This window comes from Papaver somniferum, chromosome 1 (assembly GCF_003573695.1).
Source record: "Papaver somniferum cultivar HN1 chromosome 1, ASM357369v1, whole genome shotgun sequence".
Lineage (NCBI taxonomy): Eukaryota > Viridiplantae > Streptophyta > Magnoliopsida > Ranunculales > Papaveraceae > Papaver > Papaver somniferum.
In genome coordinates this window covers 154,430,439-154,502,527 of record NC_039358.1, presented here as the reverse complement: position 1 = coordinate 154,502,527, position 72,089 = coordinate 154,430,439, and the positions used below count along the sequence as shown (strand labels likewise).

The 72,089-nt window shown below is 36.6% G+C and overlaps 1 protein-coding gene and 2 pseudogenes across 1 annotated transcript; 1 reads left to right on the top strand and 2 right to left on the bottom strand.

Moving 5' to 3' along the window:
* Positions 1–8,004: 8,004 nt before the first annotated feature.
* On the top strand, positions 8,005–12,939 carry LOC113352489 (annotated as a pseudogene).
* Positions 12,940–24,300: 11,361 nt separating this feature from the next.
* Positions 24,301–26,083, bottom strand: LOC113352484 (annotated as a pseudogene).
* LOC113305131 (starch synthase 3, chloroplastic/amyloplastic-like) lies at positions 25,952–33,294 on the bottom strand. Its single transcript, XM_026554232.1, has 15 exons — positions 32,971–33,294; positions 32,479–32,542; positions 31,112–32,389; positions 30,771–30,985; positions 30,296–30,566; positions 29,931–30,106; positions 29,719–29,826; positions 29,071–29,180; positions 28,400–28,505; positions 28,100–28,270; positions 27,796–27,924; positions 27,302–27,616; positions 27,093–27,204; positions 26,846–26,969; positions 25,952–26,382 (listed from the first exon to the last, which is right to left on the bottom strand). Exons 1-15 carry the CDS (start codon positions 33,091–33,093, stop codon positions 26,253–26,255), a joined length of 3,432 nt encoding a protein of 1,143 aa, XP_026410017.1. The 5' UTR covers positions 33,094–33,294; the 3' UTR covers positions 25,952–26,252.
* Positions 33,295–72,089: the final 38,795 nt, after the last annotated feature.

Here is a 72,089-nt window from a genome sequence, read left to right as displayed (position 1 = left end):
CCATAAAGCCCACATCACACAACTAGCCATCTTAAATCCATCATTGTAGGATCAGAATCTCACAACAGTTATGTCTCAGCGAAGTTAACAATGGTATTGCACAAAAGCGTCGCAGAATAATTTCAGAAACGATATCAGCAAGGATCATGAGAAAGGTGTGATAGTCTTGCGAAAATTAGAAAGCTTGCGAAGTCAACATTTATAAGGTTGCGAGAATGTCGCAAACCATATCCGGAAATAAATGATAGATTAGCTGTCATCCACTATGTATTTCCCTTATAAATAGTCATTCGAGTTGTAAAGGAAAGAGAGATCTTTTTTGAGTGAGAGATAAGTAAATAAGAGAGAGAAAGTTGAGACCATAAATCATTATTGATTTCTTTATTTTCCTTGTAAGAATATTCAGAAATTAATCAATAAAATTAAGAGTGTAAACCTAAAATTAGGTTGATCAACGATAAAATCATACTAGGGGAGTATTGTAGGATTTCCTGCAACTACATAATGGCGCTAGAAACAGGGAGATTGAAGATCGAAAGTTGAAGATTGATGATTGAGAAAATTCAAATCAAGAAAGTGATTAAACAAATCAGTGAATCGGTTAGAGGAAAGATGAATAGAGTTAATGAAAATGGCAAAAAATTGGAGTGTAATATGATAACAAAAAGCTTGGTTAATGAATTCCATGAAAACATCAAAGGAAGAATACATAAACGAAAATTTGAAGGTAAGAAAATTATGGCGGTAGAAAAAACTTCACCTTTGAAAGATTGGGAAAAGCAAAGAATTGTGTTCATGGCAGAAGAAATACCAAAAGAAAATTTGAATCATACATCTCCATTGGTTGTCACGATGCCTATTACACGAAAAGAGAAGGATACATCAATAAAATCCACAGGAGAATGGATGTTGAACAGAACTTTAATTGATGCAGGAAGTTCAGTTGATATAATATTTTATCATGCATTTCGGGGAGTGGGATTTAAAGATGAAGAAATGTCCAATTCAACATATTTTGCTCACGGCTTTGGAAAATCCACAACAAAACCTAAAGGAGAAATAGTGGTACGAATTCCACTTGGAGAAATCGAAACACATGTGACATTGTGCGTGGTGGATATGAAAGCGCCATATAATATGTTATTAGGAAGATCATGGATACATGCGATAAAAGCTGTAGTATCAACGTTGCATCAATGTATTAGATTCCCCACTCCAAGTGAAATAGATGAAATCAGAGGAGATGTTGATAATGCGAAATTATGTCATCAAATCGAAGTAAGGCGTTATGAAGAACAAGCAAAAGGAAACAATTTCGCAGAAAATTGGTAAAGGAAGCAAAGAAGGAAGAAGAATTTAGAGTATATATGATAAGGGCGAAAGAAGGCAAAGGAATACCCAACGAAATTTCGGAAGAAGGAGAAGGATCCATAAAAGCAATTAAAGAACCCACACCAATGGGAGAACCTAAACCCAGTTACACTGCCGCAGAACCAACAAAAGAAATAAATGTTGGGACTGAAGAGGAGCCTCTAGTGTTGAGAATTGGGACCAAAATTGATATAGAAGAAGAAGAAAGAACTGTCAACTTACTGCGAGAATATAAAGATATTTTCGCAGGAAACATGGATGAGATACCAGGAATAGATCCAACAATTGCTTGCCACAGACTGGAGATTAACAAAAATGTGAGACCATTTAAACAGAGAGTAAGAAAAATCGCAACAACTTACCATTCCCAAATAGAAGAAGAATTACAGAAAATGCTGGAGGCAGGAATTATAAGAGAAGCTAAATACCCAGAATGAGTAGCGAATATGGTCATTGTCCCAAAGAAAAACAAGGGAATCAGGATTTGCATAGATTTCACTGATTTGAACAAAGCTTGCCCTAAAGATAGTTTTCCGTTACCCGATATTCCTCAAATGGTGGAATCTGCAGCAGGAAATGATAGGGTATCATCTTTATATGGGTACAAATGGTATAACCAAATTCCTCTCGCTGAAGAAGATCAAGAACATACTGCTTTCTTTGCTCCTAGAGGTTTATATTGTTATACGAAAATGCCGTTTGGTTTGCGAAATGCGGGAGCAACATATCAAAGAATGGTAGAGAAGGTGTTCGCAAAATGGATACACAAAACATTAGAAGTATACGTGGATGACATGTTAGTAAATAGTAAGGAAGCTAAGGACCATGTACAAGACTTGAGGGAGATTTTTGAACAAATGCGGCAGTATAACATTAAATTGAATCCCGAGAAGTGTACTATTGGAGTTGCATCGGGAAATTTTTTAGGCTACATTGTATCAAAGGAAGGAATACAGGTTGATCCGGAAAAAGTGCAAGCAATTCGTGACATGCCAACACCAGCAACAATAAAAGACGTACATAAGTTGAATGGGCTTCTAGCTTCGCTGGGGAGATTTATTTCGCGATCATCAGACAAATGCAAATATTTTTTCGATATACTTAAGAAGGGTGCGAAATTTAAATGGAGTGATGAATGTGAAAAGGCTTTTCAAGGAATCAAAGAACATCTTATGAATACAACTATCTTACAAAAGGCAGAACCAGGAGAAGAATTATTGATTACCTTGCGACAACGTCGCATGCATTAAGTGTTGTATTATTGCGAGTAGACGCAGGAGTGGAGAAACCCATTTATTACATTAGCAAAACTTTTAATACCGCAGAGAAGAATTACTCAAAAATTGAAAAGTTGATCTTAGCATTAGTTTTTGCATCATTTAAACTCCGCATATATTTTCAAGCACACAAGATAAGGGTATTAACAAAAGTACCAATTGAATCAGTGATGAAGAATTCTAAAAGATCAGGAAGGGTAGAGAGATGGAATGCACAAGTAGGCCATTTTGATATTAAATATGAAGTTTTATCTTCACCAAAATCACAAGTTGTTGCGGATTTCTTGGCAGAATTTCCTTTAGAAGAAGATGAAGCAGTAGAAGAAATGATGGATGTAGAAGACGAACATGGAGATCCAAAAGATTTATTAACAGAACCAAATAGATGAGAAATACTGGTAGATGGATCATCAAATGGAGAAGGAAATGGAGTTGGAATTGTTTTAATTTCGCCAGAAGGAATAAAGATGGTTTTTTCATTCAGGTTGGAATTTGAATCCACTAATAATGAAACAGAATATGAAGCTATGATACATGCATTAAAATTCGCAATAGAAATGAAACTAGAAAATGCCAGGATCACTAGTGATTCACAGCTAGTTATTCACCAAATAAAAGGAGAGTATACTACAAATGAACCATCCCTGAAGAAATACAAGAAGCTGGTTGAGGAATTGTCAGCGAAAATCCCAAAAATAAAATGGAGGCACATTTCAAGAAAGGATAATAGACTCGCAGACGCTTTTGCTTTCATCTCAAGTATGATGACAGATCCAACTGCAAGATGCATAAAAATACAAACACTTATGTCACCATCAGTCAATAAAGAAGAGGAAGATGTGGATGTGATGGTCATAGATAATGAAAAGGAAGAAATAAATAATGTCGCATACTGGAGAATGGAGCTTCACGCATATTTGGCGAAAGGAGAAACACCAAGAAATAGATTGGAAACACACAAGTTAAAAAGCGGAGCAACGAATTATGAATTAAGAGATGGGTTGTTATACCGAAAATCTTTTAGTGGACCATCACTCAGATGTTTGACACGAGAGAAAGGAGAAAAGGTGCTGAAAATGTTACATATTGGAGACGCTGGCAATCATAGTGGAGGAAGATCTTTGGCACATAGAGCAAAAATGCAAGGTTATTACTGGCCATACATGCATGAAGATGCAAAACAAATATCAAGACGTTGCGAAGATTGTCAGCGGTATGGAAAGAAGATACATGCACCAGGAGCACCATTGTCATCTTCAACCAGTGTGTGGCCCTTTGGAAAATGGGGCTTAGATATTGTGGGGCCATTTTTACCAAGAACTGGACAAAGAAGATACTTCATAGTCGCAACAGATAATTTCACAAAATGGACAGAAGTGAAGGCAGTACAACATATTCGCGACAAAGATATCTTTACATTCATATTCGAAAATATCATTTGAAGATTTGGAATTCCTGCACAGCTGGTATCTGATAATGGGAAACAGTTTGAGGGGAAGAATATAGAAATGTTACTCAATGCATTCAAGATAAAATGTGGAAAGTCCACTCCTTTATATCCACAAGCTAATTGGCAAGTAGAAGCACCAAATAAAACAATTGTAGATATATTAAAGAAGAAATTAGAAGGACATCACAGATCATGGTTTGAACAAGTACATAATGCAGTATGGGCTTATAATATAACTAGAAGAGAAGCTACTGGAATGTCACCTTTTTGTTTAACATATGGAGTTGAAGCGGTGTTACCAACAGAAGTTGTTATTCCGACAACAAAAAGAGAAGCTTGGGAGAAAAATCTTAGTGCGGGTTAATTCTGAAAAAACTTGATGAATTAGAAGAAAAAGGAGAAAAAGCTTTACAACATATGGAGAATTATCAGCGAAGATTGGCTCGAGAATATAATAAACGTGTCAAGATACGTGAATTTCAACCAGGAGATTTAGTTCTGCGAGAAACACCAATATATCAGAGAGAAAATGGTGGAAAATTAGCGAAAAAATGGGATGGACCTTACATCATAAAGGAGATAGTTGGAACAGGAGCTTATAGATTAATGGACCCAGACGGAAAAGATGTTGGTCATAGATTAGATAGACCATGGAACAAATTGTACTTGAAAATATATTATCCGTAAGAAGCTTTGAGAAGTTATGAATTCTGAAAGAATAATTGCAGGATTATTCATGACAAAACAAGATCATGATGTGCGAAATTTTCGCAGAAAACAATGACATAAAAGAAAGGGGCGAACCTTTATGGCGTACACCCTAGTTCGCGAATAAAATTTCGCAAGAGGCAAATGTAAGACCTAAAGTACGTCATATTAGGGGGTACCTGTTACATGACTCAGGGAAAGGCTATACCGCCACCGGAACCTGAGTCATGGAGATTTGGGGTCAATAAAACCCATCCGGGAGAGGCACCTTGGATTCTCAACTTAAGCATATGACTTAGGTTGGGCGACTAAGGTAATAAGGACTCTCCCAAGGAGTGTAGATCTGATCAAGGCGCCGAGGTACACGGTTGAGTCAAGAGTGCCGAGGGCGTTTGAAGCGTCCTTGCCATTATTGACAAGTCTTGGCTTATACTGCACTCGTCCTGAAGAAAACCCCACTTAGGGTGCAGTCTCGTAACCATAAGCCCTATAGGTAAAAGGGATAAGAGGCTGCAAAAACAACTGGTTGTTGTTAAGACTGGATGGGAGGAGCTAACCTTGTATGGTAGAAGTACGCCTCCTTGAAGGGGGAACCAGGGGGAAGATAAGGGCGGCACCCTCCATTAGGGAGCTGATAAGTGTCTTAAGACGCAAATGTCATGAGGCTTATTATTCGCAAGGATAATTAAGGCTTGTCATATTTTTGCAACATTCCTGAAGAGGCAATAATATAAAAGAAAAAGATAAGATGAGATCAATGGGTTTTCGCATGAAAGTGCGAAGACGTCCTGCGATTTCATCGCAAGACGACAATGTCATGGGGCTTTATTTTCGCAAGAATATTTAGGACTGTCATATTGTCGCAACATTCCTGAAGAGGCCATAATACAAAAGAAAAAGCTAAGACAAGATCAATGGGTTTTTGTATGAAAGTGCAAGGACGTCCTGCGATTTTGTCGCAATGACAAGAGATGGCATAATAAGACCTTTACCATATAATAAAACAAACTAATTATAAGCATTTATAACAAATTATTTTTCGCAAGAAAGATAATGAGAGGCAAGTATGGGAATCGATATACAAGAAGCATTATCTTTCTTATCAATAAAATATTAAAAGAAATAGTTGACTTCAAAGTCGATTGAAAAATGTAGCTCTCAAAAGTAATAAAAATAAGGCAGCTCAAGAAAACAAAGCTAGAAAATAAGCTCAAGCTTCAATATCAATATCATTAGCAGGAGATGACAGAAGTTCTTCGCCAACATTCTCGCAAGCTTCTCCTTCATTTCGGCTTTGATCTTTGTCATGACTAGCATTTTGATTATCACCAGAAATTACTTGATTAGCATCTTGAGTATCGCCAGCAACTACTTCTTCGGGAGAAATTTCTTTCTCATTCTGATTAACACCAGCAGATACTTCTTTAGAAGGAACTTCTTCTTCATCTTCCGGGAAATTATCCTCTGCACAACTTTCATAATCGTAATCACTATCAGCAGGACGAGGAACTTCATCATCATCTACTTCTAAAGGATCAATTGATGTAGGAGGAAGAGAGTGGACAATAAAATGTCGTTTACAAGGACTTCAGCCCGGAGATGAACTTGGGGAAGAAGTGCTCTTTGATGATTCTTATATTGAATATCCTTAAAATAAGCAAGATAATCAAGTCTTCTTTCTGCCCGGTCGCGAGAACCAGTAAGATTAGAGACAAGTAATGCATTCTCCTTGCGAATTTTAGCATATTTAGCCTCCAAATCAGAAATAGAAGAATGAAGATTCTTCTCAGACTCTGCGAAAAATAGAATACAAAATTTTATTAAGATAAGGAATTCAGAGAGATATGGCAAAGGAAAGATAATTAAGGCAGTCAAACTATTATGAATACCTTCCTTTTGCGAAATAAGATGTTGAACCAAGGATAGACAACTATTCTCCCAATGATCCATTGCGTCATCAAATTCATCTCCAACTAAACCTTTAAGTCGAGACTGAAGATTTTTCTCTTTAGAAACAAGGAAGGCATTTTTCTTCGCAAGAGAAGAATAAGATTCTTCTAATTTGGAGTATTGATCTTTAAGCTGATTTGCCTTCACACTTAAAGCTATTCTACCTTGAATGAGTGAATCTCTTTCAGTGATAAATGATTTTGTTACTTCTTTAAGTTCATTTCTTAAAGAGCGAAGAGATTTTTCTTGGTCAACACATACTTTTTGGAGAATATTAAGTTGTTGCGAAGATATCGCCATCTTGTTTAAATAAACTCGCTTCTCTTGAGACAAGGTTTTATTCTCATCTGATAAAGTTTTCATCCCTAAATTAGCTTTGGTTAAAGAATAAGAAAGACGAGATACTTCATCACTTAATAGATCTTGTTTTTCAACTAATTGGGTATTTTCATTGGTAAGGTTATTTATTTGATCAAGAGAATATGAATAGAGATTATCTAATTGGTTATATTGATTCATTAAGACTTCTTTATCAACACGGGCTTCTTCAACATCAGATTCAAATTGATATCTCTCCAGTACTCGTTTCTGATTTAATGCTTAACATGCGAAAGAGGGATTTAAAGGATAATTAAGCGGGGGAAGGATAAAACCATCGAAAAAGAAAATTAAAGACATGGATGAGGAAATCATACCTCTTAAATCATCATTCTTATTGCGAATATTATCACGATCCAGCAAAACTTTCTGAAGTTTCTGATTTTCAAGACGAAGAGCATTACATTCTTTTTCTAAAGTTGTCTGCGAAGCAGCTTTGTCAGAACCCAAATGCTTGCTCAGAATTTCGCAAACATTAGACTTGATGGGATCAGTGGAATACTTCTTGCCATCATCTAGAATCTCAGATAAAACCTTGAAAGAAATATTTATCCCTTCCACGCTCTCTTTCGACAAAGGAAGAGACTTAGGAAGAGAACTGGTAGAGACAGAAGGTTGAGAAACATTCTCAATGGGAAGAGAAGAGGCTTCATTCGCAGAAGGAACCATAAGGGGAATTTCAGTCATAGGAATATCAACTGGAGAAATAAAGTCAGAGGCAGCATTCTCGCGAGTTGGAGATAAAGGTTTATCTTGCGAATATATTGCAGGAGATTTGGAAGAAATGAAGTCAGAGGCAGCGTCTTCATGAATTGGAGATAAAGGTTTATCTTGTGAAAATGTCGCAGGAGATTTAGAAGAAATGAGTAGATGGAAGGGAACAGTAGTCGGAATAGCCTTGAGGTGGCGAGATTTCTTGTGAGTTCTATGAAGATCTTTATCACCCTGCGAATTACAATCTAGATAAGAAACAGAGGAAACAATATTGTTATTAGAAAAAGATAGTGTTTCTTACTACCTTCTCATTCGCAGACTTCCTTTTATGAACGACAACTTTATGCTGTGATTTGGGATTGTTAGGATTCTGAACTGAAAATTTGGTGTTGGAGCCGCTTTTGCTGAAATAAAAAGAGTATGGGAATAACCTAAACAACATCACATAAGGCAATAAACAAGATCAATTTCAAATATATCAATTTCAACAAAATTTATAAGGAAGAAAAAAGAAGACTAACCTTGATGAATCCATGATAGCAGGGAAATTATCTTGAAGAAGATCACGAACTATGAAGATCTAATTTGAAGATGAAGAAGAATTTAAAAAAAAAATTGAAGAAGAAAGAAGAAAAGTTGCAACGATGGAGTTTGCAGAAGAACGATGAAGTTGCAGAGAGAATAAAAAGAAAGAAGAAGGGGATGAAAAGAAATATATATAGAGGGAATTTTTCCTCGAGAAAATAAACATGGTTAATACAGAAAGATTTAAGCGGTTAAAAAGTAACGGTTACAAAAGACGTGTCGAGAAATAAATGGAAGAAAGAATACGTGTGATAAATGCAGAATATCAGAAAATAAGTGGTTGCGGCATTTCTCACATCATTCTCTACTTTGTAGAGAAAATATGAGAAGAGGCAAGATGTAGGACCAGAATCTCGCAACAGTTATGTCTCAGCGAAGTTAACAATGGTATCGCACAAAAGCGTCGCAGAATAATTTCAGAAACGATATCAGCAAGCATCATGAGAAAGGTGTGATAGTCTTGCGAAAATTAGAAAGCTTGCGAAGTCAACATTTGTAAGGTTGCGAGAATGTCGCAAACCATATCCGAAAATAAAGGATAGATTAGCTGTCATCCACTACGTATTTCCCTTATAAATAGTCATTCGAGTTGTAAAGGAGAGAGAGATCTTTTTTGAGTGAGAGATAAGTAAATAAGAGAGAGAAAGTTGAGAGCAGAGATCATTCTTGATTTCTTTATTTTCCTCGTAAGAATATTCAGAAATTAATCAATAAAATTAAGAGTGTAAACCTAAAATTAGACTGATCAACGATAAAATCATACTAGGGGTGTATTGTAGGATTTCCTGCAACTACAATCATAGTTACCTTTCTCTGCTAACCAACCAGCAATTATTTGTTCCATAATTGGGAGGCAAAGATTTACATGTAACTTTGCCACCAGTTAGGTTTTTTCTTTGGCACTCCTAGTCTCTAATGGATGTGTGTCTGTACTTTTTTTGTGCCTCCATGGCACTTGATAATCAATTTTAACTTTTCTCAAAAAAAATAAAAAATAAAAAATCGTTTCCGATTTTGCTACAGGTGGACCAACAAAAAAACAGTTTAAATGTTGTTCTTTATGCGACACCTAACTGAACTCTAAATTTAAGAGTGGAGATATTTTTTTTTTGTTTGGGAAGTCATGAGTCCAGGCTTAATAGCCATGAACTACTAATATAATCTTGGAATCATTTTGGACCGTCAGTTTTGGTCTATGTTTAATGTTTTCGTTTATAGTTCCATTTTCCCCCATATAAATTCTTATTGATAACTCAATGTGAAAAATACTAGAACCCTCTATTATATGTGTTCAATATTTAGAAGCCCCATTCAATGGATCATTTACTGTCAACTCCATACTTTAGGAAAATGATATTGTCAAGCCCAAAAAAATCAAATTTTTTTCAGATCTGGCCCATAATTAATTATTATGAATTTTAATACTACCAAGACTACCCTTTAGTATATAAACAAGAGGAATATCATCATATATTTTCATTTTCAGATTTTGTCTCTCTCTTCCAGATGAGTTTTTCTTCTGCAGAAATGGTTTCCCTTCATTTCCAGATCTGAAACAATATTTCTCTCTCGAAATCAAGTTCTCACACAGTTAAACATCGCCAACAACTTGTGTTCTTGCGATTTCAGTGCGTATCGGTGAAGAAAACTGAATTAAAATCGTTAGCAACAACTATAAATGAAGATTTAATCATCAAATACGATGAAAAAGATAAGTTCCACATATCTTCATTTTTGGTTTCGATTTAAACTCCTGATTTATTGATTTTCAAATCGATATCGGATGAATTTTTTTTTTGTTTACTGTTCAAAACCTAATCCATCTGATTTCATCTAGAAATCTTTATTCAAAAGATGACCAAAATATAGATCCACAGTTATTTCATCTAGATCTTCGTTTTGAGTTGAAATTTTTAGAAAAATTTTGTCAACAAATTTTCTAGGTTTTCGAATTGAAAATCGATTTAATTTTAATCTGAATTTCCAATAGAAAAATTAAGTTTATTTATGATCTCAGAGCATCTTAATCTCCGTTACCCATCACATTTACGTTGTTGACTTAAAAATCGTATCCAATGTAATTGTGGTATACTGAGTTGTCTCAGTTCTCAAATTGGGGGAAGAAATGAGAAGAAGACAAAGAATTGGTGGTGTAGAATGATATCCGGAAGAATCCTGCATTCAGATCACAATTCCACTAGATGTGTGCAAAAATTGGGTTGATCCCTTGGCTTCAAACAAAGGATTCTGGGCTGAGCTATTGGGAATTGGTGACATTTATTATGAACTTGGTAATACTCATCTTCTATACTAAGAATATCTGTCTAAAATGTCCGCAGATTTAACATGTAACTACTTTTTTTTTTTGCTGAGATGTTGCTAATTATTTGGTTAAGACAGGGGTTCAAAACGTTGACATTTGCTTGGCTACAAGGTCGCTCAATTGGGGTTTGATAACTTGCAGGAGATTTGTACTCTACTTTGTCAAAGGCGAAAGGCTGCTCGTGACTCTGTGTCTGAAGATGATTGCTTACGTGCTGTAAGTAAGCTGAAGGTAATACTATAGGTTCATCCGTTTTTGGCGTTTGTTAAAAGATGAAATATCAGTGTTAAGATATTGTTTGCAACTAATGTGTATTGGTGTATGATCTGTGGTAGCATGTTTACTAAGAGAGGGAACAACGAGACTTTAGGAAATAAATATATTATTTGGTATGCAGGTGGAGACGAGAATTACAGACACTATAAGTCCACCAATGCGACGAGAATTACAGTCACTATAAGTCCACCAATGCATCTTTTAATGCATTTTTTGAGGAAATGCTTTTTAATTACCCTAGAAGTGTAAAAAATGTCCTTTGATCTGCGGAACTAATTTGCATCTCTAGTTCATGTTAGTTGTTAAGATGACCATAAAAATTGTGTTCTGCTAAAGAGAACGGGGATATGAGACTGTTGATGGATTTCCTTGATGTGATCCCTTGTGTTACAAAGCCTATTGTTCTTATAGATAAAATTTGTTATTTACTTATTTACTAATTCTCGTAACAGCAAATGATGTATTTACCAAACGGTGAAAACTATACACTCGAGTATCCTTGACCTTGATTATTTTTATAATGGCACTTCCAGATATTGGGTAGTGGTTTTGAGGTTATTTCTGTTGGAAAGAAAAAGCTGGTTCGGTCAGTTCCTACAAAGTTAAACAAAGATCACAGTGAAATTTTGGAGCTGGCCCAGGTCTGTATTCTTTTCTAATATAATTTTTACAAGCTTGAATTAGCACACCCAAGATAGAGATTAAGAGACTACATTATTTTTTTTCCTCCAGTAATACTAATGGATTTCGAAGATTCATACCTGCTGGATGTAATGGATGATGGTATCGTCAGTTAGTTTGTGCCCAAGTTGGTCCGTCACATGGAACACTGGCATCACAAAAACTTTTGATTGTTAGGATAACAAACAACAAACAGTCCCCACCCACTAGGCCACTAGGCCACCACATTAAGGTTAGGCTTGCAAGATTCGAAAAGTAGCACAAGTATGGGTTCTCAAAGTTTTTGTTTTCTTAATTTATTTTTTAGCTTAGTGGGATTCAATTAATATTGGCAAAAGTTTTTCGCTTAATTAATCAAGAAAGTCGAATTTATAGTGACTATTGGTTAGTGAGGATGCAAATAAGGAGGAAAAGGAGAGGAGAAAGTAGTAGGGAAGGAGGGAAACTTGCCGTCCATAAACCAACGAGGTTTCCCTTCTAGTTGCTCATACGAGGTCTAGCTGCTCATACAAGGTCTTTCTCAATTCACATGTTTGAACATGATTGTATATTATTTTCTCAGACGTCTTTACCTTTTTATTATCAGCATAACTTGTCAACTACAATGCGTTGCATTGTTAACTTCCTAGGGATACTCAGGATATGATACGTCCGGGAAATCTTAGAATTCGTTGTTCGGCTGGTGAAAGTTTAATGTTTACAAATAAGTCCACTGACACATTAATCAGTGTATCGAGATTCTGATAGAAATGTCTTTTCCCCCCTTTTTGTTCTGTTTTGGGGATATAATGTACTTGATTATGCAATGGTTCGCCTATATTTAGTATATTAGTACTATATGAATTTTGTTTTGGATAAGATATATATATGTGAGAGTCTATAAAATCGGTATTCTACATTTTATGGTTGAGAAAAATAGTACTAAAATGTATTCGGTAATCTTAGGCTCAAGGTTATGTGACCGTTGAAGAAGTAGAGAGGTGTTTTTCCTGGCCATCCGGGCGTGCTACAAATGCTTAATTTAGAAACTTTACTCGAAGTAAGTTTTCCGTTTTAGTTTTCATTTGATTTCTGTTTTAGTTGACATGATTTCTCCTTGGTTTTCATTTTAAACAAATCAATTTGTTGAAAATTTGCAGGAAGGTCTAGATATGATTGATGATGGTCGCAGAGACTGTAAGCGCATGTATTGGTTTGCTTGTGTATCAGTTTCTTCCTCTGCATAGGCACGTTTTTTTCATGTCCGAGGATATAATAACTGAATATGTAACTGCTAGTTACACTATCTAATTGGATGTGTAACTTCCGATTACACATGCCTTATGCATGTGTAACTTCCGGTTACACAAGTCGTATCATGTGTAACTTCTGGTTACACAAGTTATATCACACATCTATTTAAGTTCTTATTGCAATTGATCTCTTAATTGTAATTTATTCACTTAGTTCCTGCAAATTAGTAAAGCAGTTTATTTGCCAGTTGTGCATTTTTTTCCTTTTTAAGTTGCCTTGTTATTGGGATCCGACCATAAAAACAACTTTTTCGTAGTGTGATTGCAATTCAGGAGATTTCATTTAACAAGAAGAGCAAATACTTCATTTTAATTTGATATTATGGTACCTTTTTGTCTTATTACTTTGCAGGACAACTATATGTAGAACAAACTTGTGAGACTTGTATGCGTCTTTCTTCAGGTCCTGATTCGGTATAAAATAATTAATGGTGAGTTACCTGTGTCATTTAAAACTTGTTTTTAACTCTCACATGTATGATTTATTGTGCTGGGAATCTAGGATCAACTATTGTTCTTATAATATCAGATAACTTGTCTTTGAACCTTGTTAGTATGATGCTTTGATGGAATTTTTTGCTAGTAAGATGCATTTTTAACTCTTGTGGTTCCAGGTATATGAAACCCATGGCCGTTTAGCTCTAGAAGCTGAGGACTTGCCGGAGTTTAATCAGGTTGGCTACTGATTGTTTGTAAGTTATCTGATCTTTATTGGATGTGTAACTATTAGTTACACATGCTAATTAGATGTGTAACTTCTAGGTACACAAGCTAAATGGATGTGTATCTACCAGTTACGCATGCTAATTACATGTGTAACTTATACATACACATCGCTAGGTACACAGTCCCATGAAATAGTGTTTATGTAGTATTTCAGTGCATATTTTCGTTGTTCTTTTTCAGATTCAACACTAATTGAGAGTTACACTAGTCATTTCATGTATAAATGTTAGTTATATTTCATGTTACACTAGTCATTTCATGTATATTTCAGCTTTTCCACATGTCATTTCATGTATAACCGCTAGTTACACTAGCCAGATGCATCTTCAATTTTTCTTCTCTTTTATTTTTGTTGTTCTCTTAAATACTGAATAATATTTGTTTGCATTATTGTTTTGGTATTGGTTAAATATTGAACAATATTCTTTTGCATTTTTCTTTTGACACTGGTTCATGTTTGTTTTTATTATATTTCAGGTTTCCCGATAAATTAATAAAAGCTAATTGCTTGTTTGTGGTATTGGTCTCGCTGGAATTGAAGTTGACGCTGAATACACAAGTCAGATGCATGTGTAACTCTCAGTTACCCTAGATAGATGCATATGTAACTCTCAATTACACTAGATAGATGCGTGTATAACTAGAAGTTACACATGCTAAGAAATTATTATAAATGAATATCAAAACAATACATGTATTTTTTGTATGCGTTCTTTTTAATGTCTATTTTTTTGATGCGTAACTTTGCGTTACACATGTCATAAGGATGTGTAACTTCTTGATACATATGCCATATGCATGTGTAACTTCTGTTTACACATTCACACTATACTTTAATAATTTCGGGTCTAGATTTAATAATTATGGGTTAAATTCAAATTTTATTTAATTTGGGGCTTGACAGTATATAAAAGGGCATGGATGTCATTTAATAACTCGGGGCCTAGATTCAAACTTCTTTTAATTAAGGGCCTCATATTATGGGTTATCCATGGGTTGGGCCTTAACCTAATTTTCCCTAACTCAATTACCCCTTACAAAACCCGTAATTATGTATCACAAAATTTCAGTGGGTACTAAGGGTTAAGCATCGGCGAAAGCCTCATAACTCATAAGGATATTAAGAAGTGCAAGCTTTTTTTCCTTAATATGTTTTTCCTTAATGGAAATCACATTTCAATTTATTCAAACCAAAATAGTGATTACATGATTGCTTACAGGATTTTCAAAAACATCAAAATACAAGATAATTAAAATCGAAATACGAATGATGACATCAATTGCAGGTAAATCGCAAAGAGAAGGAACCATGAACCACAAAGATATCCAATTTTTGTTGAAGTAGTAGTAATGAATGATGGTGTGAAGCGGAATCAACTCCAACCATTTAAAACTGATTGTCTTCTTCGATAAGAGATGTTCAACAAAAATGATGGAGTATTTTGCTCAAAATCTTGTAGATCCAGACGAATTTGGATGCCTTAAGTCCCTCTTACTGAAGATAAATCTAAGTGAAGCCAAGCAGGATTATTAATGTTCTTGATGAATCGTAAATATCAAGCCAAGAAACCCCATCAAGATTTTAAAGAATTTTATTAGAGCAGAGATAGAATCATTGTAAAGCTCGCCCAAAGAGCGAAGAAATGTGTGAATCGAAACCATAACAACAAAAATAAAACCTAAAAATATAAATCAATCTACTAATATTCATTAAAAATAACTAAAATTTCTGATCTAACCCATATATTACCCGGATTCAAGAAGAAGTAGAAAGCTCCATGCATTTTCCTTTTTTTTAGAAGTGAAAGTGGGACACCGATTTATTAGTGTACACTTAAAAGGTGTAAAAGAGTGCATACAGGTGCAATAATGTGTATTTGTATCTGAATCAGAAAACACCATATTTATCCGTGTTGATACATGAAAATTATTATCCCTTTACAGGGCTAGGGAGTCCCTAGAGGGGAGCCAAACCCAACATGAAATATGGGGACTAAAGCCCAGGTCCACCAGAAAGCATCCATAAGATGGAAAGGATAAGGAGGGAATTAATGGAAAATGGAAAGGTTGTATCAGTGAAGGGATGATATTAGTGGTAATTAGGGAGGTTTAGGGCATGTGGCATGATTTCATAAAAGGAAGGGGTTTTGGAAAAATCTATAAAAGAAGGTACATAGTACAATATAAGGCAAGTTCTCTCTCATACTATTCCTAGAAAGTGTTGTCACTAGGTGTGACTAGGACAGGTAGAAACAGAATCATATTCACCCCTCAACAACCCGGATGAAGCTTTTTCAACTACAAATTTGTATCTATTTACCCGGACGCCGGATAATTATCCGTTCCCGAATCATCGAAGGAAAAATAAAATAAATAATTTCTGTTCCTGTGAAAAAATTAATACAACGTAATAAAAATTAATTCGGATGAAGATATTTTATAAATATTTTTTAATTTTAACTTAATTTTGAAACATAAAGAAAAAATGTTTTAAAATAAATACTACAGACACTTTTATATGTTTGAAAGTATATATCTAGGCATAAAATTTCTGATACGTATGAATTTGTATTCGGTTAATTATATTTTTGGATAAAAAGTTCGTATCCGATCAAAACTTTCAAATAATAGTGGATATATGAATGAGAATCCTAACTAATTTTGGTATTTTCGGACATCCACTGACACCCTTAAGTATAGTCTAGCTGATTGGTCTCCAGTTAAATTCATATATATCGCATAACATGACTTTTTGGAGTCAATCAAGTGGTTAGATGCATAGTACACATATAAAATGAATTCATCATGAATTATTTTTTTACTTATGTGAAATAATAACCAAAAAGCTTATGTTTATGACCAAAAATAAAACACATCGGCTCAAAATACTATTACTTGTGACCCAAAATGTCTTAAGACCTTTTATGTAACCCAAAATCTACATTTTGACTCGACATCTACAACATAACTCAGCACATGTTTATTAAAATTTATTTATGCCCTTGTAGATGGTGGTTTTTTGACGCGTAAAATTAAGGGCAGAGTCATAACATGTCATATTAGATAAACTCAAGTCAATTAGACGAGCTTGTCTCTAGAGATCGACAAGTTTTTTATGCTCCACTATAGAATAAGTCACACTCTGCTATATAAAGTGACTTTCATGGACACGTCCCAGTTTACTCCATGAGACCTGAACCACTTGGGCACAAATCAAGCCTAAGTCTCATGAGCATAACTCACACTCTGTTAATTATATGGAGTAGCTCTGATGGAAATGTCACGATTGACTTCATAATACCCGAGCCTGACTCGTTGTAGCATTCACACTAGTCACGATACTTGCTCCCAATCTCGTTCAGAACACGAGATATGTAAGTTTTTCTTTCGTGAAAACTCATCATTCACGAAGAATGACTAACTCACACATGGGGCATAATTTTAGGATTTTGGTCTGGAAGTCGACGATACATGTGAGTATACCAAGCTGTATTTCTTACCATTAAAGAGACCAGTCGTTCAAGAAGGTTACGGGAATTCAGGGATGGACTTGACTCATCCTTAGCAATTTTCGTGATCACGGATAGAGAGACGTTAACCCACTAGGAATACCATCGCGAAGAAAAAAAAGTGCAGTTGTTTGCGGGTAAAACCGGTTACTGTTTTTTGGGGTAAAAGTGGTGGAGTAGGCAAGTATTCGAATGAAGCAAATGCTCGATGAAGAAAATCGTCTAAACCTTGAAACAAATGTGTTGCACGAGAGTACTTTGAGTTTGAGATACTAATATGTAGGACTCTGGCCTAAACCAAGAAATTGTCGTTCTAGATTCTATTAGGTCATAAAGAAGGAGAAGGTTCGATCGGTAAGGAGGGAAACTGAGAATGTGTAGATATCAATGGAAATTTATTGATTGATATGGGATGTGTTGAACGTCTTTGAAGATAATTTGTCTGTGTAAGACGAGACAAATTCTCTGTATGCTTGATAAATAACTGTCGTAGGTTTGCTTACATTGAGTCTTGTTAGTCTTATCAAGTTAGGTTGAGGAACCTATTTATTGCAGAGGTAGTTAGCACATAAATATCATGTAAGTGGTGAGGGTTGAAGATATTTGAAGCATAGGGAAGTAGGAAATCATGTGTAAACCATTTACACTTTGCATGGGAGACTTGGTTGATTGACCATCCATTATCCCATTTACTCCTTTCACTGCCAGCACGAATTACTCACATTTCTCATCGTGGACGTATTACACGTCGTACGTGATGTAGGCCGCCAGACCAAAACCCTAGTGAATACCCCATATGTGATATGAATTGATGTCTCATGTGAAAGTCTTCCTTGTAAATGTATTTTATGTGGTCAGTCATTGACCTAGTTAGGCTGTGAGTCTTAACTGATGAACAAAAAATAGTTCATAATTCATGATTATGATGGATGAAGCATAAAGTGCCTACTGAGACAACAACATGCTTTGTGGACCATAGTCGTTGAGTTTGATAGGTCACTAATGACTGTGACGTATCATTGTGCTAGTTGAAGCAACAATGATAGTTGAACGATGTTGATTGATAAGCATATGTTTAATGAGATTGATTGATAGATATAAACCATTATGTTGATGCGCCAAGCATTTGAGGAAGTCATACGAAGTTGATCATTGTTGAATGATCATAGAAGGTTCATTATCGATCCACATGTCATAAGCAAGTCGAATGACAAGCAGAGAGATTCAAATAACGGTCAACTGATGAACCAACTAGGTTTTGGTTGATGGACCAACCAAATATTTGTTAATGAACCAACAAAATACTGATAGTTGGATCAGTATGAAATATTACATATTAATAGTTGAACCAACATTTTTTTTAGAGAAATTGACAAAATACTAATAAAAAATATTGGTAGATGGACCAATATTAAATTATTAATAAAAATATTGATTTTTGAGTTATTATAAAATTATTGGCGTTTGAACCTGCTCAGAATTATGCTATATTGAGCATTATGTTCAAAACTCTAATTTTGATAGATGAATGATCCATGAATTACTGACTGAGAATTAACCAATGGATGAGAGGGGGTCGGCCATTGATGGTAATGGACCGACCATGTGGCGCCCAGATACTTGGTTGAGCATTCACCAAAGTCAGTTGCAGAGCATTTAGTGTGTGGATGATTAATTAGTGTTTAATCATAATTAAAAGTAGTGATCTGCAGAACATTAGGTAGTAAAACCTAATCGTGGAAGAGAGAGGAACCGACCACGGGGTGTGAAAATCGGCAATTGGTGGTAGTGGGACCAACTAATGGTGTGTGGATGATGGTTCAAAGTTGTTTGAGAGAGTTTGAACCAAATATGGACTTGAGAGGATTAATTAGGTCATTAATCAAAGAAGGAGATGGGACCGGCTTTTAGTAGCCATGGACCGACCATGGACGACCATGGTGACGTGCCCGTGTCGCCATGTTATTCGCATAACATTCCTGAGAATTTTGGTATTCTGATGGTTCATCGAGCATTAGTTTATCTTTTAGAAGAATTTGAGTTTGACTGAAACTCTTAAGTTTGCTCAAAAGACCAGTATTTTGAAATATTAAAATAATATTCTTTTAATATTTTTAATGGTAGAAAGTCATGATGGTCGCGGGACCACTTGCTTTGCAAACCATATGGTCCATGGAGCAATATTTGAAAAGATATGGAAATGAAGAGTTTTGATCAAAAGAAGTCCTTGAAAGAGGAAACCCGAATAATAATAAAATAATATTATAATAACAAAATAAAAAAAGGAAAAGGGGTGGGGGATCGGCCAAAACCGGCGGCATGTTATTTGATTAGACTTGCATATCCTTGTTCATCCATATTTTTGGATGTTTTTTGGACCATTATTACTAAATTTACCCGTGATTTTTACTTAGGGTGCCCCTTATGCCCGAAAGGTGATTAATTCATTACTAATTCATGGAATTCAACTGAGAAAAGCCATTGACTGAAGTAACTAAATATTAGGGTAAATTAGTGTACTTTTTTTAGGAATTTATATGATGAATACATCACTAGGTTCGATTAATTAGTCGATATATGCTAGCAAGCAATATGTCTAGGAACATTTAATTGATCCAGATATGAGATTACAACATCATGTTTGTTCTGAATATTATTATGGGATGAATTTCTGTAGCATCAGAGATATCTTTCAAATGAATTTTGAATGTTGAAAGAGATACTGAGCCGCTCAGCATAAATGATAAAATACATGGTGAGTTATGCTACTTGTATCAGAATTTATCAACTTTTACGTATTGAAAACCCTAATTTAGCTCTAGATACGAACGTGAGTTCAACCAATTTGTAACTTGAAAAAAAAAAATCAATCTTACATATATTTGTTGTGAATCATGAACGATAAAATTAAGACAAAACTTATTCATTGTGTTAAAGCAATGCTCGGTTGAACCCACAGGTTTTGTTATCTCAAGCTTGTTGTCAATGTTAATTGACCAAAACTATATCTTGATTTCTAGTTTGCTAAGTCAAGTCTCAAACTAGGTTAGAATTTGGTAGTTGAGTATCAGATATCACCCTCGAAGACTGAAGATCGACAAAGACATTTGGAGAACTTCCGTATCAGGTATGTGAAGATTGGATCACTCTATTTACTCACTATCTTAATGTTCTATCTGTTAAGACTATATCGCATGACCTTTAGTAGATTTAAAGACAAGAAATTTTGAGTCAAGATTGTCTTGTTAAAAATATCGAAATATGATTCCAGCAATGATGTTCAACGTTCCTTAACAATATTAGTTCGAAACAATTTATTGTCTGAAAATTAATTTTTTGATCAATTGAAAATTCCCCAACAAGTGATTTTATCACTTGGGAATGTTTCAAACATCATAAGAGAGAAATTTGAAACTTCTGTTATTTCTTCTCAGGGTAGGTTGGCGAAACACTTCGCAAACCATAGATAACTGAGTTTTATAAATACAGGGAAGGTTGACGAACCAATTCGCCAACCGTAAGTTTAGACTGGGATAGTTCACGTGGCGAACTGAATTTTTAATGTTGGTATTAAAAGGATAGCAGTTGGCGAACTCGGTTCACGAACCATAGAGGTTTGGCGAACCCGGTTCACGAACCATAGGAACTTGACTCGTGAACAAGCCTTACAGTTCAGGAAACCGTTTCACCAACGGTCCCAGTAGAATTTAGTAGATGCTCAAAGACTTATTTTTAAATATGTTTAGCATTGATATGACTCTCTTAAACACTTCTAAGACTTCATTGATCACTTAAACACTTATGTCTGTGCATCATGATTAAATTCTCAGGTGTTTAATTGAACATCAATTTGCTTATTGTTCATATGGCATATTTGCCAAACCGGACAGTCATTATACACGTTTCCGTAACCGGGCCATAGTGTATATTCTTCTTTCACATGTTTAATTGAAACCCTAAGTAGTGTTCATCTAAACATATAAAGTGTTTAGTTGATTCTCAAGTTATCTTAGCTTAAGTTCTAAGCAACCCTCAATCTTGAAAAACTATAAATAGAGATGCTCTTTCAACTGGAAAGTTCAATCCCTGACACTTTGTGTCCTAGTTGATTGCTAGAGTCATCCTTTATTCACCTAGGTTTCCCCTGATAAACATAATTAGGTTTACGACTGAAAGACTTCACTTTGGGGATTCGTAAAGCTGGGTCCTACTATCTTTACCTTGATAGTTCGTGTATCCTGATCTTGCTAATTTGTTATCGAGGTTCTGGTAATATCTTTCAGGCAAGCTAGATAGAAATCATAAAATTCTATCAGTCTCAGACTTTGTGATTCCTCAAGATAGATTTTTGAAAATTGATCTTAAGTGATTTTTGGAAGATTGTTCTTGAGGGGTGGTAAAAGATCCAGGCTTATTATCTAAGTGGGTGCAAGTGTTCCGGATTGTGAGGTTTAATAGCTTTGTCTATTTCAACCAGATTTCCAAGCCTTGATCTTCGATCTAAAGGGAAATCAAATAGGCTTATGTATTAAAAGCAAATTGGTGTCAAAAGTCTTCACTTAGGTTAGAGAAATTCTTAGGTTGTAAAGGACGACAGCTGACGGAATCAATTGCGTAGATCCTTGCGAGGTTCAAGCGTGACTATAACTGAATCTCTTGGAGGGTGGATTCGGTCTCAAGTACATTCCAGTCTGAAGTTTGATAATATACTAGTGTCTGTAACGGCTTCATACAATTTGGTATTCAAATATGGACAAGGTCCCGGGGTTTTTCTACAGTTGCGGTTTCCTCGTCAACAAAACTTCCGGCGTCTTGTGTTTTTCTTTTTCCGCACTATATTGTTTATCTTTATAATTGGATTTACGCGAGTTGTACGTATTCAATCTTAGTAGATATGGCCATCTAATTGTGGTCGATTACGAGACTTGTTTATTGTAGGATTTGTATCTTGAAAGATAGATAACAAGTTTAATTACTTGGCAGAATTCCGATTGGATTATTTGGATACGGATAGATTGATCTTGGATATTGATTTTTGAGATCGTCCAAGTACTCTTCTTAACAATCAGGTTCGCGGACTCCATGTATATATACACACTGATTGAGAAGAGATAAAGATATAAACTCTATATACATATTGTCAAGGATCATTAAGTTGGTCTACTTGCAATTGTATATATATTAGGTTTTGACCATACATGTTGCTACACGAAAAAGTTGGTCATCTAATTGGTACCCCTGCATTTTCACATTAAATCAGAAATATGTATTGTAAAATACAATAAATCCTTAACTAATGAAAAGAAATTCACTACTCATTTTTTTGAAAATCGTAACAAAGAGAAAAGGAGAAAACATCATTGTCTGTGCGATTCTCTGATTCTTTTCACCTACCAATTCCCCCAATAGTGTACGACAATCGGTTTGTATGGTGATGAACAACGACGGATTTTCGTTCATAGTTTGAAGAGATAACCCAGAATCGGTAGATTTGGTGCTATTTCATCTATCGATTCCGGGCCAGGAAAAAAAAATGAAAATTTTGAAACTTATTCCACGTTTAGGTGATTATAAGCTGCAAAAATATGTTTTGGGATCCTTAGAACGCATATCTAACCTGACTAGTAGAAGCATTATGATCTCCATTTTCCCGGTAATATTCTTCTTGTGATTGAATAAGATCACCTATTATGCTTTGGTTTACATGTTCTTGTTCATTCAACAAATAACCCAACTCGGTGGGATTGAAATCGAGATAATATGATTTCTAAGACGTAGATGCACTCACTTCTTCATCCCTGTTAGAGTCTTCATCGTCATCATAAGTTTCATTTTTGCTAACAAAATCACAAATCCGAATCCCCCTACTTCTTCTTCTTCTCCAAACGTTAGAGGAAGAAATGAATGTCTATTATAATTTTAAATCTACAATTGAATTCAGACACTAGTTAATTTAACTATTAATTAGTCATCACTAATAAATAAGGGCATATTGGCCATTAACATAAATAGGTAGATAAGAGTTTTTTGAAATTAGTTCACAATAACCCTTTTATATCTTCTAATGACAAGCCCCAAATAATCTGAACAGGCCCCTAAACTAGCCAGGATATAACATGTTTTAGAAGATCAACTAGTTTATGTCTCTACTGTAACTATTTTCAAAGTTCTTTAATCAGTTTTGTATCCAATATCGCTTCCACGCTTTATGAAGAATTCTTCTATACCATAAAATGGAAGCATGATTTATGTTCGTAGTGCATTTAGAACGTCTCATGGCATATCATTGTCCAACATACAATACTTTTAAATTAGTAAAGCAAGATCTTTTTTACCGCTTATGTTACGTGTTGATTACTTGTATTTTTTTGGAGATACATTTTTTATCAAATAAGTTCTTGATTGCAGAAAACGCTACAAGCGCATTTTTAATTGCCAAAAGGACGAGTTTCCTATCTTGTACATGTTATCATGACACTTATGTTAGTCTCGTTATTGATAGAAGGGCTCAAGACCATACTTAGATAGTTTTATCACGAGTGAGGATGCTTAACCTCCACAGCTTGCTTGTGACAACATACATACCACCAATATTAGAAGAGAGCTCATTAGGTGGCGATGAAAAACGAAAAATTTCCATGAATTTGAAGAATTATTATTGTGATTTTAATTTTCTATTACCTCCGTTTTCGTAAAAATAGGTTGGTTTCATGTATAAATTATACATGAAACCAGCCTATTATTTTGAAACAAAAGGAATAGGTAGTTTAAAAATTGTTATAGTTTATGCATGCAAGTTTTACCATTATAAGTGTTTCCTTGGTAAGGTGTTGCACGTCCTATTTTGTTTTCTTCAAGTCCTTAAAATTTACTTATGAAGCAGTTGGGATCACATTGGAGTCATATCCCTACTTTGGGCAATCTATAATGACCTTATCCAAGTCGCTTGGCCAGATTTAATATTATCGACCTATTCTCAAGAACAAAAATAAAAATAAAAAATGCACTGACTCGATTAACACGTACTTGTAAATAATTATCACATCTAATAGTTGGAACACACAAAAATACAAGCATTCGGTACTTGACTCATTAAGCTAACAGGCATGTTAGTAAGCTTTTTAAAGCTGAAGTTGGTCTGCTCCCCCATGACACATTTGTGATGTTGCTTCAGCTCGGAAATCAACTCTCGAGGAAGGTAGTCTTACAAAACAGACATCCTTGATATTCCTTAATATTCCTTTATTGTACGGGTTAGGAGAACCAACATGTCTTCTGCGAAGATTTTCATAAGCTGTCTGCATACAACCACGCATCAAAACATGAATTAAGTATCGACATTCAGCAATATGGCCCATGTCAAAATACAGAATTTGTGCAAGTAATCGAGCCAATAACCTGGTTTTTCATCACTAAATACACATGGAAGCAAACAATCCCACAAAGAAACCACATTGCTACGAAACAAAATGATGCTAATGCAAATGCCTCCGGGCAACTGCTGATTGTTCGAAAAAACCCAAGTTTAGTCTCCAATATTCTTCGGTTGATTATTCGACATGAAAAAGCAAATATGTAGATAAAGAATATTAAGGCTGTCGTCGTCTCGTCAACATCAAGTAGAATCTGTAGTTCCTCTTCAGTGACCAAAATGTAAAGTAATAAATTAGTAATTCCGCCTCACAAACCAAGCCTGGCAATGTAGATTTTAACTACGGTGATTAAGTAAACATACCAAACCGATGCATTGACCAATCCAAGGACAATGGTGATCGAATTTCTCGACGCAGTTATCACATATGGTGCAGTGAGAGCTTCTCGGCGGTCTGTAAATTCTACAAATCCGGCAAAATTTAAGCCTCACTTCAACCCCATTTATCACCAATTTCCTGCTCTTAATCCTCCTCAGTTGTGTATCGTTCAACGATGCCAATGAGGCATTTCTTGGTATAATACCAGGGTCTATTGTACTAACAGTAACCAAGTTGATCAGGACCTGTAAATATTAGCATAAAATATGAGAGAAATGAGAAGGATATGAAAGTTGATTTAAAAATTTGGAACAGTGTGCGGCCTACTAACAATTACTGTCAAGAACACAGCAAAGACGGTTATGAAACTAGAGTGCTCGAGGGTTGAATCATTTGCTACGTAAGCGCAAAAAATCCAACTCGAAAGAGTAACGGAAAATGCAGTCAAGAGAAACCCTCTTGGATCTGGACCACAGATGAGCCTCCCTCTACAGAAAAACACCTGCCAGAAATCATACATTCACAAGTCATTTGTTGCGCTCAAACTTGAAAATTCTCAAGGCAGGAAAATTGGAAGCATTTTGTGGCAACAAATTTAAGAAATGTGGATCATTACATTTTTCCAGGCCAAAAATGATAAATTCTGGTTGTTTCAGTGCCACCACGAATAAACCTTGGCAATCGGTCTGGATTGGAAATTTTCCTCCATACAACACAACACTTCTCGACACATCCACAAATTGAAGTTACAATTTTCGATTTCAAAGATACGAGAGTAACAATCTTGTTCTGTGAAAACAAAGAAGGATGCTGATCATCAACTACTATGGGCTCACTCATAATGTGATGATGGTAAAGTGAACTATTATCTGATTGCAAGGGGGTATGATGATAAGCTTTTTATTGCAACAAAGAAGAAACGATTTTTTTTTGAAATGAATGTTGTAACCTACTGACTCCTTAAAAGTTTAAAATTTGTAACCAACTTTTTCAAAACTGAAAACTGTGTAGCTTTACTTCTATGCCCCTCTGAAAAAATATTACTCTGACATTCAAAGAGCTACCACTGTACCTAAGGTACATTATTGCCATTTAAAACTATACCACCAAATTACATGTCCCTCACCATTTTTACTGGCTTCCATATCTGATTAAACTAAAACCTGAAATAACTGCAATCATAAACCTGTACAAACTCACATTGCTCTTTTAAGTATGGTGAACCTAAATCTATATAATTTCAATGTACTTTATAAGTTTTCTATTTTCGAGCAGCATGATAAAGTTCTAAGTAATCTAACGCGGGTCGATTCCAGGACCAATCTTGTTCCATCACTTGTTTGCATAACGAGTTAAACCATTCGCGGCCATCATACCACGCAGAGATGGCTCTGAGAAAAGAAACAAAAAGTTGTTTAGTAAGTATAGTATGAATCTAATAAGCATGAATAACAAAAACTAACTAGATAGCACCAACATAGAGTTCCCAATTTGTTGTAGAGACTGTATTTTATTAGTAAAAAGTGAATAGATCGTCAAGTGGGAGACCACATTTTTAACTACTCGACAGAAATATCTGACCTCTAATTAGATTGCCTAAGTTTGACATTGCAATACCGTAACCACTCTAGTTCTAAAGTGGCCAGAATAACGAGTTTGACTAATTACGATAGAGATATAAATGCTTCATATGCTGGAGACCCCTGATGAAAGTAGTTAATTGGTCCACATTTATATTTCCCTTCTGCTAATTTGGTGATTGGCAAACATTTATTGTTTTAGATATGCAACTGTGTGCAAGTGGGTGAAATACCAATGGAGGAAATTTGAAATAATGCAGTTGTTAGTTGTTACCTATTGAGAGCATAATCAATGCCTGCAATATCCACTCCATCGAAGCTGAATCCGTTGGGTCCATAACCTGCAGCTTCAGCTCTCTCTTTGTCATGGTCGACATCGAACACTGTATCATAAAGTCCTGCGATAAAACAAAACAAATATTAAGAAGAGACTGTAAGCAAAAAAGAAAAAGTGAACTTGTATCCCCTTCCTCGAGGGACGAAAAGGAAAAGACGTAACACACAAAACTAAATCTACCGACCTCCTGTTTTACGAACAATGGGTACTGAACCATATCTCATTGCCGTAAGTTGAGTTAACCCACACGGCTCAAAGATCGACGGCACTAGAATAAAATCTGAACCGCCATATATCTATATTAAATAATGCAAGTCAGCTTGTCAGTACATTTAGTAGTCATAAACACGTCCTTACTCAATTACAAAGCCGTGTTTGGGAATGAGAGTGTACCAAGTGCGAAAGAGGTTCATCATATGTCAAAACTAGACGAGCACGGTCACCATGTGATGAGTGCAATTGATTGGCCAACCCTACAAACTCATTCTGTATGCGGGGATCTGGAGCTGAACCTAGCAATACAACCTGTCCACCGCGTTCAAGGGTGCGCCATATGGCATGCTTGATGAGGTGAATTCCTTTCTGAACAGTTAACCGAGTGATAATTCCTACAAGAGGGACATCCAATATTTTCAACCCAAGCTGTTGTTGTAAAGCTTCCTTGGCCGCACTTTTACCCTCCACAACATCGTCTGGAGTGTAAGAAATCTGAATCACACACATTAACAACACTTCTGTTACGATTCAGATTTGGAAAGAATGGAATCCAAAGAAATATCTACGGATGTACAAAGTTGTTCTCTTGTTAGGCTGGACCAATTCAGTAAACTATGATTTGTACTTTTAAATCTATTTTCAGGAAAACAGAAGAATTGTAAACTACTTACAGGAAGAAATGCGTCATTGTATGGATCCCACATATCAGGATCAATCCCATTACGTATACCATGGAACTTGTGAAGATGAGGAGCAATTACGGGATTTCCTGCAACTTCCTTTGCGTAAGTCCTAGAAACCTGCAAAAACAGATACTATGCAATAAACAAGAGAGTACAATATTCACAAAGGGAAGGGAATGCTATTTATTTACAGTTAATATAGATTCATCATCAAAGTTATAATCAAAAGAAAGATATGAATTGAAATTCGAAGAAACAGTTTGAGTCTACGGAGACGAAAAGAGATACTAACAGTTGTAGCCTTGTCTGAGTATTCCATTGCTTTTCCAATGAGGGGAGCACCAAACTCAAGGTTGTGAATTGTGAAGACTACCCGAGTATTAGTAAGACCATAGTGCACATAGTGATCCTTATACAACCACGAAACTGGTGCACTAGACCAATCATGGCAATGCAGAATGTCCTGCTCAAGATTTAACCAATAGTAAATATTTTGACAATATGATAATCTTAGAACTTACCAGTGAATACTCAATCGATTGATAGAAGGGAAGAGCAATAAATAACACGATTTGCCCAATGGAGCACTTACAGGATGAAACCCACTTTGAAGTAGAAACTCTAGTGCTGCATGACAAAAGAAACCAAACCTTTCCCCATCATTCCTACAACCATATATGCACCCTGTCCAAAACAATCTGCACAAAAATAGATCAATGATGTTTTAAAATGGATCTTTTATGAGTAACTAATTTGTAACAGAAAGCCATCAATAGATTGTTCCTTGAACACAAACAAAGAGCAGAAAACAATACATGCACTAAGATCCAACTTCACGCCTTAGTCATATCATGCAGCTTTTAACTTAATTGTGCTACCAAGCATGAGATAGCTTAAAACAGGACCAGATAAGCAAGTAAAGTTCATATTAGAAGATAATAAATGAATCAATGTGGTTTTGTTCCATGATATAGATGACATTAGAAAAGGAAACGACAAGATCACCAGCGTCAACATATCCAGAATCAGTATTCAATTGAACAAACTTGTTAACAGGGATGAGCTCAAGTGTTTGCCACAATTACAAGACTGCTGGTGAATTTCAAAGAGCTGGGTGCTTAAGTGTTGATCAGAAGAGGGACGGTGACTATACAAAGTGGAATGTAACATCATGAGTAACTTTCGAGCGAATGAAGTATTGCAGCTCTAAGCCAAAGAACAAGTAACCCATACTAGTAAAAAGGAGCAAGAAGACTCGCTTACCCATTTTGAGGCTCCAAAAAGTATACAGAAAGACCTTCCACCTTCCCAAACCAAACCTTTATTTCGGTCCCACCCCAAAAGTAACTTCGATGATGCTGAAAGTCCTTGACCTGCAGATTGCATATATTTATCTTACGTCAGTTAAATCAAAGCCAGGATTAGGAATAAATAAGGCAGAAAGCAGTTTCTGATCATCAATAAATAAATAAAACACAGAATATGAAAGTAGAATTCCAAAATTACCAAGTGAAAGCTAAACAATCACATGATTTATCAACGAGGTATTATTTATAAGCTACACAATAACATTTGTTATCAGCAAGTATGCATTTGTATTTTATTTTAATAGTGTTAGCAACCATAAGTAAAGATTTCATTTTCACATGTAAATATTTAATTTTGATGACACGTAAATGTATCTGTATCTCAACTTTCCATTTCTGTACCACTTTTACTTACATGCTACAAGTGAAGGGATAAATGTGAAAGATTTAATAAAGAAGCTCAAGTTGATAATTTCATCTCCTATATATCATTGTTCCAGACTTGATGATTCTCCTTTATAATCGAAATAAACTAAAACCTAGTAATATGAAAACATAAAGCTGAAACGGAATTCATATGGGCTCAGTCGTAGTTTGCGCTTACACTGCTAAGGTTTATACAATCATACTTCGGTAGAATGATGTCTACTTTATGGCCTAAATCTTGAACAGCACGTGAAAGACTTGTCACAACATCTCCAAGGCCTCCCACCTGCAATAAAATTATAACATAAATAAGTAGAAAAAATTAATATATTACTACCTGACATTGCATTTGCAGATGGAAGAGCGCAGTTACCTCTCAGAAAAACTAACCTTTGCAATGGGGGCCATTTCCACAGCCACATGCACAATGTGCATAGGAGGTTCCTTCGCGACCCCTCCACACACGGGTACGTGATAATCCATTCCATGGTTGTTGTCATAAATTCCACCCACTTCTGTCTCAGAGAAGACAAAATCCATTTTGTATGCATCCAGTGGAACCGTGACTGCAAAGAAAAGGATTTATAGCTTTATGCCAACATGAAAATGATGGTAGACATTTAAAAAAAAAACATCTGTCTAACTATAATAGAAAAATGTTCGTATCACATGGCTCCGACTGCTAATTGAAAAGTATCTCAGTTAACTATCAATTGTCACAAGCAGGGGTCTAAGAATGTAAATGGATGCCTCACCAGTAGCTTTAACCTGGCCACCGTTATTTGCTGGCAACATTTTCTGAGGTGGCAATGGGCCCATGCGGTGGGTCCATCGGTAGAACGAGCACCTGAACCAAACTTCAGGTTTTCCATTTAGAATTGTGTTGGAAGGATTATAATATACCGTGGCAGTGCTTCCCGCTTGGACCTCAAGAGGCTCAGTGTAGACTATATCCTTTTGAGACAACAGAAACTCTTTGATCGTTCTTTCCTTTGTTTCAGCTCTCATGCGTGCTGTCCTTTCAGCCTGAGAAAAAACGAAGTTAGGAGCGAAGATGCAAGGAAAACACCACACCCTCATTCACCTAATTCTTGTGCATTAAGTCCGATTATACTAAAACTTCAATGCTAGACTGACATTTGATAAATGAAATTAAAATAATAAGAAGAAGTAAACAAAACAAAACAAAACAAAACAAAACAAAACAAAACAAAACAAAACAAAACCGACCTTTTTTTTCAGGGCCTCTTCTCTCAATCTTCTCTCCTCTTGGAGCTTATTAAACAGCTGTTGTTCCTCTTCAAACCAATACATTTCTTCTGGTGTGGAATTTGGGACAACAGCATGAAAATCCTGCAGCTTATTGTTATCATAAAGAGTCGCTTTCTCAGGAGGCCCATCAGCCAAAACCCAATCTAGGACACGGGCACGCGCAGGTACAGGAACTATAGAAAATGGAAAACAGGTATCAGCACATTCATAAGTTTCGTGGAGTAAATATGGTTCAAAAAAAAAAAACTCCCTAACAAACTAAACACACAAGTTTACTATAATGAACAGATTTCACATACCATAAGCATACCACCAGTCACCATCTTTCCTATCGCAGAGCACGAGCTTTGCAACAATAGTCACTCCATTGTTCCAATTATTGTGCCCCCCATGAATCCAGAGTTCCTTGGCATGAGCGAGTGGACCAGATGCCTTATTGTAATATAACCTAACTACGTCCTCACCCTTAAATTCTTTGGGTGATATGTACCAAACATTATCAACAGAGGTCACTGCCTTCTTCATTATTTTAGTTATTATTTCCTTTTTTTTCTCAATCTCCATCATCGCTTGAGCCCTATCAGCTTCTCTTGCTGCCTTCTGTGCTTCTATTCGCCGTTGCTCTTCCTCTTGTCTTTCTTTTTCAGCTTTCTCTGCAGCAATTTTCTCAAGCTCCTTTTGTCTCTCTTCAAGCAAGAACTCTTCAAAGGAAGCTTCATCAAATCCACCTTGGACAGCTACATGGAAATCATTAGTCGAATTGTTCTCATAAACACCTTCCCCATTGAAGAATACAAAGTCTATCTTGTATGCCTCCTTAGGAACATAAACACGGCAAGACCACCAATCCCCTTTAAGTTCAGCCTTATTCAACTTTACGGTAAATGATTTCCATTTCCAATCATTAAAGGCTCCCATGAGTAGAACATTCTCTTCATTTTTCAAAGCTGAGATGCTCCTATTGAGAAATACTTCGACTTCTTGATCAGGCTTCACAATCTGGGGATAAACAAATATTTTGTTACCCAAAGAATTTTCCAAGGCAAGCTCTTCGAGAATTTGTGTACGGTTATGGGGACTCATTCCCATCAACTTATTTTCTTTAACGTCGTTACTCCTGATCACATCGGACCATGACTTCGCTAACATTGGTCCATCAGCTATGGCCTTGGTCACACTCTTCTTAAGTATAGCAGGTTCCTGGAACGCATCCAAATCTTCTTTTGTCTCAACAGTAACTCCTTTGTCCACCGTTTCATCACGATTAACTGTAACCAGCTCATTACTGGGTACATTCTTTCCAACTTTAACCCCTGTTTCCCCCAGTTTCTTTCCAGAAGTATGTTCATTTTGCTGTTCTTCGTCGGAATCAGCCTCAAGTTCAGTTACTTTATCATCATGTCCACTATACTCACTCGCCGTTGAAGTAGTTGAGCTGGAATCTACTATTTCTGCATCATCTCTTTGACCCCTCTTCTGTGTGCTTGTTCCGATTGGAACTCTTGGAGAGAACCCCTTTGGAGAAGAGCTTTTCGGTCTCTGAACAAGACCTTTCTTCGGCCTCCTCCTTGTAAAATCTAGATACAATAAAATCATAACACAACTAGTCAAAATTAGAACTGAAATTTGGCATACAACCAATAACATTATATACCAATGAACTGACCTGCACTTGCAATAACGCGATATGAGACGCCAACTCCTTGACTTTCTTTGAACCGAAGAGACCACTGAACCAAATGAATGCAATTGCATATACACAATTAAAACAGAAATAAGTAAATCACAAAAAATAAAAATTTATACTGAAAAAACACTGAATTCTTCCTCCAAATTTACTTTTTACTAATTCTGATAATGGTTAGGATCACATATACATTGTCTCAAGAGCATATAAGCATCCAATCTAAACAACCAGATCTTTGCTTAGAACTAAAAAACAGAATGACAAAGGGTATTCCACGAATATTTGTACCGACTCCATGATTTATACACAAAAAAAGAAGAATTTTACATAGAAATTGGAATTATCAACACTCAATACCGAAAAAAAATGCAGTGATGAGCAAGAGCCATAATCATCGTCAATAACATTTCAATGAGTTAAAGGATCCAATGAAACATGAATAGACAGAGACGGAGAGAAATAGGGAATTACCTGTGAAGATGGATTATTTCTGCTGCCATGAAAAGAAAACCCGAGAAAAGGTTTGATCTTTAAGTGAGTTCTACTACTAATACTATTACAGACTGGTCTCTGTACTTGCAAAACAGCTTCCATTGTGTACTTGTTTCTCCAGAGTGTTCAATTTCTTCTTCTACAACAACATTTTTTTATTTTTTCTAAACAAAAATCAAAATTAAATTCTAAAACAAACCCATGGATTTCTTGATCTTCCAATCTCTTTTTCCGTGCGAATTTTCTTAATAATAATTAAACGATGCTGATAACAGCTTGTGAGAGGAGGGTTCAAGGGTCATGACTGACACTATGAGCTTAGATATTCTGTTTACACTGACCAACATAAATGAATCTCATATCAATTCCTAACCATTGATATACAAATGATTGTGGGACCAACTTAGGTTTGGCGGAATGTTTAAATTTCTCAACGGTGGAGATTAATTCGTCATGTCGTGGGATACGATGAATTTGGTACAAGTTTGTTCACTGTTCTAAAGGCTGTTATCTCGTGAATGTATTTGGACTAAACCCCAAACAAACAATTGACACGTGCATGTTTTGTCATCCAAGTATATGCGCTGATGCTATCCTACAGTTACGGTAGTAGCCGTACAGTAAACTTAAAACATCGAGATACGATTTTTGTATAGATCATTTGTTGAATCTGAATCTAAAAGGTTTAAGACTTTAATACTGTATTAGATTGTGTGCGAAGTTATTATAACCCAAAAGTTCATTCATCCTTGTTTTGAGATCAGCGGGAAACAACATTTGTTATTATAATTCTTTTCTAATCCCAAATCTTGTTGAAAAAGGGCGAGACAAAGAAAATGTCAACTAAGTCTCCGTTTTTTAATACTCCCTAATCTCTGTGTTTTAGGGAACTAGGACACAGTATTCACATTTGTTTAAGTTAATGGATAGTTTGCTGGTTGGCATTTTTAGACTTTTTATCAGTTCATTATGCATACAGATATGGCTAACAGAGCATGACTGAGGTACAGTACACAGTTAACTAGACGCGTCAATTTGCACCGCGTTTTTTGTATTAACGCCTCTGTTGTGAGTAGAAATTTGGTTACTAGTTCTTAACCCATTTATAGGTAACTTGGTACATATTTTCAACTCTCCGGCTTTCTAGTTTTCTGTATGAGAAAAGAAAGCAAAAAAATGGACAATAATGAGCGAGTGTGGGGTTAAACATTTCCCGTATCAGTATGATTTTATACTCGCATTCTGTTCATGTTGAATTTTGTTTCATTTCTTCTTTGAGAAGTCGTGAAGTGAAAGACTTAACTGCAAATTATGGGGTAACATAAAATAAGGGATTTAACAAAAAATTGGTGGAGTCATTTTGTAATGCTGTTCCGAAATTTTAACATGTTTTTTGTTTAAAGCATTGGAATGTATTTAACCGAACTAGAGAACAACTGGATGACACCCACAAAATCGCTTAAGAGTTAGCACTATGGAGAGGATATCCCTTCCCTATTCCTCTCTATCCCCCAAAATCCCAAAAATTCAAGTATTATGGTCTTCTAAATCCCTACTCATGTAGGGATACTCACATGTTTCTCTATAAGGCTGATCAGATCTGATCAGCCTTGTAGGGAAGGGAAATCACACGGGTACTCAGTACCCGTATTATTTTCGCTTTACGCGTACTGAGTACCCGTAAAGCCGTTGATACGAGTACTCAGTACGCGTAGCTTTTTACACGGGTATTGAGTACGCGTTTCCGAAATTATATTTGTTTGACCTTTTCTCGTTTACACCTCTCTCACACCCGATCCTAACCATCCATCCTTAATAACGGCTCTATTTTCTACACCGTCGGATCCCAACGGCCATTTTTTCAAAATCCTCTATAAATACCACTCTAATTCTCTACTCAAACCACACCAAATCAATTTCTTCTTCCTACATCAATTGATTTCTTCACTTAAATCTTTCTAATTTAATTTTTGTTTAAGTAAGAGTTTTAATTTTTGTTTTGCTCATCAATGTCGAAAACTCAAAGGGCAAAAAGGAAACACATAACGAGATTTACTACTTTGGAAGATCATCACATGATTACTCAGTACCTTGCTATTGGTTATCACAATTATTCGGATAAAATATTGTTTTGGGAAGTGTTTTTTAATAAATTTTTGGAAGTTTGTGGCGGAAATCGAAACGACCGCACTCTAAAAAGTGTTCGTAATCGGTTTAGCAAAATCAAGGGTGAAGTGGATTACTTCTCCGGTTGTGTTGCAAAGCCGTAATAGCTAATTCGGGCATTGACTCTATTAACCGGGTATGTTATTTACATATGTTTATTATAGTTTTCGTATATGTTATTATTAAATAGATTAATATACGCGTATCTTATTAACGGTTTGTTTACAATTATGTAGATGTTAATTGCAAAAAATTTATATCTTGACATATACAAAGGAGCTTTTGAACGAGATGGTGAGTGGAACATGCTTAAAGATGTTCCAATTGGGTCCGTCAGTGAAACTGAAGATGTGGAAGAAGATTGTAATCCTCCGTCATCTCAAATTCATGAAAATGTTTCTAACATGTTTAGTTCTCCACCCTCAAGTTCCCAAAATCCACCTTCAAGCCAATTTGTCGAGAATCAATTTACAAATAATATCCTTATCTGTATCCCTTTTCCATCAGGATATACCCCTAGTACGACCCCAATCACCATACCTGGAGCATCGTCTGGTGGATTTACCGGAGATAAACGCATTTCAAAAGCAGCGAAAAAAGCGCAAATTAATAAAAACTTGGTTGGGAAAAGTAAATCCGCCACACCACCCTCGCAAGACTCTTAGATGAGTGACGCGGGTAATAAACTTGTTGATTATCTAAAAGAATCCCGAACGATTGTCCCAGCTCGTCAGCTCCAACAAAACCAAATTATGGAAAGGTTGTTAGAGACAACTCAACAACAAATTCAGGCTGCTCAAATGAAAGAAGAAAGGGAAATAATGAAGTTGGATCTCGAAAAGATGACTCCAAAAGAAAAAAAGTACTTTAAAATTCAACAGAATGTCATATTGGCCAAGCAGATACAGAACGAACAAGATATTCCGTTCAATTTTTAATAGCTTAGCTTAATCGTTTTTTTCTTTTAAGTAAGGTCGTATTTTAGTTCAGGTAATCCGTTAAATTTGTAATAGATTAGTTTAATTCTGGTTTTTGTTTTTATGTAAGGACGCATTTTAGTTCCGGTGCTGTAGTTTAGTAACGGTAATGTAGTTTCGGTAAAAATTATGTATTTTTATTTTCGATAATTTGAATTATATTCAGGGGTACCAACAAAAAATAGACCGTTATACAGAACAAACAGCAAAGAAAAATAGATATGTCGTTAAAAATAGATAGTCTAAAGTAGCCATTATACAGTGACAAAAAAAAACATATACGTTAAAAAGTTTAAAAACTAGCCCTTTACATTCAAAATCATGGAAAATTTTCACTGCCCTGATGTTGGTACGTGGTTGTACTTTGATTTAATGGCTTAGACGGATTAGAACCTAAGTAAGGTTCTTCTTGACTATTTGGAACAAAAGAACCCGTCGACGGAACCGAATCACGAGACTGACCTTGATTAGATGACTCACATGTATATGATGCTTGATACGGTTTCACAAATCTCACAAGGGGTGGTTCACCGTATTTGATTTGGTGTTGCAGCTCCGATGTGTAGTCGTAAACCCATTGTTGTGTAGCCAAGTATTTTTGTTGCATAGCCTGATATGCATCGCGCCACATATCCTGTAAACAACAAGGAAGGACATGAGTTTAATTCTTTTTTACAAGTAAAATATATTTTAATTAAAGGTTATATTATACTCACAGGTGTACCCAGACTGATTTCATAGTTGGGTTGAGGAAACATTCTCAAATACTCCATTCCAACAGGTGGATACCTGAAAGTCGGGGCCACATATTTTAGCTGTCGTTTCGCTTGGTGGATGTGGGAAGAGATGATGTTCAGCAGGCACCAAATGTTTCGTGTATGTGCTTCGTCGTTGCGGTGCTGGTTGGCGTACATACGCATCGTTATCTTGGGTGCCATACAAATCCTTGTTTCCTTCATGTACAATCACACCCCTGTACTTCCCAACTGAATTCTTCTTCCACCACTACTTATAATGTTGATCTGATACTTCATCATAATGCAGGCCATTAACATATTGGTCCTGGTACAAATATGCATTTGTGATGTCTATTATTGAATCGGGAGGGTTGCACGGTATTACAGTGATTCCAAGAATTTGTTTGAAACATCGTTCGCCCAGGTACAAGACGTTGTGACCATAAGGATCGTATAAAAAACCGTACGTGTTACAGAGATTCGTTTAGCCTCTACCACCTCTTGTCTAGTGCTCCATTCACTATACTCCCATGGCGAACAAAATACATAATCGAATGCAAAGTTATCAATCTGGTTACGCACAGTAGTCACGGAATGGGAACCTGAATCTCTATGACTGCCTTTTCCTATTAGTTTTTGTGATCCATCATATAACCTTCCAGCTGGCCACGGATCCATATTTTCATTTTCAGCTTTTGTATAGGGAAATAGACATCGGAAATATACCCAAAACCAAGGCTGCAACGTTATTAGTTATTATTAACAACTATAAACAATATAATGTAACCAACAAAAAAAACAAGAAAGAAAAGTAAGATTACAAGTGGGTTTGGAATTTTACCATCAAAGGAAACGAGAAGAACTGCAATTCAGGAACGTTACCCGTGACTCCGGTACTCATGCCCCTTAACATATATGCATACACCGCCGAACCCCAATCATATTGACTTAGCGAATTTGAATCCCTCATTATACGAATTCATTCATAATCAACAACATTTTTCTTGTTTGGGAAAAAGACATTCCCAAAAAACCAAATAAAAAACCATCTTGCAATTTGCTCCTGCATTAATACATCGTTTTCTAGGCCGAGTCTATGTTCAACAAATGCTAATATTAAACTCTTCTTGATCCCCTTGCATCTATCTACAATTTTTTCTCTCAGACCAACTATGTATTCTTGTCTAACTTCTTTTACTCCAGTAACCTCAATTGAATTTTGGCCTTTCCTTTTTCTAGAAGAACATTTCGCCTCAAGATATGGGAGCAAACAGTCTATGGTATCGGGAGCCATGTCATGTATTTCCTCATTACTAATTGGACCTAATGATATGCGCATACCTAGGCCAATAGGAATTCCGACAATTTGGGTGAAGTCTAATGGGGTAAACCCTATTTCAAAACTAGGGAAGTGAATTGGTGGTATGCCACCACCTTTCAAATATACCGGTAGTTAGGCAGTTGTCTTGTAGTTTTGGATACTGTTCTTTGAAAATGGAACTGAACCCACAATTATCTATAATCTGTTTAGCAGTTGGAAACCTAGAAATTGAGTTATACATATCATGAATTGGACTTATACTACTTCGATATCTCAACGATTCCGAACTACTCACTGTCGTATCAAGGATTTTCAATTTATGATCACTATGTTCTATTGAAGAAATCGGTAATCTATCTTCCATAATTCATTGAAATGCATCCGAGTCCATCTACGGCACACAAGTACACAAAAATCATCACAAAACAATCCATTTCATTCAAAAAACGGCTACAATGGATGTATTTTACAAAGACCAACAACAAAAATCAGCCACATTGTCTACTAAACTACAACAATCCTAAATCATCAATAACAATACCATATCCATATTCATTTAATCATTCCTCAATAATTTAATCATTCATCAAACATAAATCATTCATCAATCCTAAATCATCAAAACAATACCATATCCATATCAATCAACAACATATCCATATCAAAATTCATTCATACACAACACCTTATTTGATTCAATCCACGAAATACCATAAATTCAATCAACAATGTCCTAAACTATCAAACAACATACAGTGACGCATTGTAATCGACCTAACATCACCAATTTAATCATAATCAAACTCAAATCAAATTTAAACCCTAAATTTTTAATCACTCACCTTGGAGGATTTGGATGATGAACCACGAAACTAAAGAAGGTAAATGCTTCACTGGATGTTAATGAACAAACCTATTCAATTTGAGCTCCAAAATCGCACATCAAGATCTTCAAATCGAAAGTGTTAAGGAGGAGAGAAAAAGATAAGAAGGATGGAGAAAACAAGAATGGTCGACTAGTTTTGCTTCTGTGTTCTTAAACCTACGAAACGCGTACTGAGTACTCGTTTTTGGTCAAGTCAGCGAGTTGACTTATACAGGTACTGATTACACATATGACACTATTCATACGGGTACTGAGTACGCGTCTCATGTAGGAAGGGATGATAGGGCACCATAGAAAGACTGCCTTTCATGTGCCATCCCTTCCCTACATTTGAGGGATAGGTAAGGGATAGCTAGCACCATAGTGCTAGCTCTAATACAATTTGATTAAGAAAGGAAGGGATTGAGTGATCCTAAATTATTATCGGGAGATTTCCTATCTGACGGTCATTTGTTGTATTCTTAACAAGAAGATATTTAGCAAAATAAAATAAGAAATTACCAATTATACAAAATTTGAGCAACCATTATGTAATCCTCTTTTACTCAAGTTAAAACAGAGGATGCAAACGTCACTAGAATTAGATAGTGACGGAGTGAGCCGAATTCTCACATCTTTTATCACACAGTGATTTATCAAGGATTGTTGTATAATCACACTGCTTACCTCGTCTGAGTCTGGTTCTTTTAGATTTCTTCTTGTTATCATGAGAATTCTGTTGATTACTCAGAGCCAGATTCATCGTTTGGATGTCACCTCGAAGTTTGGCAATTCTTTTGTTGTTCCTTTTGAATTTCCAGCACTTACTTTGAACATGACTTGCACTTCTTCAATACGAACAAATCAAAGATGATTTATTGTCTTGCTTACTTGCCTCATGTTTATCACAACTTTCATCATCAATTGTTCCAAACCGGGCTGGAACAAATGAGTTTTTAGTGCTCACAGTTTTGCTTTTGAACCCTAACCCATTTGTGTTTCCAAAGACTTCTGACCAAATAACATTGTTGAGATTTTGTCAGAACTTCCAGATAGCCTTTGGAGATCACACTTAAGAGTATTAATCTCTTTTTCTTTCAGAGATAGGGTCCTGGTGAATTCATCATTAAGACAGTCAATCTCAAGATCTTTCACTTGAAGTGATGATTCAAGTTTTTCCAACGAAGCTTTTAGTTGGAGGTTTTCTTAGTGAGTCTTTTCACACTTATTCAAGAAATCAACAATCTCAGTGTCATACTCAAACTCTGAATCAGAACTTGAGTAGGAAGAAGTTAATGCTGTGAGAGCCGAAAGTTCATTGCACACAAGGGAAGTATGCAAGGTATTAACAACCTGGGATGAGTTTTCTTGTATTGAATCATCATAAGCATTATTCTGAGAGAGACCTTTCTCACAAACTTTAATTCTTTTTAACAAATCCTTGATCTTTTGTGTAATCAGTGATTTATCAAAACCAACATGATTGGAACAACAATCATCAGCCCAAGACAAGTTAGAAGCTTCGTTTGTGTTGGTCACAGCATTGAACGCAGAAGTTTTGACTGAGTTCTGATCAAGATCAAGAATTTTTAACTTTTCAACAAGAGTATTTCTGGAAAGTGTATCAAGGTTATTTCCTTCAACGATGGCATGCTTCTTAGAATCGTATCTAGATGGCAGCGATCTGAGAATTTTCATCACAATGTCCTTTTTGGAAATAGTCTTAACCAACGCAAAAGATGCATTAACAACTTCAGACACTTTGTGATTAAACTCATCAAATGAATCTTCATCTGCCATACGAAGTTTTTCCCAATCAGAATTTAGGTTTTGAAGCCTAGCTTCTTTTTCAAAGGTATTCCCTTCAAATATGGTTTCTAAGATATCCCAAGCATCTTTAGACCGAGTGAACATAGTCACATGGTGTTGAAGATCTGTGGTAATGACATGGATGATTGCATTCAATTCGTCAGAATTTTGCTTTGCATCAAGAATCTTGACAGCGTCATGATTACCAATATCCTTTGGAAAGGTTACAGTGCATATTGTAACAACCGGAGGATCATAGCCATTAACAACATAAACCCATGATTGAAAATCATGCGTGAAAAAAAGCACGCATAGCAATTTTTCACCATAAGTAATTTGAGCCATCGAAGACTGGTGGTACGTTTATAGAGATAACACCTCTGTCCATAGAGTCAGTTCGCTACAAACAAAGACTTGTGAAGTCTTAAGCGTGTTTGCCTGCTCTGATACCAATTAAAAAGGCGGGGGTCTAACAACCACACCCAATATTTCGCTTAGAAATCTGTATGGACAAACTCCAATATACTTTCGAGAGAATCAACTAGACAGTCAGACTCAATCTCAATAAAAGTGTATCTAAGAGTTGTATCTCAATTTCTCAATTCAATCCGCAATATTCCCTTCAAATATGGTTTCTAAGATATCCCAAGCATCTTTAGACCGAGTGAACATAGTCACATGGTGTTGAAGATCTGGAGTAATGGCATGGATGATTGCATTCAATTCGTCAGAATTTTGCTTTGCATCAAGAATCTCGACAGCGTCATGATCACCAATATCCTTTGGAACGGTTACGGTGCCTATTGTAACAACCGGAGGATCATAGCCATTAACAACGTAAACCCATGATTGAAAAACACGCGTGAAAAAAAGCACGCATAGCAATTTTCCACCATAAGTAATTTGAGCCATCGAAGACTGGTGGTACGTTTATAGAGATAACACCTCTGTCCATAGAGTCAGATCGCTACAAACACAGACTTGTGAGGTCTTAAGCGTGTTTGCCTGCTCTGATACCAATTAAAAAGGCGGGGGTCTAACAACCACACCCAATATTTTGCTTAGAAATCTGTATGTACAAACTCCAATATACTTTCGAGAGAATCAACTAGACAGTCAGACTCAATCTCAATAAAAGTGTATCTAAGAGTTGTATCTCAATTTCTCAATTCAATCCGCAATCAAACAAATAGGAATTTGCGAGCTCGATTAAATATAAGAGAAATAAATTGAACGTTACCAAAGACCAATGTTCAAGGATCAATTAATTTCAGTCAACAACCAGAGGTTGGATTTACCAATTGATCGATTCAACGCATAACCTGTGATATTTCTATTATATAACAAAATATAATGCGGAAAAGAAATAACAGAGACACCAAAAGTTTTGTTAACGAGGAAACCGCAAATGCAGAAAAACCCCGAGACCTAGTCCAGATTTGAACACCACACTATATTAAGCTGCTAGAGACACTAGCCTACTCCAAGTTAACTTCGGACTGGAATGTAGTTGATCCCTAATCAATCTCACACTGATCAAGGTACAGTTGTGCTCCTTACGTCTCTGAATCCCAGCAGGATTCTACGGACTTGGTTCCCTTAGCTGATCTCACCCACAACCAAGAGTTGCTACGACCCAAATTCAAAGACTTGATAAAAAAATCTGTATCACACAGAAAAGTCTATTGTATAGATAAATCTGTCTCCCAATGATAAACCTATGAGTTTTATTCCATCTTTTGATAAATCAAGGTGAACAGGAACCAATTGATAAACCAGACTTATATTCCCGAAGAACAGCCTAGTATTATCAATCACCTCACAATAATCTTAATCGATTAACGAAACAAGATATTGTGGAATCACAAACGATGAGACGAAGATGTTTGTGACTACTTTTCAATCTTGCCTCGGAGAATTTATCTCGAGCAAATCTTAAAGAAGATAGTACTCAATCACGATAGAAAACAACAAGATCAGAACACGCAACTACAGAGTAAATAGTTGGGTCTGGCTTCACAATTCCAATGAAGTCATTAAGTTGTTAACCTACAGGGTTTCTTGAAAAACCTAAGGTTAAAGGAGAATCGACTCTAGTCGCAACTAGTATCACATAGGAGGTGTGGGGATTAGGTTTCCCAATTGCTAGAATTCTCCTTTATATAGTCTCCAAATCAGGGTTTGCAGTCAATGTTACCTTGGTAACAAAGCATTCAATATTCACCGTCAGAAGAAAACCTGATTAGATTCAAGCTAATATCTTTCAACCGTTAGATCGAACTTAGCTTGGTATACATAAATGAAATGTACCGTCATTTAGATAAAAGTAACCGTACCTAAACGTGTACACTTAGTTGGTTCAACAATAGTTAACCAATGGTTAGCCATATGAGCACTTTCATATCAACCTTATTCATCTTTATCATAACTTGTTCAAATGACTCAAATGAAACTAGTTAGAGAGTTCAATTGTTTATATTCTCGTAGAAGTATACAAGACATAATTGAAGCAAAATCGATTTTGATTCACTCGAATCATTTCATGAACATTATAGCCACGGTTTGTAAAAGATTGCATTCCTTATTATATAAATGTATTAGTTCATGAACAAACTGATTTTAGAACATAACCTACTTAAGTATGCAAACGGGTACGCATACCTAAGTAGTCGGACTGAGTTTGGTTACGCCAGTACGCGTACGGGTACGCATACCAATTACTTTTCCAAACTCCAGCAGATATTCACGGAACATGAACTTCCGCCAGTCTTGGTTCCCGGGCTTCCATAACCAGCCAGTACGCGTACGGGTAAGCATACCAAGGTTCACGGATTTTGTACTTTACACAAATGTGAATACACACACTATGTTTATATCCAATCATGGTTATGTGTTCTAAACCCTCATTTCAATCATTGAAACATTCTTGGAAGACGACAATAGCTGTGTCACACAAACTATTAGCTTCAAAGCAATTTTCAAGTGATCGAATAATCAATATGAAACATTCCGAGTCTACATCTAATGACTGTCTCACACAAATCATGTAAGATGTTACAAGTCTATTTTCACATGATCATCTTTTGACTTTCGTCAAGATTAAAAGATTAACTTGGTTAAAGTGAAAGCTTACCAACACACATTTCGAGAAATAGATAAGCGAGATAAACTCGGCTCGAAATACCAAATGTGTATAATTGAAGTCTATATAGCAATACGACTTTTTGTCTCAAATAGGAGATAGAGTAGATAGACTTTTGAGTGACAGATGAGTTCAAGTCTCCACATACCTTTTGTCGATGAAGTTCCACAAGTTCCCTTGAGTAGTTCTTCGTCTTCATTCGATAAACGTCGTGAAGTCTAAATCTCAACTACACTTACTATCTTAATCAGAGACTTAGTTATAAGTAGACTAGAAATCAAGACTTATAGTTTTGGCAACTAAACTTGACAAACAAGCTTGAGATAACAACGCTTGCGAGTTCGACCGAGCAGTGCTCTAACACCTCTTTTTCCTAATCTTTGGAGGAAAACCGTTTTGATGCGAAAAGTTATCATAAAACTTACTATCATCAAAATACGATGGATTCTTACCTGGAGAATTTTGACTAGAGGGAATTGACAGCCCGTTGATGATTTCTTTATATCCTTTAATTATCAGATTTAGGTTGTCTTCCATAACTCCATCTTTGCTTCCTTCTTCTGAAACCTTTTTCACTTCAAGAACAACATTACCTCACTTTTTAACAGAAGAAGATCCTTGAGCTCTTCTTGGACGACTTGTGTTAAAGTTAATGTTGCTCTTTTGAACATTCGAGGAGCAAACTGAACTGACTTTCCTGGTGGGACACACATGGTGAGTACTAAAACCAATTGGTTAAGACATACGGATGTCAGTTACACCTTTGAGAATTAAATATAAGGTGTGTTGAAGACGAACAATAGAATTGTCATTCAACCTAGAATTCCTCTTTTGCTCAACATGTCTTTTTGATTCACAAAACAGACACACTTTCTGATCATTTAAGTGATTAGAGAGAACAAACTTAACACCATTGTTGGGAGATTTCTTCCCTCCATGTAATGTGGTGGCTCCTTGACTGAAGGAAGAACCAAGCACATCTTTTCCAATGGGAAGGGATTTCGATTTTGCTTCTGGAACTGAATTTCTTACAGTTGAGTCAGAAGAAGTTAGTATAGTGGACTCTTTGGAAAAACCTTGAATAGATAGTTTATTCAAAAGGCGTTCAATTTCCAAAGCATCCTCTTTGAGATTTTCCTCAAGCAGAGTTCGTGAAGAACAGACTGGGGCGTTTTCCTCTCGAAGGACTTTTAATTGAGAGTCACGCTCATTTACCATACCAACAAGAATATTGAATTTGTGTTTCCACTGATTGATTTCATCAGCCTGGATTCTAACAAATTTTAGAATCACTGCACTCTCTTTGGCTGCTTCCCTTTCTACTTCAGAGTCAGACTCGTCAGTAAGGTAATCCGGGTAACACTTGTCAATGCAAGTCTGTTTCGTGAGAACACAAGGTTCATCTATATTCGAGATTGAAAAATCTTTCTCTTTAATATATTTCATAGAAACAAAAATTTTGCTTCTGCCGATGCATTTATCAGAGATAACACTACTGTCCATAGAGGCAGATTGCTACAAACACAAACTTATGAGGTTTTAAACGTGTTTGCCTGCTCTGATACCAATTGAAAAAGCGGGGGTCTAACAACCACACCCAATAATTCGTTCAGCAATTTGAATGGACTAACTCCAATATACTTTCAAGAGAATCAACTAGACAGTCAGACTTAATCTTCAGAAAAGTATATCAAAGAGTTATTTCTCAATTCAATCAACAACCCAAAGGCCGGATTCAAGAACTGATTGAACTTAACACACAACCTATGATATTTCTATTATATAACAAAATATAATGCAGAAAAGAAATAACACAGACACCAGAAATTTTGTTAACGAGGAAACCGCAAATGCAGAAAAACCCGGGACCTAGTCCAGCTTTGAACACCACATTGTATTAAGCCGCTACAGACACTAGCTTACTACCAATGAACTTCGGACTGGAATGTAATTGAGCCGTAACCAATCTCAGACTGATCAAGGTATAATTTCACTCCTTACGTCTCTGAACCCCAACAAGATTCTACGCACTTGATTCCCTTAGCTGATCTCACCCACAACTAAGAGTTGCTACGACCCAAAGTCGAAGACTTGATAAACCAATCTGTCTCACACATAAAAGTCTATTGATATAGATTAATTTGTCTCCCACAAAAATACCTATGAGTATTGTTCCGTCTTATGATAAATCAAGGTGCACAGGAACCAATTGATAAACCGGACTTATATTCCTGAAGAACAACCAAGTATTATCAATCGCCTCACAATAATCTTAATCGTATGAAAGTGAAACAAGATATTGTGGAATCCAAAACGATGAGACGAAGATGTTTGTGACTTCTTTTAATCTTACCTATCGGAGATAAATCTCAAGCAAATCTTAGAAAAGATAATACTCAATCACGGTAGTACAAGTAAGATCAGAACACGCAATTACAGAGAAAATAGTTGGGTCTAGATTCACAATCCCAATGAAGTCTTTAAGTCGTTAACCTACAGATTTTTGGAATAAACCTAAGGTTAAAGGAGAATCGACTCTAGTCGCAACTAATATCACATGGGAGGTGTGGGGATTAGGTTTTCCAGTTGCTAGAGTTCTCCCTTATATGGTGTTAGAACACTGCTCGGTCAAACTCGAAAGCGTTGCTATCTCAAGCTTATTTTTCAATGTTAGTGATCAAAACTATAAGTTTTAATTTCTAGTCTACTTATAGTGATGTCTCGGACTAGGATAGATTGTGTAGTTGAGCATTAGACTTCACGATGTTCATCATTTGAAGACGAAGAACTACTAAGGAGAGATTGTGGAACTTCATCAACAAAAGGTATGTGGAGACTAAAACTCATCTATCACTTGGAAAGTCTATTTTTACTCTATCTCCTATATTGAGACAAAATTCGTGTTACTATATAGTATTCGATTATACACATTTGAGATTTCAAGTTGAGTTGAACTCGCTTACATATTTCTCGAAATATGTGTTGGTAAGCTTTCGCTTCAACCAAGTTCATCTTATATTCTTGACGAAAGTCAAAAGATGACCATGTGAAAATCGCCGAGTAACATCTTACATGGTTTGTGTGATACAATCATTTGGTGTAGACTTGGAATATTTCGTTATGATTATTTCAATAACTTGAAAATTGTTTTAATGCTAATAGTTCGTGAAAACAGCTATTATCATCCTCTAAGAATGTTTCAATGATTGAAATAGAGTTTAGAACAATTAAGTATCATTGGATTACGAACATAGTATGCGTGCTTGCATTATGTGATCCATGACCGGAACTATAGTATGCATACCCGTATGCGTACCTGTTAGTTGTGAAATTCCGGGAGCCTACGTACACATACGCGTACGCGTACTGGCGAAGGGTTTGGGTCCGGGAATTTCTGCTGTGTTTGGCGTACCCGTTTGCATACTGACGAACCCAAACTCAGTCCGGCTACTTTAAGTATGCGTACCCATTTGCATACTTGAGTGGTTAAAGTTCTAAAATCAGTTTGTTCATGAACTAATAAATTTAAATAATAAGGAATGCATTCTATGCAAACCGTGGCTATAATGTTCATGAATTTATTCGAGTAAATCAAACCGATTTTACTTCAATTGTGTTCTTGTATACTTCTATGAGAATATAACAATTGAACAACTCTATAACTAGTTTTATTTGAGTCATTTGAACTAGTTGTGGTTAAGATGAATAAGGTTGATATGAAAGTGTTCATATAGCTAACTTTAGTTAACTACTATTAAACCAACCTAGTGTACACGTTTAGGTACGGTTACTCAAACTTAAATGAAGGTACATTTCATTTGTGTATAACAAGCTAAGTTCGATCTAACGGTTGAAAGATTTTATCTTGAATCTAATCAGGTTTTCATCTAACGGTGAATATTGAATTCTTTGTTACCAAGGTAACTTGGATTGCAAACCCTGATTTGAAATAACTATATAAGGGAGAACTCTAGCAACTGGGAAACCTAATCCTCACACCTCATGTGTCATACTAGTTGCGACTAGAGTCGACTCTCCTCTAAATTTAGGTTTTTCACGAAACCCTGTACGTTAACGACTTAAAGACTTCATTGGGATTTTGAAGCGAGACCCAACTATTTTCTCTGTAGTTACGTGTTTTGATCTTACTTTTACTACCGTGATTGAGTATTATCTTTGTAAGATTTTCTTGAGATTTATCTCTGATAGGTAAGATTAAAAGTAGTCACAAACATTTTCGTCTCATCGTTTGTGATTCCACAATATCTTGTTTCGCTTCCATACGGTTAAGATTATTGTGAGGTGATTGATAATACTAGGTTGTTCTTCGGGAATATAAGTCTAGTTTATCAATTAGTTCATGTGCACCTTGATTTATCAAAAGACGAAACAAAACTCATAGGTATTTTTGTGGGAGACAGACTTATCTATTCCAATAGAATTTTCTATGTGAGGCAGATTTGTTTATTTAGTCTTCGACTTTGGGTCGTAGCAATTTTTGGTTGTGGGCGAGATCAGCTAAGGGAATCAAGTGCGTAGAATCCTGTTGGGGTTCAGAGATGTAAGGAGCGCAACTGTACCTTGATCAGTGTGAGATTGATTAGGGCTTAACTACATTCATGTCCGAAGTTCGTTGGTAGTAGGCTAGTGTCTGTAACGGCTTGATACACTGTGGTGTTCAAAGCTGGACTACGTCCCAGGGTTTTTCTGCATTTGCGGTTTCCTCGTTAACAAAATTTTTGGTGTTTGTGTTATTTCTTTTCCACATTATATTTTGTTATATAATAGAAATATCACTGGTTGTGGGTTAAGTTCAATCAGTTCTTGAATCCGACCTTTGGGTTGTTGATTAAATTGATTGACACTTGGATATTGGTTTGTGATACCGTCCAAGTTATTTCTTATTCAATCGGGATCGCAAATTCCTATTTGTTTGATTGCAGATTGAATTGAGAAATTGAGATATAACTCTGATAGGTGTCTAAAACACCTTAATATTTATCTATTGTTTATGCTTTCTTAGCTAAGCTTTCTTGTAAATTATGTATCTTATGTTTGCTTTTGAGTATTTAGGTACTTTGGAGTCATTTGGAACAAAAGAACAAGAAACGTCGCTTAAAAGGCAAAAAGGTGCAACTGCTGTTGGAGACGAACTATTTCTCATTATTTGCTTCTATTTCTTATTTTCTGTCTGAAAAGCATGTCGGCTTTAGTGATGCAAATATCTGTCTGAAAAGCACGACTGCTTTAGTGATGAAGAGAAATTGGAGAGAATAAGTGGATCTGAGAAATAAGAGAGACGGTTGTTGTTGGTGGAAGATTTCGAAGAAAGGCGAAAGCGTCAGTTCATATGCAAGCACGATTTGGAGCTTGGGAATAGGGGACAACCTGCTGAGTTGTGTTTATTGGCTGTCACTATTGGTGGCTTGAATCTGATTGTTGGGTGCCTACATTATGGGGTTCTCAGAGCTTGGGTGGTTAAATCCAGTTTCAATTTCTACAGAAGACCTAAATTACAGAGAAATATAATTTTTCTCATCATTGGCTCTTCTTTCTTTCACACTACCTGAAATCAAGAGAAAATCTATGGCTGCCGTTGTCTGCTATAGAGAAATCGAGAAAAGAAGATGAGGGATTGAAGAACTGAATAGCTTATGGAGATAATGTCTGCAGCCGAGATCGTAAGTTAAGGGGGTTTCTGCGATTTTGAAATCAAAGCAGATGAGAAGAAAAGGGGGATCTCGGCTACTGTTTCTGATTCGAGGATGAATGAAGCTTCTGCAAATGAAGATCGAAGAGATAAGTGAAGTACTGGTTAATTGGTAGAAGATTACAAATTGGGTTTTAGACGAATTTGAGCAGAGATGGAACTAAAGGTAAAATCAGGGTTTTGAGATGGAAGGGGTTTTATGTTGCCGTGATTTGAATGGGTGTTGTTGGTTCAATTGGAAGAGAATGGGTCAAGTTCTGAGCTCAATTTCAGCTAAAATATGATGTTGTTTTGATCAAGTGTGTGTGGTTGTTTACAGGATTCAAGAGGAGTGCAGACTCGGGTTGAAATTGTTAGAGCATTGCTCGGTCGAACTCGCGTGCGTTGCAATCTCAAGCATGTTTATCAATGTTAGTGATCAAAACTATATGTCTTGATTTCTAGTTTACTTATGACTAAGTCTCGGTCTAGGATGGTTAGGTATATTTGAGCTCCAGACTCCATGGAAGTTATCTTACAAAGACGAAGAACTACTCAAGGAACCAGTGGAACTTCATCCGACCAAAAGGTATGTGGAGACTTGAACTCATCTGTCACTTAAAAGTCTATCTAATTTATCTCCTACTCTTGAGACAAAAGTCGTATAAGTATGATACTTTTCATACATACACATTTGCTATTTCGAGCTGAGTTTACTCGCCTATCTTTTTCTCGAAATATGTGTTGGTAAGATTTTGCTTTAATCATTTTCATCTTTACCCGTGTCGAAAGTCATAATGACGTTTAAATCTTGAAAATAACTTTGATGACGATAGTCGATTCTTTTTGTCTAACGACTATTATAACATTATAGAAGAATGTTTCAATGATTGAAATGTGGATTTGAGATTATGTAACCAACTATGGATATAAGCATATATAGTGTGTTCGCACATTAGTGTATGAATCCATGTGCCGGAAACCAAGTGCGTGCATATGTGTGCATGTGGTATTGGTGAAGGAGACAGGTTAGGTACTCGTACTCGTACGCGTTCTGGCGGAAGTTTTCATACCGAAAATTTCTGCTGTAGTTTGTGAAGTTTGCAAACTGAAAACCAGTCACCTTAGGTATGCGTACCCGTACGCGTACCCACGGAAGTTTTCAAACCGAAAATTTCTGCTAAGTTTCCAAACTCAAGTCCGGTAGCTATGGTACACGTACCCGTAGGCGTACCTAAGCTGGTTATATTTCTCAAATCGGTAGTTTCATGAACTTAAACAATAAATCAATAAGGAATGCAATCTTTGCAAACCGTGGCTATATTGTTCATGAATTGATTCAAGTGAATCGAACCGATTTTGTTTCAATTGTGTCTATGTATAAAGATCTAAGTAATTGAACAACTCTTGAACTAGTTCTTATGAGTCATTTGAACTAGTTATGAGAAAGTTGAATACGGTTAATATGAAAGTGCTCATAAGGCTAACCATTGGTTAACTATTTGTGAACCAACCCAATGTACACGTTTAGGTACGGTTACTCAAACCTAAATGAATACATTTCATTTGTGTGTGAGACAATCTAAGTTTCGATCTAACGGTTTAAAGATATTAGCTTAGATAAGTCAGGTTTTTCATCTAACGGTAAATATTGAATGCTTTGTTACCAAGGTAACTAAGATTGCAAACCCTGATTTGAAAACTATATAAGGGAGACGTATAGCAACTGGAAAAACTAATCCCCACACCTCCTGTGTGATAATAGTTGGTTTTGCTAGAGTCGATTCTCCTTTAACCGTAGGTTTCTTCTCGAGACCCTGTCGGTTAACGACTTAAAGACTTCATTGGGATTGTGAAGCTAGACGAAACTACTTCTCTTGTAGTTGAGCGATCTGATCTTGCCATTTTCTATCGTACGAGTTCAATTGAAATAATTGACTTGAGATTATATCTCCGATAGGGCAAGATAAAAATAAATCATAAACATCTTCGTCTCATCGTTTATGATTACACAATATCTAGTTTCGCTACCATACGATTTAGATTATTGTGAGGTGATTGATAATACTAGTCTGTTCTTCGGGATATAAGTCTGGTTTATCAATTGGTTCATGTTCACCTTGATTTCTATCAAAATACGGAACAAACTTGTAGGTTTATCTGTGAGAGACATATTTATCTATTATCGTCGACTTTTCTGTGTGATACAGACTTGTTTATTAAAATCTTCGACTTTGGGTCGTAGCAACTCTTGGTTGTGGGTGAGATTATCTAAGGGAATCAAGTGCGTAGTATCATGCTGGGATCAGAAACATAAGGAGTACAACTGTACCTTGAATCAGTGTGATATTGATTAGGGTTCAACTACAGTCCAGACCGAAGTTAGTTTGTAGTAGGCTAGTATCTGTAGCGGCTTAATACAGAGTGGTGTTCAATCTGGACTAGGTCCCGGGGTTTTTCGGCATTTGCGGTTTCCTCGTTAACAAAACTTCTGGTGTCTGTGTTATTTATATTTCGCATTGTATTTTGTTATATAATTGAAATATCACAGGTTGTGCGTTGTATCGATCAATTGTGAAATCCAACCTTTGGTTGTTGATTGGAAATTGATTGATCCTTGGATATTGGTCTTTGGTACCATCCAAGTTTATTATCCTTGTATTTGATAAAGACTCGCAAATTCTTATTTGTTTGAGTAAAGATCAAATCAAGTGAGAGAGATATTAACTTCTCGATATACTTTTCTCTAGATTGAGTCTGACTATCTAGTTGATTCTCTAGAAAGTATATTGGAGTTAGTCCATACAGATTTCTAACGAAATATTTGGTGTGGTTGTTAGACCCCCGCTTATTCAATTGGTATCAGAGCAGGCAAAAACGTTTAAGACCTCAAAAGTCTGTGTTTGTAGCGATCTGACTCTATGGACAGAGGTGCTATCTCTATTAACGTACCACCAGTCTTCGATGGCTCCAATTATTTATGGTAGAAAATTAATATGCGAGCTTTTCTTCAAGCTCGTGATTTTCAATCATGGGTATATGTTGTTAATGGCTATGATGCTTCCGTTGTTGCAGTAGGTAACGTTAATGTTTCAAAAAATAATGGCGAATACGATGTTGCTGAGATTCTTGCTGCAAAGCAAAACTCCGATGGTTTGAATGCCATCATACATGCCATTACCCCAAATCTTCATCACCATGTGTCAAATTGCACTAGGTCTAAAGATGCGTGGGATATCTTAGAAACCGTATTACAAGGAAATACCAATGAAAAGGAAGCTAGGCTTTAAAACCTTAATTTCGATTGGGAAAACCTTCTTATGGCAGATGAAGATTCATTTGATGAGTTTAATCACAAAGTGTTTGAAATTGTTAATGCATCTTTTGCATTGGGTAAGACTATTCCTGAAAAGGACATTGTGATGAAAATTCTCAGATCGCTGCCATCTAGATACGATTCTAAGAAGCATGCCATCGTCGAGGGAAATAACCTTGATAACCTCTCCAGAAATACGCTGGTTGGGAAGCTTAAGATCTTTGATCATGAACATTCGTTCAAATCAAAGGATGTTGCGTTCAAAGCACTGAAAGACACAAAATTACTTGATAAAAGTAAAAATGTGTATATCTCTGAAGATGATCACTCTGAGACGGATTCATCAGATGAAGATCTTGACAAATCAGTCTCGATGATCACAAGACAGTTTAGAGATCTTCTGTTGAATAGAAGTAAACGGTTCTCCAGAGATAAGCCTAAAGCATCAGTCAAACCTCATAATCGTATTCCTCCTAAAAATAGGGACACAGATGAAACTGATGATGAGGATATGCCTCAGTGCTTTAAGTGTAAAGGATTTGGTCATTTTGCAAACGAGTGCCAAAATCGTAGAAAATACATTGGGAACAAAGGTCTTGCTGCGACACTTGATGAAATGTCTGATAATTATGATTCTGATGAAGACAAAAAATCAAGTGTTGCTCTTCTATGTGAAAATATTGATTTTGATAATTGTAGCAATACATACATAAATCTTGATAATCTTTTAGAAGAGAGCCCAATCAATATGGAAGAATCAATTGAACCCTTTGTTTAATGTTTCAAGATCTACCTTGTACCTAGCAGCTTGCGTTTCAAAGGCGCCTGAATCATCTTTTGCGTTGACATGCTCTTATTGTTCTCTCAAGGGACATGAGTTTTCAAAGTGTTTCAAGTACAAACACAATATGAGATATGTCAACAAGTTTCAACGAAGAGCAGATCGTCTAGCCACCAAGTTTAAACTCGCGGAGAAAACAATTGAGGTATGTAAGATATTATATTCCTCGAAGAGATTAGTTTCCAAAGATAGAACTAGGCAATTAAAGAATAAAACATGGTCTAAACATACGGAAAGGCAGGGTTCCATGAATTCCAACCAAAAGGGTCATGGTGGACAAATTGTTGTTCACCACAGCACAACTTGATTGTGTGGTAATGTGCATCTTGTCTCATGTGCCTGTTCAAAAGAGACAAGATCTTGCACACCTCAGGCTTTAAAATAAAATAAGAAAAATTTATTATATAGTTTTTCTTTTGTTTTCTAGCTTTGTGTTTCTTGGTTTTTGGAATTCCTTCATATCACTGTTGATATTGAAAAGGACCTGTTTGTCAAAAGAAGAGGGTTATTATCGATAATTCTACTCTTTATGGGGTTGTGAGTTGAACGTGTACGAACCTATTTAAAGGTTTCGAAACCCTACATTCATTTTTCCTTCTCCGATACTCTTTATATCTTAAGACTGCTTGTTGAGTTTTGATTGTGAATTCCTCTCACAAAACCGTGCTTTCATGGAAACTCCAAGCATCATGTCTTCTGATGGAAAAGATTTCAATATGATTGTTAAGCCATCAATCACTAAGGAAAAAGAGAAATATCAATTGCCTCCAACTTTAAAAATAAAAAGAAGGAATGTGAGGAAGCCAAGAGTTGTTCCTTCAAACTCTCAGAAGTTTTCTGATGTTCTTGAAGAGTTAAAGCTGGCAAGAAAAGAGATTCAACAAATAAAGGCTTGTGTTTTAAGATCATTGGAAATTCAGAAGGCCCTGGTTCGACATCATCAACCAAGAAGGTTTATTGGTATTGACTCCTTCCTCCATGAACCATATGTTCCAATGGATGTTGACGACAAGGAGTTTGGGGACGACAAGGAATTTTTCAAAGATCTTAAGGTCTAGTAAATCTTCTATTTTCGTGTTTTGTTTAGAAGAATAACTAGAGTTTGGAATAGCCATTATTGTGAGTACACATAGCTATGTCCAATGTTTTCATCTTCTTATTTTTTTAGATTTATTTGTTTAAATTCTAAAGTTTGGGTTGGAAGATGATTTTTGCAGTATTAATCTTTATGATTTTATATATAGCAATGTGTTATGGGATATGTGTTTGCGTCCGTGAACTATTATTGTCCCATATGATGTCAAAAGTTATCTCTTTTATATGTCGATATGCAAGTATTGATACAAGATCGATGAACTTTTGACAAACAAAAGTTAAGCCTATTATGTCAAATTTTGATGGAAGATAGGTTAAAATATTTTGTTAACAAAGATTATGTCTATTATAAGTCGTTATGCAAATAGTGATGAAAATAGAATGAATCTTTGTATATGCAGCAGTATTTATCTTTCCCTAATCCATATTTTATGTGTATACTGCAATGCTCCATAAGTTTTTCTTGTGTTGAGCATAAAACGATTGAGTTAATCATTCTTTTATGGTTAACATAGTCGTAGCTCCGTAAGTTCTCTTATGTCGAGCATGTTCAATTAAATTGATCACTTTTATGTTTAATTTGATTGAATATTCCGATTAAATTAAACATGGGTTTACTTGTGGTTAGTTTAATTGAGAATTTTGGATACAAAAAATCATTTCTTTTATGGTTTTTGGTGTCCAATAAAATCCTTCTTTTCTTGTAAAAGTAAGGTTGCTCTTGTTGTTCTTTCGGGAATGACATCAAATGGGGGAGAGTTCTCTTGAACTTGTGCTTAATTTCCATATATTTGTGGGGAGTGCGACTGTGGAATTATTTAGGGGTTATCTTGTATCTTTATAAACTCCTTGATGAATGCATTTAGCTTCGGCTTTATAATTGCATCTAAATAATTTGATATGTACTTTTCTTTGGTCTTGAAGCATCTTCGTGGAAATCTCATTAGGATCCCGTTTTCGTACCTTTGCCAATTTTATTGACAAAAAGGGGGAGAATTAATATGTAGTTCACACTACAAATACATATGATTTACGTGCTTTACGGGTCATTATGTAAGGGGGAGTGGTTTTCATGTTGAGACGAAAGTATTGACTAAGGGGGAGTGGTACATATCACCATAGTATTGTTGTCGAAGTTGTGGTATAAGAACTTTGATGCTGTGTAATAATATCGTGACACTGTATAACAATGATCGAGAGCTTTTGTTTTCTCATTGTTATGGCTACGGAACTTCAACAACTATGATGCTGAATTGAACATCTATGGAATCATGGGAGTACTTGGAAAAGACGAAGTTTTCGAGTAATGTTGAAGCACCAAGGAGATCAAGCATGTGGACGAGAAGCTAAAAAGTTTTATCTATTTTGTAATCCATACGTATTGATAGTTTTGTCACTAAAATTGACAAAGGGGGAGATTGTTGGATCATTGCTCGGCCGAACTCGCTTGCGTTTCTATCTCAAGCATGTTTGTCGATATTAGTGATCAAAACTATATGTCTTGATTTATAGTTTACTTATGACTAAGTCTCGGTCCAGGATAGTTAGGTATAGTTGAGCTCCAGACTCCATGGCAATTATCTTACGAAGACGAAGAACTAATCAAGGAACCAGTGGAACTTCATCCGACCAAAAGGTATGTGGAGACTTGAACTCATCTGTCACTTAAAAGTCTATCTACTCTATCTCCCACTCTTGAGACAAAAGTCGTATAAGTATGATAGTTTTCATACATACGCATTTGCTATTTCGAGCCGAGTTTACTCGCCTATCTTTTTCTCGAAATATGTGTTGGTAAGCTTTTGCTTTAACCATTTTCATCTTTACCCGTGACGAAAGTCATGATGACGTTTCAATCTTGAAAATAGCTTTGATGACGATAGTCGATTCTTTTTGTCTAACGACTATTATAACATTATAGAAGAATGTTTCAATGATTGAAATGTGGAGTTGAGATTACGTAACCAACTATGGATATAAGCATATATAGTGTGCTCACACATTAGTGTATAAATACATGTGCCGGAAACCAAGTGCGTGCATATGTGTGCATGTGGTATTGGTGAAGGAGACAGGTTAGGTACGCATACTCGTACGCGTACTGGCAGAAGTTTTCATACCGAAAATTTCTGTTGTAGTTTGTGAAGTTTGCAAACTGAAAACCAGTCACCTTAGGTATGCGTACCCGTACGCGTACCCAAGGAAGTTTTTAAACTGAAAATTTCTACTGAGTTTCCAAATTCAAGTCCGGTAGCTATGGTACACGTACCCGTAGGCGCACCTAAGCTGGTTATATTTCTCAAATCGATAGTTTCATGATCTTAAACAATAAATCAATAAGGAATGCAATCTTTGCAAACCGTGGCTATATTGTTCATGAATTGATTCAAGTGAATCAAACCGATTTTATTTCAATTGTGTCTATGTATAAAGATCTAAGCAATCGAACAACTCTTGAACTAGTTCTTCCGAGTCATTTGAACTAGTTATGAGAAAGATGAATACGGTTAATATGTAAGTGCTCATATGGCTAACCATTGGTTAACTATTTTTCAACCAACCCAATGTACACGTTTAGGTACGGTTACTCAAACCTAAATGAACATTTCATTTGCGTGTAAGACAGCTAAGTTTCGATCTAACGGTTGAAAGATATTAACTTGGATAAGTCAGGTTTTTCATCTAACAGTGAATATTGAATGATTTGTTACCAAGGTAACTAAGATTGCAAACCCTGATTTGAAAAATATATAAGGGAGGGCCTAGCAACTGGAAAAACTAATCCCCACACCTCATGTGTGATACTGGCTAGTTTTGCTAGAGTCGATTCTCTTTTAATTGTAGGTTTCTTCTCGAGGCCATGTCGGTTAACGACTTAAAGACTTCATTGGGATTGTGAAGCCAGACGAAACTATTTCTCTTGTAGTTGAGCGATCTGATCTTGCCATTTTCATCGTACGAGTTCAATTGAAATAATTTACTTGAGATTATATCTCTGATAGGGCAAGATAAAAAGAAATCACAAACATCTTCTTCTCATCGTTTGTGATTCCACAATATCTAGTTTCGCTACCATACGATTTAGATTATTGTGAGGTGATTGATAATACTAGGCTGTTCTTCGGGATATAAGTCTGGTTTATCTATTGGTTCATGTTCACCTTGATTTCTATCAAAAGACGGAACAAACTTGTAGGTTTATTTGTGGGAAACAGATTTATCTATTATCGTAGACTTTTTTGTGTGATACAAATTTGTTTATTTAAGTCTTCGACTTTGGGTCGTAGCAACTCTTGGTTGTGGGTGAGATCAGCTAAGGGAATCAAGTGCGTAGTATCCTGCTGGGATCAGAGACGTAAGGAGCGCAACTGTACCTTGAATCAGTGTGATATTGATTAGGGTTCAAATACAGTCCAGACCGAAGTTAGTTTGTAGTAGGGTAGTGTCTGTAGGGCTTAATACAGTGTGGTGTTCAATCTGGACTAGGTCCCGGGGGTTTTCTGCATTTGGGGTTTCTTCGTTAACAAAACTTCTGGTGTCTGTGTTATTTATATTCCGCATTATATTTTGTTATATAATTGAAATATCACAGGTTGTGCGTTGTATCGATCAATTATGAAATCCAACTTTTGGTTGTTGTTTGGAAATTGAATGATCCTTGGATATTGGTATTTGGTTCCATCCAAGTTTATTATCCTTGTATTTGATAAAGACTTGCAAATTCTTATTTGCTTGAGTAAAGATCAAATCAAGTGAGAGAGATATTAAATCCTCGATATACTTTTCTCTAGATTGAGTCTGACTGTCTAGTTGATTCTCTAGAAAGTATATTGGAGTTAGTCCATACAAATTGCTAATCGAAATATTTGGTATGGTTGTTAGACCCCCGCTTTTTCAGAAATGAGCATTTGCAGGTGGACTTATTGGTGATTCAGTTGAGAACAAATAAGGTTTAGAGATTGAGGTTGTGGTGGTAGCCCTGGTGCAGAATATGGTGATGTTGCTGAGTATGTTTGATTGGATTATGAATGAGCTGATGGGAGTGTGTATGCAGATAAGAAGAGAATGAATGGAGTTAGGGTTGGTGTTGGTTGTCACTGTAGCGGAGGAGATTTGAGAGTCAAATTGTGAAGATGTTCAGATAATGGAAAGTGTAGGAGATTGCAGGTGGACTTGGTGTTGTTGTTGTTACATAGAAGCTTAAGGAAGCGGTGGACAAGACTAAGATGGAGTAACTGTGTCAGGTGGTGATTGTTATGGCTAGAAATGTTGTTGTGCAATGATGGATGGAACTGGAATTGCAGGTTATAGTGCATGTTAGTGAATGGCTTAAGCTGAGTATGCGATGGAATTGTTGTTGCAGAATGGTTCGACACTGGTGGCATTTTGTTGCAGTGAAGCCAAGGAAGTTTGCAAGGCTGAAATGGATTTGTGTTGATGCTGTGCTGAGAAGGTGGATCTGTCATGAGCTCGAGAACGAGTGAATGATGCTGTTATAGGGAAGATTGGTGCTGGTTGTGTTTGAATGGAACTGCGATAAAGTAAGCATTGCAGTTACGTCTCAAATGGAGAAGTGCAGGGACAGGTGAATGTAGACAGGGATTGGCAAGGTTGCAGCTGCAGGTGACTGAACTGGTGGTAATGGACCTGAGTATGGAACTGATGCCGGGATATGGTATCGATTGTTGGTTAGAGGCAGTACAAAGCTGAGGAAGTGTTGAAATGGTAATTGCAGGCAAATGAGATGTAGTGGTGAGTCTGGCAATGAACTGAAATTGCAAGTTGTAGTGCTTATTGGTGCGTGGATGTGATAATGGGTTATATGCATAGTTGTTGGTTAAGCTCAAGCATTGTTGAAGTAAATGGGAGTTGCAGAGAATGGGATGAACTGCAATGAGTGGAATTGGTGGTTTGCAGTGGATGTGATGCAGGGTTGTAGCTGTTACAGGAGCTACAAACAGAGTAGAAGATGGTGTTGATGCTGTCGCATGTGAAGTTGAGATGCATATTGTGATATGCTGTTGCAAATGGGATTACAATAAGAAGATTGAGCTGAAACTGGTAGATGTACGTGCAGTGCAGCTGGAACAGAGAACAACCATCATGGCTAGAATAAGGCTGACCGGGTGGACTTTGTCGGTCACCTGAGCTACTTTCTGGCGACATACCGGCCAACTTCCGGCACTGCTCCAGTTTTCCGGTAACCACTTTTGGGGCATATTTTCACATGGGTTTTTCTCACACATGGACATGGGCTTGGTGGACTCTTATCTATTGGATCTTTGAAGACTTGACCTAAGAAGAGACATAAAAGGGAGGATTTTTACAACTTTGAGATAGAACGTATTCTACTTGGAGCCTTTGGGAGATAGCCGCAACTCGGTTTTGTTTCGTATTTATTTTTCATTTTCTTTATTTCAATAATTATTATTGATGATGAACTCCAAAACTATGAGTAGCTAAAACTATTTTTGATTGAGGGTGATTTGAAAGCCCGAAATATGAACCTATAATTGATATGAAATAACTTGTTCTCTTGCACTTATTCTCATTATTGTTTGATTTCTACCATGCTAATAATGCTTATGGCTTGTTCTTTAATTGTTTAAGTTCGAAATTAAATAGTTATGTCACAATCTTATTGCTAGTTTAGATTTTCTTCGACCCGTAATTGTCTAGAGAAGATAAATACAAGTAAAAGTATATGGGTATTGATGATGGGACTTTGTTAAGTACCCATATGTAGAAATTGGTACTAGTAGGTAAGTCATGCCTTTGAATTTATCACTAGGAACAATCTTATCTCACAGAACTTAGAGCACTTGTTTGAATCATACCTAGTAAGCATACCTCTAGGTAACTTGGATAAGTAAAAACCGATAGTCGAGCGCTTCCGTATCCGGTGAGCTTAGGAGATAATAACGGGATAGTTGAGCGTACTAATTATCTTAGGGTTGTTAGTAATGATATAATGCGAAGAACGTGGTTATATATCAATTTGGTTTATGTTCCGTGGTCTAGAATGAATCCTTAATCAACCTCATCTCATATTTTAATACAATTTACAATTTTCAGAATTTTTGAATCACAAAATCATCTTTGCTAAGAGTATTTGCATAACAACTTTTGCTCCATACCTCCCTTGGGACGAATCTGCTTTCATTATATTACTTGCTAGTATAAAGAGAAGTAGAAAATATTATTTGCGAGTTGACACCTCGTAAAAATTGGTGCCGCTGCCGGGGAGGTAGTGGCAAGTTTAGTTGTTATTTTTATTCTTAGTTTATACTTTTGCTTTTATTTTTAATTTCAGTTTACTTATTCAATCTCTTAGAATCTGATTTTCAGGTACTATTTCTTTGGTGAATGCGTGGAGAAGGCAGACCAAGTCTAATTGGTATACGTCTTTGTTCGGGCACTTTACTGAAACACTTGATTCTAGCAGTGAATACTCCACTTCCTCCTAGTTCTACACCAAGTGAATTCTCGGACTCCGACAAATAGGAAGACAACACAATGGGAGGTCGACCACCTGCTCCTAGAACACTCCAGGAGCTCACTTCTCCAAACCTTGACCAAAAGCCTTTATGCATTCAACTAAATGGAACCATTGAGTTGAAGCCGCAATTGATTCACTTGCTGCCCAAATTCAAAGGCTTAGTGGGAGAAGATCCTAATCGTCACTTGCAACAATTTCATCATGTTTTGACTAGTTTGAAGCAAGCAACCGCAGATGCTGATATGGCTATGATGACAGCGTTTCCTTTCTCCCTTATAGATGCTGCAGGAGAATGTTTTTTTTTCTTACCTTCTGGAAGTATAACCACATTGAATGGGATGAAGAAGTTATTCCTTGAGAAGTATATTCCGACATCAAAAGCAGCTGTGATTCGCAAGGAGATTTGTGGTATTAGACAAGTACCGAGAGAGACTCTTTATGAGTATTGGGAGCGCTACAAGAAGCTTTTAGCTAGCTGTCCACACCACCAAATCATCGGTCAACTTGTGATTCAATATTTCTATGAGGGGTTGCTTTCTAATGAGGAAAATTTGATTGATGCCGCAAGTGGTGGTGTACTTACCAACAAGACCATTGCGGAAGCTACACGTTTATTGGAGAATATGGCTGCGAACACTCAACAATTCTACACTCGAGGTGAACCAGTAGTAAGGAAAGTGAATGCAGTTGGTGGTTCTTCACATTTGGAACATAAAATGGGCAACATGGAGAGGATAATGCAGCAAATAACAGCGGCTGTCATACCATCATCATACACCAAAGATGCTGAGCAAGCAAGCGCAATTTACCAAAATCAGCAAAGGCCAAGATATGATCCATACTCTAGCATATACAATCCAGGTTGGCGAGATCATCCCAATTTCAGCTACGCCAACAAGCAATCTGCAGCAAATCCTACTTTTAATCAACAAGGTGGGTACCAACTCTTGCAAAAGCCACGTCAAGAAACTCAAGGCACAAGTATAGATGACAAGTTGAATCTCATTCTCAACACAATGGCGCAAGATAATAAAAAGTCAGAGATGGATATGAGGGACATCCGAACACAAATGGGTTAACTAGCTACTATCGTGAGAAAATTGGAAGCACAAGAAGCTGGAAAACTTCCTTCGCGACCATTAAATCATAAGGAAAATGCCAATGATATTGAGCTACTAAGTGGGAAGAAAGTAGAGAAGCCGGCAACATCACCGGTGTCCCACGAACCTGATTTGGAGAAAGAAGAGGGTGAAACATCCCATAAAAAGGCTGACCCGGTAACAAATTTTAACTCCAAAACTCGTGTTTCTACTTATGCTACTGCTCCGCCTTTTCCTAGCAGGTTTGCAAAGTCGAACAAGGAGACATTGTACCAAGAGATTTGGGGGATCTTTAAGAAGATTGAAGTGAACATTCCACTAATTGAGGCGATAAGGCAGGTTCCTCTCTATGCAAAGTTCTTGAAGGAATTGTGCACTAACAAGAACAAATTGACCGGTAATGAGTGTGGGGGAGAATGCTTTGGCATATCTTCAAAAGAAACTCCCACCTAAGTTGAAAGATCCCAATAGTTTCACCATACCATGTACTATTGATAAAATCAGGTTTGAACGTGCTTTGCTAGATTTAGGAGCATCCATTAGTGTCATGCCCGCCTCCGTTTATGAATCCTTGAATCTTGGACCTCTTAAGAATACCGGTATTATTATACAACTTGCTGATAGGTCTAATACTTACCCGAAAGAGGTTATTGAAGATGTTTTGGTGCAGGTTAATCAACTCACATTTCCGGCGGATTTCTATATTCTTGACATGATGGATGAAGATTCTACTCCCTTGCTATTGGGCAGACCATTCATGCGAACCGCAAGAACAAAGATGACGAAGTCATAAGTTTGATGACGAAGTCATAAGTTTCAATATATTTGAGGCTATGAGATATCCTAGTGATGTGCATTCCTGTTTTTCAATTGATATTATTGATTCTCTAGCTCAACAGATTTTTGAATTGAATAGTGAAGATGCTTTAGAAAACACCATAGTGGAAGGTTTAGGTTATGGAAAATACAAAGACCTTGAAAGTGAATTGTCTATTTGTGATGAACTTAAAGAGGTTGTTTTAGCTCTTAACTCATTACAAGAAGTTCCACGAAAGTATAATGCTTCTTATGTTTCTTTGCCGCTTACTAATGAGAAACTTTTACCATCGATTGTGCAGGCACCTATTCTTGAGTTAAAACCTCTTCCGGATCACCTCAAGTACATATATTTAGGTGATAAGGAAGAGTTGCCGGTGATCATTTCCAAAGACCTTACCAAGGTGCTAGAGGAGAAACTTGTTCGAGTTCCAAGAGAGTATAAGTCTGCCATTGGGTGGACTATTGCCGATATCAAAGGAATCAGCCCTTCCACATGTATGCACCGAATACTTCTTGAGGAGGGGGAAAAACCAACAAGAGAAGCTCAACGTCGCTTGAATCCTCTGATGATGGATGTAGTCAAGAAAGAAATCCTGAAGTTGTTGGATGTAGGGGTTATCTATCCCATATATGATAGCAAATGGGTGAGCCCGGTTCAAGTCGTTCCAAAGAAGTCCGGAATCACGGTAGGAAAAACGAAGATAATGACTTGGTTCCAACTAGAATCCAGACTGGTTGGAGAGTTTGCATTGACTACCGAAAGCTCAACTCTACCACTCGAAAGGACCATTTTCCCTTACCGTTCATTGATCAAATGCTTGAAAGGTTGGCTGGGAACTCTCACTATTGCTTTCTTGACGGTTTTTCAGGTTATAACCAGATTGTAATAGCTCCGGAAGATCAAGAAAAGATGACGTTTACTTGTCCCTTTGGCACTTTTGCGTATAGATGTATGCCATTTGGCTTGTGCAATGCTCCATCCACTTTTCAACGTTGTATGGCAAGTATATTTTCAGATTATGTGGAAAGCATCATAGAAGTGTTTATGGATGATTTTAGCGTGTATAGTGATTCTTTTGACAAGTGCTTAGATAAACTTGCACTTATTCTTAAACGATGCGTAGAAACTAATCTTGTGCTTAATTGGGAAAAGTGTCACTTTATGGTGAATCATGGGATTGTACTAGGCCATGTTATATCCTCTAAGGGGTTAGAAGTGGACAAGGCTAAGATAGATTTGATTCGGAACTTACAATACCCCACAACTATGAGGGAGGTTCGCTCTTTTCTTGGTCATGCAGGTTTTTATAGGAGATTCATCAAGGATTTCTCCAAGATTGCAATGCCCCTGTGTATACTTTTGCAGAAAGATGTGGCCTTTGATTGTGACAAGGAATGCAAGGAAACTTTTGACACCTTGAAAGAGTTGTTGACTGCCGCACCAATTATCAAACCACCGGACTGGAGAAAGCCATTTGAGTTGATGTGCGATGCAAGTGACTATGCCGTTGGAGCCGTGTTGGGACAACGAGATGGTAAAGTTCCATATGCCATTTATTATGATTCTAGAACTCTCAACGGAGCATAAATCAACTAATCCACTACTGAAAAGGAGCTCTTGGCCATATTATTTGCGCTAGAGAAGTTTAGATCTTACTTGGTGGGTACAAAGGTGGTTGTTTTCTCCGAACATGCTGCACTTCGATACTTGCTCACAAAGAAGGATGCTAAGCCAAGGATGATAAGATGGATTCTTCTTCTTCAAGAGTTCAACTTGCAAATCAAGGACAAGAAGGGAAGTGAAAACACCGTAGCGGATCATCTAAGCAGATAGGTTGTGTCCTAAGAAGCGATTCCTTTACATGATAGTTTCCCGGATGAGCAACTCTTTGCGGTTGTTGGCACAACTCCATGGTACGCTGATATTGTTAACTTCTTGGTGACGGGACAAGTACCTAGTTCCATGTCTACGTTTCAGAAACACAAGCTCAAGAAGATTGTCAAGCAATATATATGGGATGAACCTTATTTTTGGAAGCATTACTCCGATCAAATGATCCGAAGGTGCGTACTCGAATCCGAGTTCCAATCAATTCTGAATTTTTGTCACTCATATGCTTGTGGTGGCAATTTCAGAGCCAAGAGGACAACCCTCAAGGTTCTCGAAAGTGGTTTTTATTGGCCTACATTGTTTAAGGATGCATATTTATTTTGCAAGGCTTGTGATAGGTGTCAAAGGAACCAAATGCCGCAAACACCAATTCTCGTTGTTGAGATTTTTGATTTTTGGGGTATCGATTTTATGGGGCCTTTTGTGAATTCCAATGGGAAATTTTATATACTTCTTGCTGTAGATTATGTTTCTAAGTGGGTGGAAGCTAAATCCACCCCTACTAATGATTCTCAATTTGTTTGTAAGTTTGTGAAGGAACATATCTTTTCTAGATTTGGTACACCTCGAGTGGTGATTATTGATGGAGGTTCGCACTTCAAGAGATCCTTTCATGCTCTTCTAAAGAAGTATAATATTTGTCATAAAGTTGGCACACCGTACCATCCACAAACGAGTGGCCAAGCTGAAATTTCCAACCGGGAGATTAAGTCAATCCTAGAAAAGACGGTGAGCATTACAAGGAAGGATTGGAGTTATAAACTCAATGACGCTTTGTGGGCGTATATGACAGCTTACAAGACACCCATCGGTATGTTTCTTTTTAGGCTTGTCTATGGTAAACCTTGCCATCATCCCGTCGAACTTGAACACAAAGCTTATTGGGATATCAAGGTATGTAATATGGAATTAGATGCAGCTGGTGAACATAAGAAACTTCAAATCAATGAGTTAGAAGAGATACGTAATGATGCATATGAAAGTTCACGCATTTACAAATAAAAGACCAAGGCTTTCCATGATAAAATGATTTCCTGAAAGAGTTTTGAAGTAGTGCAGAAAGTTCTTTTATTCCATTCTTGTCTTAAATTATTTCCGGGTAAACTTAGGTCCAGATGGGTTGGACTATTTGTTGCTACTAATGTGTTTGCGCATGGTGCAGTTGAAATTATTAGTCCCACAACATGGCTGGTTTCCAAGGTCAACGACCATCGTTTGAAATCATACTATGAGCAATTTGTGACGGAGAATCAGGATATGGTCACATTGAGTGATCCACTCCCTCTGGAGGAGTAATTGGAGCTGAAAGTCGGGCTTACGACTTTAAACCAAGCGCTAAGTGGGAGGCAACCCACCGGTTTTGTATCTTTATCTTTTTATTTTTAAGCATTTTATCTTTATTTTCTTGTTTTGCATATCATTTGCGGAATTTCCCACCTTGAACTTTACTTTGAATGACTAAATTTTACATTGAGGACAATGTAAAGTTTAAGTGTCAGGGGAGCATTTATATGTTTTTAGAGTTTGTTGCATTTAGTTCAAAAAAAAATAGAAAAATAGAAAAATAGAACAAAGAAAAAAATTGCTTTATAAAATCTGAAATCTAGAAACTTGTGCCTTTAGGATGACACTACTAATATAAGTGGATGAAACCATCTTGGTTACAGCCTTACAGGAGTTGAGGAACCTATTAAGTAAAAGGACGGACAGAGCTCATGTGTTGGAAATAATATGATAGTTGTTACCATATCTCGGAATGTCACCATATCACATTCTATTTTTATTTTTGCAATATTTTCTTGTTTCTCTAAGTGATTTGGTGGGTCACTAACATCGAATTGTTATAGCTGCGAGGATGAAATAGAGTGATTGAGTTACTAAAAAAAAGAGACTAGACCAATTAGACCAACCGGAGTTTATATGAAAAAAATGACACTTGGATAGCAATATGTGTGTGTTCTCCCTGTCTCCGTCGCCTAAAAAAGCGTGGAACACAGGATTCACGGGAATTACTATGTAATCTGCTGACAAGAACCATGCGCTTGGATCCAAAAGATCTAATCATGTTGTCAATTCTAAAAAAAAAAAGAAAAAAAAAAAGTGAAAAGGAAAAAAAATATTATTATTGTTCAATAAAATCGATTGTTGGTTCCCTTGTATATGCCAGTTGAGTTGATCTAGAACTAAGATTGTCGATTGCTGGTTCCCTTGTATATGCCAGCTGAGTCGATATTAGAATTCATACCAGTATCTCAATCCATTAGGTCATAGGTTCATCTTGGCGGTGACCTTCAGACAGATTTGGGAAACACCGTTCACTTTAGTCAACATTCGCAAATATCTATTTCTATATCCATCTTCTTAATCTATCCATGTGTGATTGTGGTTAGTTATATTCCGAGTATTGTGGTTTGTTCGACTTTCTGAGTAAAGCTTTATTTACTTATATATTAATTTGGAATCGCATCAAGGTACCTCCTCCCGTAGTCATTTTGGATTCATTCATAGACTCTTCACAGGTAGTTGGAATTTGGAGTAAAAGTTTTTGTAGGTACACCTCTTGTAAACCTTCACGAGACTAAAACTCGTCCACTAGGGACACCTAGGGGTGCAAAGGCTTGTTACATTCCCTAAAAGTAACCGTAATCTCGACGAGACGGAGTTGTATGTATCTTTGAAAATTGTTTTCTTTGATTTGCTAGAGGACTAGCAAAGTCTAAGTGTGGGGGAATTTGATATGAGACTAAAACACCTTAATATTTATCTATTGTTTATGTTTTCTTTGCTAAGTTTTTTTGTAAATTGTGTATATTATGTTTGCTTTTGAGTATTTAGGTACTTTGGAGTCATTTGGAACAAAAGAAGAAGAAACGTCGCTTAAAAGGCAAAAAGGTGCAACTGTTGTTGGAGACGAACTATTTCTCATTATTTGCTTCTATTTCTTATTTTCTGTCTGAAAAGCATGTCGGCTTTAGTGATGCAAATATCTGTCTGAAAAGCATGATTGCTTTAGTGATGAAGAGAAATTGGAGAGAATAAGTGGATCTGAGAAATAAGAGAGACGGCTGTTGTTGGTGGAAGATTTCGGAGAAAGGTGAAAGCGTCAGTTCATATGAAAGCACGATTGGGAGCTCGGCGATTAGGGGACAACCTGCTGAGTTGTGTTTATTGGCTGTCACTGTTGGGGCTTGAATCTGATTGCTGGGTGCCTACATTCTGGGGTTCTCAGAGCTTGGGTGGTTAAATCCAGTTTCAATTCCTACAGAAGACCTAAATTACAGAGAAATATCATTTTTCTCATCGTTGGCTCTTCTTTCTTTCACACTACCTGAAATCAAGAGAAACTATGGCGGCTGTTGTCTGTTATAGAGAAATCGAGAGAAGAAGATGAGGGATTGAAGAACTGAATAGCTCATGGAGATAATGTCTGCAACCGAGATTGTAAGTTAAGGGGGTTTATGAGATTTTGAAATCAAAGCAGATGAGAAGAAAAAGGGGATCTCAGCTATTGTTTCTGATTCGAGGATGAATGAAGCTTCTGCAAATGAAGATCGAAGAGATAAGTGAAGTACTGGTTAATTGGTAGAAGATTACAAATTGGGTTTTAGACGAATTTGAGCAGAGATGGAACTAAAGGTAAAATCAGGGTTTTGAGATGGAAGGGGTTTTATGTTGCCGTGATTTGAATGGGTGTTGTTGGTTCAATTGGAGGAGAATGGGTCAAGTTCTGGGCTCAATTTCAGCTGAAATATGATGATGCTTTGATCAAGTGTGTGTGGTTGTTTATAGGGTTCAAGAGGAGTACAGACTGGGGTTGAAATGAGCAGTTGCAGGTGGACTTATTGGTGATTCAGTTGAGAACAAATAAGGTTTAGAGATTGAGACTGTGGTGTTAGCCCTGGTGCAGAATATTGTGTTGTTGCTGAGTATGTTTGATTGGATTATGAATGAGCTGATGGGAGTGTGTATGCAGATAAGAAGGGAATGAATGAAGTTAGGATTGGTGCTGGTTGTCACTGTAGCGGAGGAGATTTGAGAGTCAAATTGTTAATATATTCAGATGATGGAAAGTGTAGGAGATTGCAGGTGGACTTGGTGTTGCTGTTGTTACATAGAAGCTTAATGAAGCGGTGGACAAGAATAAGATGGAGTAACTGTGTCAGGTGGTGATTGTTATGGCTAGAAATGTTGTTGTGCAGTGATGGATGGAACTGGAATTGCAGGTTATAGTTCCTGTTAGTGAATGGCTTAAGCTGAGCATGCGATGGAGTTGCTGTTGCAGAATGGTTCGAGACTGGTGGCATTTTGTTGCAGTGAAGCCAAGGAAGTTTGCAAAGATGAAATGGATTTGTGTTGATGTTGTGCTGAGAAAGTGGATCTGTCATGAGGTCGAGAACGAGTGAATGATGCTGCTATAGAGAAGATTGGTGCTGGTTGTGTTTGAATGGAACTGCGAGAAAGTGAGCATTGCAGTTACGAATCAAATGGAGAAGTGCAAGGACAGGTGATTGTAGACAGGGATTGGCAAGGTTGCAGGTGACTGAACTGGTGGTAATGGACCTGAGCATGGAACTGATGCCGAGATATGGTATCGATTGTTGTTTAGAGGCAGTACAAAGCTGAGGAAGTGCTGAAATGGTAATTGCAGGAAAATGAGATGTAGTAGTGAGTCTGGCAATGAACTGAAATTGCAAGTTGTAGTGCTTATTGGTGCGTGGATGTGATAATGGGTTATATGCATAGTTGCTGGTTAAGATCAAGTGTTTTTGAAGTAAATGGGAGTTGCAGAGAATGAGATGAACTGCAATGAGTGGAATTGGTGGTTTGCAGTGGATGTGATGCAGGGTTGTAGCTGTTACAGGAGCTACAAGCAGAGTAGAAGATGGTGTTGATGCTGTCGCAGGTGAAGTTGAGATGCAGATTGTGATATGTTTTTGTAGGATCAGAATCTCGCAACAACAGTATGAATGCGAAACTATTAGCAACATATTGCGAAAGCGTCGCAGAATGATCTCACAAATAACATAACAGATAATGTCATCTTCAAATTAAGAAAGGTATGACGATTTTGCGAAGATTAGAAGACTTGCGAAATCAACATTTGTAAACTCGCGAAAGTGCCGCAAGACAAATCCGAAAATAAAGGATGGATTAGTTGTCATCCACTATGAAAAACTCTATATAAAGAGCCGATCAGCTGTAAGGAAGGGGGAGATCTTTTTAGAAAGAGGAATAAAAAACAATTAGGAGAGAGAAAATCAAGAGTGGTTGTTGTTCTTAATAATCCCTTTATCTTTTCTTGTAAGATTGTTCAAAGATTCATCAATAAAATTAAGATTGTTAATCCAAAAATGAGTTGAATGTTAATGAAATCTTGTGAGGGGTGTAGTGTAGGATTTCCTGCAACTACATAACGGCGCTAGAAACAGGGACTGAAGGTTGAAAGTTGAAGATTGTTGTTGAGATTGTTCAAATCAATAAAGTGATTAAACAAATCAGTGAACTAGTCAAAATAAAAATGATTAGAGTCAATGAAGATGACAAAAGATTGGAGTGTAATATGATAACAAAAACAATGGTTAATGAATTCCATGAAAACATCAAAGTAAGGATACATAAACGAGATTTTGAAGGAAGGAAGGTTATGGCGGTAGAAAAGACATCACCCTTGAAAGATTGGGAAAAGCAAAAAATCACATTCATGGCAGCAGAAATACCAAAAGAAAATTTGAGCCACACATCTCCATTGGTTATTACAGTACCTATTACACAAAAAGAGAAGAGGACAACAACAAAATCCACAGAAGAATGGATATTGAACAGAACTTTAGTCGATACAGGAAGTTCAGTGGATATAATATTCTATCATGCGTTCAAAGGAATGGGATTCAAAGATGAAGAAATGTCTTGTTCAACATATCTTGTTCATGGTTTTGGAAAATCCACAACAAAACCTAAAGGAGAAATAGTGGTGCGAATTCCACTCGGAGAGATCGAAACACAAGTGACACTATGCATAGTGGATATGGAATCACCATATAACATGCTGTTGGGGAGGCCATGGATACACGCAATTAAAGTTGTAGCATCAACGTTGCATCAATGCATCAGGTTCCCCATGCCAAATGGAGTAGGTGAGATTAGAGGAGATATTGACAATGCGAAATTATGTTATCAAATTGAAGTAAAGCATTATGAAGGACGAGCAAAAAAGCGACAATTTCGCAGAAAAATAGCAAAGGAGGCAAAGAAAGAAGAAGAATTTAGAGTGTACATAATAAGAGCAAAAGAAGGTAAAGGAATACCCAACGAAATTTCGGAGGAAGGAGATGGACCTGCGAAGATGATAAAAGAGACAACACTAATGGGAGAACCCAAGGCCAGTTACACTGCGGCAGAACCAACAAAAGAAGTAAATGTTGGGACTATAGAAGAACCCCTAATATTAAGGATTGGAACCAAGATGGATGCAGAAGAGGAAGAAAGAACTGTCAATCTTTTGGGGGAATATAAAGATATTTTCGCGGGGAGCATGGATGAGATACCTGGAACAGATCTGTCAATTACATGTCATAAGTTGGAGATTAACAAGAATGTGAGACCATTTAAACAGAGAATAAGAAAAATCTCAACGACCTACCATCCTCAAATAGAAGAAAAATTACAGAAAATGCTTGAGGCGGGAATTATAAGAGAAGCTAAATACCCAGAGTGGGTAGCAAACATGGTTGTTGTTCCAAAGAAAAATAAAGGGATAAGAATTTGCATAGATTTCACTGATTTAAACAGGGCTTTCCCCAAAGATAGTTTTACGTTGCCGGATATTCCTCA

Bases quoted from the DNA above. Each gene is read 5' to 3' on its own strand.
- LOC113305131 (XM_026554232.1), bottom strand. From the start codon at position 33,093: ATGGAAGCTGTTTTGCAAGTACAGAGACCAGTCTGTAATAGTATTAGT. The intron at 32,390-32,478 runs GTCAGTTCATTG...TATTGTATCTAG, and splicing joins TCGCGTTATTGCAAGTGCAG to ATTTTACAAGGAGGAGGCCG. The intron at 30,107-30,295 runs GTGAGGCATCCA...TTTTCTTTGCAG, and splicing joins TGGCCAGGTTAAAGCTACTG to TCACGGTTCCACTGGATGCA.